The sequence below is a fragment of the Sorex fumeus genome, unplaced genomic scaffold, assembly GCF_029834395.1.
Source record: "Sorex fumeus unplaced genomic scaffold, SorFum_2.1 ptg000218l, whole genome shotgun sequence".
NCBI lineage: Eukaryota > Metazoa > Chordata > Mammalia > Eulipotyphla > Soricidae > Sorex > Sorex fumeus.
Genome location: NW_026606275.1, coordinates 1,813,056 through 1,880,502, shown reverse-complemented (window position 1 = coordinate 1,880,502; position 67,447 = coordinate 1,813,056). Strand labels below are relative to the sequence as shown.

Below are 67,447 nucleotides of genomic sequence, written 5' to 3'. Positions count from 1 at the left end.
TCTGGAGAGAGCCGCCGCCACTGCTGTAGCTGGGGTGGCTCATGCTACGGCCACGTCCTCCGAGGGGCAGGAGGGACCAAATCCAAACCTGTGAGTGACTTTACTGCCAACGTGAAGAGGGAACCAGCGGATCAAGAAGCGTGGAGGGAGGCTGGAGCAATAGCACCGCAGGGAGGGCGTTTGCTTTGCACGTGGCCGACCCGGGGTTCGATTCCCAGCACCCAGCATCCCACATGGTCTCCTGATCACTGCCAGGAGTAATTCCTGAGTGCAGAGCCAGGAGTAATCACTGAGCATTGCTGGGTGTGACCCAAAAGTTAAAAAAAAAAAAGCATGGAGGGTTGATTCAAGGTTTATACAGACCCTTTGGTCTATCTAACACCACCACTTGCAAAATAAGGATTCAAGTGTGTGAGTGTGTGGGTTGCCAAGAGCTCTTGGAGGGGCTGAGAGAGATAGGACAGTGGGCGGCGCTTGCCTTGCACATAGCTGACCTGGGTTCCATCCCTGCGGTCCCACATGGTCCCCAAGCCCATCAGGAGTGATTCCTGAGTGCAGAGCCAGGAACCACTCCTCAGTACCACTGGGCATGACCCCAAAACCCCCCAAAACAAGATAAAATAAACAAAAAGCTTTTGGAACACATGTCCAAAAGCACTGGAAAAAAAACATGTCAACACACTGGAAAAAAACCATGAATGGGAGAATTAAACTGAGTCCATTCAGAAATAACCATCCACATGTTCCGCATCCAGCAGAATGGAGCAGCGAGAATCTCAGCACCAGATGCAGGAAACATCTCGCAGCTCACGTGGCAATGATGGAAATGAAGGACAGCCCGACTACCCCAGCCCAGCCCGTGTTCCCAATCTCACCCCGAGACCCTCACGGGCAGCCCTGGGGATCCCAGGAGGGGCAGGAGGGGCTGTGGGTTGGGTTGTCGGCGCAACCGCAGCCTGGACCAAACGCGCTTACCGTGTCCTTCTCGCCGTCGCTGCAGGGAGGAGAAAGAGGCAAGACTGAAAGGGACAAAGGGAACCGACTTGAGAGACCCAAGAGTCACGTCTCTGCCCCTCTTGGCCATGCCATGAGCATGGAGGGGCTGCAAAGAACAGCCCCTCCCCGCCCTGTGAGCCCCACAGCTGAGGCCCCTGCCCACGGCCCACACCTGGGCCCGGGTTCCACAGCTCCGGACCCTCTCCCACATCCCCCAGGCCTCGCGGCGGGCTGCTCTCCGTGCACACCCCTTCCCTCCTCCCAGCCAACCTCACCTCTTCTTCGAAGCTCCTGCTGCTCCCACCAGGCCCGAGTCCCCCCGCCGGACCCCCTCCGCCCCCATCACTGCCCACACACAGTGACGTTCCTCCAGCTGCGCGCTCCTCACTTCCCGATGCGCCTTCTGCGTCTGCCGCGAGCGCAGAGGAGGGTCCTGTGGTCCCAGGGCTGTTGTTCCACAGGGGCTGATGTGCCGAGGCGTGACTGCGGGCCGGGCACGGCTCGAGGGCTGGCGTGTGGGTGCCACTCAGAGCCCCCTTCACTCCCGGCGTCTGCGTGCCTGAGGCGGGCGCATCCTTCACACCACACGGACCCCCCAGAGCACTGAGAGCGACCCCTGAGCACTGCACCGGGAGCGGCCTCTGAGCACCGCTGGGTGGCCCCCCCACTCCGCCCCCGGCACAAAGAATAAGACACACGTCCGACTCACTTCTCATCCAGCTTCTGGTTCTCATCCTTTTCCTCCTCGAATAGGATTTCAGGGGTTTCCTCTTCCGGCTGCTGGTCCAAGATAGTTCACCGCTTCGAGCCCGTGAATCCTCATCGCTCTCCAAGAACAGGTGTGTCCTGTCATGAACCTTTCAGGGAAAAGGGGCCGCAGGTGGTCCCGTGAGTCGGTTCCCCATTTGCACGCTGCTGGCCCAGGCTCAATCCCCAGCACCACACACGGGTCCCCAGGCCCTGCCAGGAGTGAGCCCTGAGCATGGCTGGATGAGGCATCACCCCCCAAACCCCCAATTTTTTTTCTAGAAATATTTATTTTGTTTTTGGGATCATACCCGGTGATGCGCAGGGGTTCCTCCTGGCTCATGCACTCAGGAGTTACTCCTGGGGGTGCTCGGGGGACCCTGTGGGATGCTGGGGATCGAACCTGGGTCGGCCGCATGCAAGGCAAACGCCCTCCCCGCTGTGCTATCGCTCCAGCCCCATTTTCCCAGAAATAGATGATGGGAACTGTTTGAGGAGTATCAGTACCGGATAGGGGCGATTAACCCCAGTCACACAAGGTCAGGATGGAACTTTGGGCAAAGACACGGGGAGCCGAGCAGGAGAGACTGGGGTGGGGGCTTTGAGCAGCAGCACCTGCAGCGTTCGGCGGGAAGCCGCCAACTCGGGAGCTTGGATGCTGCAGTGGCCACGCGCGCACGGGACCCGCATCCACGCAGGCTTGTAAGGAGCAGCGCCCCAGCACCCCAAGTGTCCGGCTCCCTGACTGGGACATGAGTGCAGCTGAGGTGAAGACACCCTGCGGCAGTGGCAGCCGTGGGCTGCGGCCTGTGGGGACTGGAGAGCAGATCTGGGGCAGAGCAATAGGACGGAGGGGAGGGCATTTCCCTGACACCTGGCCGACCCGAGTGTGATACCCGCATCCCATCTGGTCCCCTGAGCACCATCAGGAGTAATTCCTGAGCACAGAGCCAGGAGTAACCCAGAGCACCGCTGGGTGTGACTCGACCCTGCCGAAGGACAAATACCAGACGCTCAGTCGTCTGTGGGGTAGAGGCGGGACCAGGGAGTGGGCAGGGGCGAGTGCTGACCAGCCCTGAGGCGGCGAGGGGGAGCGGGAGTGGCAGGAGAATGAAGGGGTGACTTGGGGGCTCCAGGCGCGGGGCGGGGGCGGGGGCCTTTGCGGGTGAAGGGAAGCGACTGCGCCTGTCGGAGCCGTGAGCGTCGGCTCTACGTAAGGCTGAAAGGACAAGAGTCAAGTCTGAGAGGAGATACAGGAAGCAGAGCACAGCAGATGATGAAGATGGAGCACGAACAGCGAGGGCCGGGGTCTGCCGCCCCAGACAGCGCAGAGGGGCAGGGTGCCTCCCGCTCAGGCTCCACATTCCCTGAAGCCAACGTCACTGACTGTGAAACCAGACAACGATCGATTGCGATCACGACCATCCTGTTGTTCGTTGATTGCCTTGAGCGGGCACCAGTAACGTCTCCTTCGCCCTAGCCCTGAGATTCTAAAAAGTTCCACATTCGAGGCTCTTTCAGGGTCAGGAGAATGAGACCCGTCATTGTTACTGGTATTTGGCATATTGGGTACGACACGGGAAGTTTGCCAGACTCTGCCTGGTGGGCAGGTTACATTCGGTAGCCTGCCAGGTTGTCCAAAAACCAGACAACAGTCATTTTAAAAAAATGGGGCCCCTATTTCTGATGAACACAGATGCAAAACAACTCAACCCAACATTTTCAACCATTACCTGCATCCTCGCTTCCTGCTCTTGGTCCCCCTCAGAAGCCGAAGCCGGAGCCGAGTCTGCCCTGAAACAAAGGCGCGGCAATAATGACCCGGAGCCTCCCCCTCGCGCCCTGAGCTCTGAGGGCCACCCCAGGTGCTTGGGGCCCCGCCTGCTAGATGCATCCCACGGCTGCTGAATCACTGTATCACTGTCATTCCATTGATCTTCGATTTACTCAAGCCGATGCCAGTAACGTCTCTATCCCTCCCAGCCCTGAGATTTTAGCAGCCTCTTCTTCCTCGTCTTTTCCCAACGACTCCAGGCTCTTTCAGGGTCAGGGGAAGGAGGCCTATTGTCATTACTGTATTTGGCATATCGAATACGCCACGGGGAGCTTGCCAGGCGTGTGGGCGGGATACTCTCGGTAGTAGCTTGCCGGGCTCTCCGAGAGACATAAATGGGTAGGAAGTATCTTATAAGATGTCGTGCGGCCACTTTGCGGCCACGCAGTCGGAAAAGCAGCCTAGAGTGTGACGGTGGTTGTGCAGCGGAGGTCGGCTGCCAGGGCTGGGTCCCTTGGGGTGGGGAGGGCTCTCACCCACCCCACAGCCTGGCACAGAGTCCCGAAAAAGCATATAAAAATAGCAGAGGGGAAAGGGGGGCTGGGATGCAACCCAGAGGACAGCTCCTGCCTTGTACGTGTGAGGTCCTGGGTTGGGTCTCCAGCACCCATGGCGGAGAGAGGTGGGGGGGGGGAGGGAGGGGAGACGTGGGTACACAGTATTGCGACTCATACATCCAAACACATTCACTAAGAGCCTACTTTGTTCATAAACTATTTCTGGTGCTGACAATATGGCAGAAAACAGAAGACCAAGTTCCTGCAGCTGCTCTCTCTAGTTTTACTCTCTAGAGGGCAAAACTGATGGAGAAACCTAAAGCAGAGAGGCATAAAAGTGTGGAGAGTCGGGGCTGGAGTGATAGCACAGCGAGTAGGGCGTTTGCCTTGCATGCAGCCGACCCGGGTTCGAGTCCCAGCATCCCATATGGTCCCCCGAGCACCGCCAGGAATAATTCCTGAGTGCGTGAGCCAGAAATACACCCCGGGTGTGACCCAAAAAACAAAAAAGAAAAAAAAGTGTGGAAAATCTGGGAGAGGGCGTAACGCTGATGTGACAAGCAGAGTCCCCCAACGAGCTAACAGGAGCGACTGACGCACATGGATATTATCTTGAAAAGGAATATTCCAAGCTGAGGAACAGTCAACATTTCCTAAGGCAGGAGTGTTTGCTGACATATTTGAGAAACTACAAGAAAGCTTAGTAATTAGGAAAAGTAATTAGCCAAATGACAACATAGGTAAAAGTAAAAAAGGTAAAGGCCCTCCCGTTGATCGTCGATTTGCTCGAGCGGGCCCAGTAACGTCTCCATTGGAGACCTTGTTGTTACTGTGTCTGGCATATCGAATACTCTCGGTAGCTTGCCGGGCTCTCCGAGAGGGGCAGAGGAATCGAACTCGGGTCGGCCATGTTGGCCGCTTGTAAGGCGAACGCCCTACCCGCTGTGCTATCGCTGACAACAGAGTCTTGAAATATTTGGTTCCATATAAAACCACCTATTCGATATATAGTAAAAGAGGCTAAAACTTGGCGGGTGCAGAGATAGTGAAGGGGAAGGTGCTTGCCCTGAATGCAGCCAATAATGGTTTGATCCCTGGCACCGTACACGGTTCCCTGAACCACACAGGCACTGCACGGCACTGTCCTCCCGTTGTTCATCGATTTGCCTGAGCAGGCCCAGTCATGTCTCCATTGTGAAACTTGTTGTTACTGTGTTTGGCAGATCGACTACGTCATGGGTAGCTTGCCAGGCTTTGAACCGCATAAAAATAACAAAATTGTGTTGGATGAATATTGCTAGTTGACTTTAGTTGGGAAATAAGCATTAGTGGAGACATCAAAGACGATAAAAAAATAAGTACCACCTGGAGATTGATGAGACTAGAACTGAGAACATTTATAAGAAACCAGAGTTATGAAAAAAAAAAAGCTAAGTTTACAGGTGAAGACACATGAAACCAGGAGGAAATAATAAAGGGGGGGAGGGAGGAGGAGGAGGAGGAGGAAGAGGAGGAGGAGAGGAGGAAGAGGAGGAGGAGAGGAGGAAGGGAGGAGGAGGAAGGGAGGAGGAGGAAGGGAGGGAGGAGGAGGAGGAGGAGGAAGAGGAGGAGGAGAGGAGGAAGGGAGGAGGAGGAAGGGAGGAGGAAGAAGGGAGGAGGAGGAGGAGGAGGAAGAGGAGGAGGAGAGGAGGAAGGGAAGGAGGAGGAGGAGGAGGAAGGGAGGAGGAGGAAGGGAGGGAGGAGGAGGAGGAAGAGGAGGAAGAGAGGAGGAGAGGGAGGGAGAGGGAGGGAGAGGGAGGGAGGAAGAGGAGAGAGAGAGACTATTCAAAAGATTTAGGAAGTCCCAATTTACTACTCTGAAAGGAAAAACAACTCACATCCTTAGTCAGACTCACAGAGAAGTAAAATCAGATCCCAAAGAGAAATGGAAACAAATGCCACAGAAATCAACAACCGTAGTGATCTGGACACTGAGCTGTCGGGTTAGATGCCGGCCGGAGGCGCGCGAGGGCTAGAATCTAGCAGAGTTCCCGGGATGAGGGGGCCGGAAGCCCGAAGGCTCCACACAGGCACCAGCGAAGCAGCCTTGTGACGGCCAGAGACAGACCCCAGCGGGGACAGCTCCAGGCAGGGAACCCCCCCAAGCGTTCAGAGGAGGAGCGCCCAACTTGCCCCAACGCTCCCAGATGAAGAGGACAGGAAGCCACCAGCAGAGGCTCCGCATTCGATGATGATGAAGCAACATCATTGACTGTGAAACCAGACAATAATCATAAAAAAAAAATGGGGCCCCTATTTTTCTTTTTTTTTTCTTTTCGCTTTTTTGGGTCACACCTGGCCATGCACAGGAGTTACTCCTGGTTCATGCACTCAGGAATCACGGAATCACTCCTGGCGGTGCTTGGGGAGGGGGGGTGGGACCATCTGGGATGCTGGGCTACCCACTGTGCTATTGCTCCAGCCCCAGGGGCCCCTATTTCCGATGAATACAGATGCAAAACAACTCAGCCAAACATTTTCACCCCGAAATCCACAATACGTTGAAAGAATCATACACCATGATTCAGCCAGGTTGATTTCAGGAAAGAGGTGACTAAACACGCAGGCGCATCCCGACCAAGAACACGTGTGCCTGAATGTCAGGAACATCCCGTGACAGACTCACGGACAGACACATACATGCTCGGCGTCAGCACCGGGGAACTTCCTGCAGTCAGGAAGGAGAATGATCCCTGTACGGCCTGTACCGGCAGGGTCGCAGCCGCAGGGCACGGAGACACTGGCTGCCGAGGGGACAGGTCGGGAGGGTGTCACAGGATGATGCCTGATAGGTGCTGCACAGAGGGAAAGCCCCAAGACTCCGGAAAGGCACTACGAGGAACAGCGACTGAATCCAAAGCCAGGTCACAAACTTAGCCTGGGTCTAAGTGGGTCTCTTGTCTGCAGATACGCAAAGACCGTCAGGGACCCAGAAAACCCACCTGCAGCCACAGCAAACACGGCTTAGGTCGGGGGCAGAGAGAGCGCCGGGATCCCAACCCAGGCCTTCATGTGGGACACCGGGCTCCAGGGTGGGTTCCCTGCCAACCCCAGGACCGCCCCCAACTGCCACCAGGTGTGACCCAAAAAGCAAAGTGAAGGGTGGGAGACAGGCCGGCCAGCCGGTGGGAGACGCAGGTCCCCTCCTGGCCGCCTGTGCTGGTGTTCCCTGCTGCAGGAGTAAGAGGAAGAAGAAATGAAGCCAGTCTCGAATATTCCCAGGAACACGGCAAAATCCTTGGGGCAACAGTCCTTGTCCAGGGGGCCCTACTCGGCTCGCGACCCCTCACGGCGCTGGGAACTACTCACCTGGCCTCATGGGATGGAGCTGCCGAAGCAAGCACCCCCGCCCCTAGGCCTGGGAGTGGGGCAGCGTCCGGGGGCACGTCCAGGAACCTCGCCAGGCCAGTTCCCTGCTGCGTGCGCCCTGGTCTCGGCCCCACTGGACCTCCCTGCGGTCAAATCCAAACAAGAGTGGGTGAGCTTTTGGGGACCCCTTCCTGCTCCCTGGCAGGGGCCCCCAGCCTCCCCCAAAGCCACATGCCCACTGTCTCCAAAGTCCAGCAGACCCCCCCCCCCCCCGAAGGTCCCAGGGAGCAGCCAGAAGGTTCTCAGAGCCTGGTGCCCTGCGGGAGGAACAGGACAGGGCACTGCCCGCCAGGCAGGCTGTGCCCACAGTGGCTCCCCCGCTCCAGCCAGGGCCACGCCTGTTCCGGGCACACGGGGTGGGGGGGCAAGGGAAGAGGGTGGCTGAGGGGGGACCCGGAGCGAAGAGCCCAGCCTTACCCGAGCAGCCCTGGCCTCCGCCCGCCCCCAGCATCTCCCCGGGAGCCCACCAAGGACCCTCCTTCGGGGGCAAAAAGGGGACAGAAGCGGTTTCATTCCAAAGGCACTTTTACTTTAGAATGTGAGCCCTCAGGGGACTGCGGGACAGTCCAGCTGCCGTCCAGCGGCCGACCCGGGTTCAGTCCCTGGCATCCCATAGGGTCCCCCGCGCTCACCCTAAGCACCATCGGGTGTGGCCCCCAAACAAAGGGAATGAAAATGGAAACTGAGACCTCACTATCTGGGTCCTTCTGCTGCTGCTGGGGTTTGGGGGTGGGGGGTATAATCTGGCTGCATTCATGCTCCTGGCAGGGCTCGGGGGGCCCGTGTGGTGCCAGGAACTGACCGGGCCAGCGCCCTGCCCGCTGTGCTCTCCTTCTGGTCCCTACGCTTCTCGGGGTGGGGGCGCGCACACCCAGCCATGCTCTGGGGGCCAGATACGGTTCTGGGATTCGAACCAGGGTCTCAGCTACGGCTCTGCGTTCCTCTGGCCCAGGTCAAGTTGCTGAGCTGAGCGAAAGCTTGGCGGCTCCTGTCACCAGCTGGAATTGGCGCGACTGTCCCTCTCAGCCTTTCTGCCCTGGTGCCAGCACTGGTCTACGCGACAGGCTGAAGCCAGGCGCCCCTACAGAGGTGCCCGTGACAAAGAGCACAGACCCGCCTGCATGGCACACAGCGCCTGCCTCCACGGAAGGGAAAGGGCTTGTGCAAAACCATTTTGGTTTTGCTTCGGGGCCACAGCCAGGGGAGCCGGGACTCACCCCAGACCAGGGTCCGGGCAAGTGCCCAGCCTGCCTGCCACCCAGCTGTGAGAACAAGCTTTAGAAGTGTTCCAAGCCCTGCGAGTTTCAGCTTCCGGCTCCTGCGGGTGCTGGGCTGAGACCTCAGAGTCCCGGTCCATCACAGCAGAGCCCCCCCACTCCAGCCTCTGCGTGTCCCCATTTTCTTCCAGGACTAACAGCTGGACCCTCGGGACTCCACCCTCCCCCTCTGGTGGCCATCCACCTGAATCCAGGGGGCTGCCAAGTGGACCCCACGCAGGGCGGGGCAGGGGTGGGGCTCCCTAAGAGGTCACTTCTGCCCATCGACTTTGGATCTGGTCCGAAACCGTAAGCGCGAACAACGGCTCACCACTGTCCTTTAAGGGCCAGGGGGTGAATTCAAAGACCCCCGCCTCTCCAACCCAGGTTTGTGACTGTTTTGCTTTTGACCTCCCGGCGTGGGGGTCCGCTCTGGGGCTCTGCGTGCTGGGGCCCCCAGGGCTACGCCCTCATGTGCTGGGGTGAGTGTCTAATGCACCTGGACCCCTGCACTACGGCTCTGCGCCCCCTTCATGTCCCCGCCCAGGGCCCAGCACTGACTCTCAGGACAAACACGCAGCCTGGAAGAGCTGCGCGGGCCCTGGTCTCACTCAGCGGTAGGGGGGATCCTGGCCCGCCAAGCCGGGGTCCCCCTCGAGCCAGGGAGAGACCCCACAGAAACGCTCCAGTGAAACGCTCCAACGCCAAGGCTATTGGGGCACTGGAGGGGGGGAGGGTTTGACCCAGCGGGATGGGTCCCGTCTCCCCAGCACTCACCGCCTGCATCCCTGCAGCTCAGCCCACTTCTGTGCGTGAAGCTCGTGCCCTGGTGCGCCCCCAGCGAGCCCCCCTCCCCCCCTACTGCCCTCTGCTCCTTCTCTGATTGGTGGGGGACGCACTTGGTGCTGGGCGCACAGGTGCCTGCAGCAAGAGAACCCAGCGAGGCCACCAGGTCGCGCCCCGCCCCCACGGGCGCCCACCGGCTGTAAACAGCCCGTGCAGGATCCCGCAGGAGGGGAGACGCCTGCCCACGCTGTGCGCCCACTCCCAACTGAAGCTAATTCCCATTTCACACAGTAGTCGTTATTTTTGGAAAAACACCTTGCTGGACTAATTTGAAGTAAAAGTTCAGGGTTGGCTGGGATGCAGAGAGAGAGAGAGAGAGAGAGACTACTTTCACGTGGAGGACCTGGAAGGGGCGTCGCAAAGACAAAAACAAAAACAAAAGCGAAAGCCCCCGCCCCCCAAGCCACCTGCACACAACCGGCTCTGCCCAAGGGCCCCAGGTCAGAGCCAGCCCCCCTCCACCGGCAAACACAGGGGGCAGAAATGATTTTCTTAAAAAAGAAGCAAAACACTCCTGCAGCCCACGCCCACCGTGTGTGTTAGTGTCAGAGCCAACCGACCCCGAGATCTGTTTCCTGGCAAACCCGAGTTTCCACGCACCTCCAGACCCCACGGAATGGAAACCGGCACAGCCCCAAGTCCTGGTCCTTGGCCCTGAATGGACACGCCCTGTCACCGCAGCTCATCCAGCGTGTCCCCTGCCACCGCACCGTGCCTGAGCCCGGGCTGGGACTCAGCGGGACAGCTGAGGGGCAACAGCCGCCTATGGCAGCCACAAACCCTGCGGTCTGGGTTCATTAGACCACAGCTGTGAGCCGCCCGTGAACTGCGATTAAACGCGATTCTGTTCACTTGTGAGTTGGACTGTGTCAAACGCGGCGTTTGATAGAACGTTGAGAGAATATATTACACAGTAACGGCACTATTTAAAATATTCAGCTTTATGATAAATTTATAACAAATTTATAGTAACGACTTCGTAACAAAATTTTTCGAGCATTTTGGAGGAAAAACCCAGACTGCATGGCTGTGGCGGCTGTGATGGTTTCAAACTTCCAGGAAAAACAAACAAAAACACGTCACCCTTTGCTTATTTCTGTTTGGTTGTATTTTTTTTCTTGGATTTTCTTCGTTGCCTAACGTATTTTAACCAGACATATTTTGAGGAGGGAAACGACTCGGGTATATATTCCAGTTGTAGAATATATCCTCTAATTCATCTCAAATTGGTTTCTGTGTTTCTATGATACTTCTCTGGACACTGAAATTTATTTAGAAAAAAACATATTTGATTTTTAAGCTTGACTTCTGTTCTGGAAATCGGCCTTAGTGGCAGTAAAGCAGGGTAGACACGCCGGGTGTGATCCTAGGATCCTAGGAACGGGGGTCCTAGGGGGGGCACTGTTTCCAGCTATGTGGCCATCAAGCTCTGTGCCGAGGGTCTCTGCAGGAACCAGAGATCAGCCTGGCCTCCTGCATGCAAAGTGAGGGCACAGCCCCTTGCAACCATCTCTGGGGACCTGCCATTACTTCTTTTGTTTGTTTGGGGGCTCCCCCCACAGTGCTCAGGAATTATCCCTGGCTCTGTGCTTGAGGGTCCCTAGAGGGCGTGGGGATAGAACCAGGGTCCGCTGCATGCAACGCAAGCACCCGGCCCTCTGTTATCATTCCTCCCCTCTATCTACAGCCCTTATTACTATTATTCAGCCCTTATTACCATCATTTTTTCTCTTTTTGGGTGACACCCACCGATGCTCAGGGTTAACCCTGGCTCTCTACAGCCCTTATTATTACTTTTTCACTTTTGGGGGCCACACCCCACGATGCTCAGGAATCACTCCCGGCGGTGCTCCGGGGACCCTAAGGGATCTGGGATGGAACCCGGAACAGGCGCGTCCGGGCAAACGCGCTCCCCGCTGTGCTCCCCCGCTCCAGCCCCTTCAGTCCTAAATTCTGGGGCTGGCTGAGCGCCGCGAGGAATCAGAGACCTGGAAGCGTCCAGCCCCGTTTAGAATAAACCCAGACAAGGAGTCTCTGCGTTCCCAGCCGGGACCCCCGCGCGCCCCGGGAGGAGCAGGCGGGCGCAGGGCGGGGACCCTCCGGTCAATCCCGCAGCCCCTGCCCCAGCGAGCGGGACCCGGGCCGCGCCTGCACCCCCGCCCTCTCCGCCCACAGGGGCCGCCCGGGACCCCGAGGCGCAGGGGACAGCCAGACAGCGACCTGGGCCAACCCGCCCCGCCCTGCCCGGTCCGCAGGTCCCGCCGCACCTGGGCGTCTCGCTCGGCTCCAGAAGCCCCCGGGAGGGAGCTGGGCGCCCGCGGCCCAAGGCCCCCTGACACCCGCGGCCCCCCGGCCCTGCGCATCTCTCCTCCCGCCCCCGCAGGGCAGAGGCCCCCGCGAGCCCCCGGGAAGCCCCGCTTCGTCCCACCCTCCGCTCCACCGGGCCCGCCCCTCCCCACACCGGGGGGATCCGCCTCTCGGGAGCGGTGCTATAAGGGGCGCCCGCCCGCCTCGGCCCCTTCCTCCCCGACCCGCCCGCCGGGGCCCATGCCGCTGGACGCGGGGCCCGCGCTCCGCTGGGACATCAACGACCCCCAGATGCCGCAGGTGAGCCAAAGGCGGAGAGCCCGGGGCGCCGCGCGCTGCCCCTATCCCAGACGGGCCAGGCCAGGTCGGGCCCAGAGCCTCCTCCTGCCGGCAGGGCCAGGACCCCTGCCTGCCCTGCGCACCGGGAAAGGCCCTCAGAGCCCCCCAACCCCCGGCTTGCCAGTCACATCTGAGCTCCCCACTGTGGGTAGGTTTGGGTCTCACCGTTGGCGCTCAGGACTCCTGACTCTGTGCTCAGGGTCACTCCTGCCTGCTCTGGGACCCTGAGGTGCGGCTGCATCAGGCCTGTGCGCTGTTTCAAGCCCTGACCCTGGTTTTGATGGAAACACATACACACACACAACCCACACTCACACACATACTCATAAACACACACACACTTATAACTCACACACACCCACACATACACACGCACTCACTTATTACATACACACATGAGGCTTGGGGCCACAAGGCTTAGGGCCACGCACAGTGAACAAGCCCAGCAGTTATGGGGCATCTGGGCATGAGCTGGAGGTGCCACTTGGGAGGTGGAGGGCAGCAGGTGTGGCTGCAGCAGCTGCAAAGGGGGTGGCACAGAGAGAGACCCCCCCACCCCGCATCCACTCTGCACCAGACACTAGCCAGAGAAGGTGCTTTGCAGGGTCCATGGTAGTCTGCCTCCCTCCCTCTGAGGCTGCCTGTGCCCCCCCCCCCCCCCCCGGCTGCCCTAGTTCTGGGAAGGGTCACAGTTCTGAGAGGCCATTTCTGCCGACTGGCCACAGCAACCAAGCCCACCCTCAAACCCACTGCCACGCGGGACACTTGGAGCCGGGCAGACGCGGCTCCTGCCCCAGCACCTGGGGGGGGGGGGGGCACACGCTTCCTTTGGGGCGCATTACAGGGAGTTTGGGCCCTGGGGTGCAGTGAAGGGGACCCACGGAGAGGGCTGGGGGCACGGGGACCCCAGTTGGGCTGCTCGGAGGATGGAGAGAGCCCAAGACCTTGAGGCAGGCCCGGCCTGACCTTGAGACAGTTTCTGCAGGTGCTTGGCTCCGCTGTCGGCCCATCTGTCAGCAGCTGGATAAGGATCGTCCTAATGTCAGCAATGCTCTCTGGGGGCTGGAGAGGCCGCGCAGGGCCAGGGCGCTCCCCCAGCATGTGGCTGTGCCTCTGCAACCTGGGTTTGAATCCTGGCACCGCACGTGGTTCCCAAAGGCCGCAGGGAGTGACCCCTGACCACAGAGGCGGCCCCACCAAGCAAGCTGATTCTCCCTGGGGCTCCTTTGCTGTGGAACCCCTGGTAGCTGGTGTGGGACCTGAGGGCCAGTGACAGTGACAGTGATGAACGCCTCGGGCCCCTGTCAGCCCCTTAAGTTGCGATGTTGCCTTATAAGCAGCTGTTGGCATGACCCTAACCCATTTCAGCACAACTGTTTTATGTCAGTGACACTAGCTCAGGAAAAAGGACACGCATCAACAGGGATGATTTCAGCCTCTGTGTGGTCTCAGAAACAAACGGCCTGGCGGGCTGTCAGGTCGGATGCTGGCGATGGGGGTCTCTCGCCTGGGTCTCTCGCCTGCCCAGCTGCCCTGCTCTAGGACTGCTCCTCCTCCTCCTCATCTGGGCAGTGCCGGCCTCTCTGCCCCCAGACACTGCGTTGGAGCATGTGGACAGACAGATGGGCCACGAGCTCACTTTCAGACCCTGAAGTTTGAAACCCGTGCCACCTTCACCGGTCATAGGTTGATCCCCCATCCCCCATGAGATCCACCACTCAGCCGGCCCCTGCGTGGGCGCCTCCTCCAGGAAGCCAGAGGGACCTGACCACGGGGTCTGCAGGAGGGGCACAGGGAATGCGCAGGCAGCAAGAAATTTCTATGAAATTCATAATGGAAAGACCGGTGGGCGCTGAGCTGTGGCCCCCTGGCGCGGGACAGCCGAGCTGGTCACAGGCATTCCCAGCTGGTGGCCCTGTCGGGAGGGACGCCCCTGTGGCCAGGGCCAGCGAGCCCCCAGCCCATGCTCTACCCGCACGCGGAAGCTGAGCTCGGTCAGGTCCAGACGCCCACCCGCCGCTCTCCCCGCAGGGGCCGCTGCCCTTCGACCGCTTCTGCGAGTGGCCCGACGGCCACGTGCGCCTGGTCTACCCGGGCGACGAGCGGCGCGCGCAGCGCCACCTGAGCGGCTGGGCCATGCGCAACACCAACAACCACAACGGCCGCGTGCTCAAGAAGTCGTGCCTGGGCGTGGTGCTGTGCGCGCGGGGCTGCGCCGGCCCCTCGGGGCCCCTCCGCCTGCGCCCGGCCATCTGCGACAAGGCGCGGCGCAAGCAGCAGCGTGAGCGCGGGAACAGCGGCGGGGCGGGGCGGGGCCAGCGGCGGGTAGGGAGCCTCGGATAGGACGGGGCCAGCGGGGGCGGGACCAGAGGGGCGGGGCCAGCGGCGGGTAGGGAGCCTCGGATAGGACGGGGGCGGCGGGGGCGGGGCCATCGGGGCGGGGCGGGGCCAGCGGCGGGGAGGAGCGCGTCGGATAGGGCGAGGCCAACGGCAGGGGCGGGGCCAGAGGCGGAGTAGGGCGCCTCGGATAGGACGGGGCCAGCGGGGGCGGGACCAGAGGGGCGGGGCCAGCTGCGGGGCGGGGCCAGCGACGGGGAGGAGCGCGTCGGATAGGGCGAGGCCAATGGCAGGGGCGGGGCCAGAGGCGGGGTAGGGTGCCTCGGATAGGGCGGGGCCAGAAGTGGGGCGGGGCCAGAGGCGGGGTGGGGCGCGTCGGATAGGGTGAGGCCAACGGCAGGGGTGGGGCTAGCGGCGAGGCGGGGCGCACCGTAAAGGGCGGGGCCAGTCTCATAGGCTGGGGCGGGACAAAGCATCGGCTAGGGCGGGGTTAGAGTTAGAGGGGGGAGAAAAAGACGCATAGGATAGGGCGGCTAATAGGGCAGGGGCGTGGCTAGGGGCGGGTTTAGCAGCGGAGGGGGAAGTCAGATAGGGAGGGGCTAGACGCAGGGGCGGGGCAAGGCGCACCGGGGGCGGGGCTAACGTCGGACGGGCGAATTGGATAGGGTGGCTAGCGGAGGGGGCGTGGCTAGCGGCAGAGAGGTAGGTCGGATAGGGAGGGGCTAGCGGCAAAGGGGCGGGGATAGCAGAGGAGGGAGGATCGGATTGGCGGACGAGCAGCGGAGGGGCGTGGCAAGAGGAGGGGCACGGCGGAGGGGTGAGGCGTGGGTCCAGGTGCGCCCGCTGATCCCCCAGGGCTCTGGCTTTGCAGGGAAAACCTGCCCCAACTGCCACTCGGCCCTGGAGCTGGTCCCCTGCCGAGGGCACAGCGGCTACCCTGTCACCAACTTCTGGAGGCTGGAAGGCAACGCGATATTCTTTCAGGTACGGAGAGGGGGACCCCCGAGTCCGTGCGGGACCTTCCCTCCGGCAGGCCCGGCGACCCCGGCCGCTCAGCCAGCCCGCACGGGAGCCCCGGGAACAGCAACGACGACAGACAGAGCTTGGACGGTGCTCTCGGGGGTACAGGGTGGCCCCTGGCGGGGCTGGGAGCATGTGGCGCCCGGAGGGGGTCCGACCTCTGCGTCCGGGCGCTGACCTGGCCAGGCCCTGTTGCCGATGCTCCTGTAGGTCAGGGTTTGCCCCTTTCCCGTCGTTTTGCAAACACCAGACAGCAGCCTGGAATCTGGGGAAAGGCACTGCGCAGTTCCTCTTAACTTTCTGAAAACGGTTGGGCAGCACGGTTAGGAGACTTAAAAGCCGAGCCCCTCGGCAGACGCCGGGTCAGCTCAGCTCCGAAAGGAAAGACCCGGTTTCTTTCTGTGCCGCACAGGAGCAGGGCACGGCACCTCTCCCCTTCTGACTTTCTTTCTTTGACTGACACCTAGTTCCACTCAAGGTGCCCCCAAATGCAAGGATGCATTTTCTCAGAGCTGCTGAGCATCCCGCTGTGTATATCGACCAGATCCTGTATTTGGGGGGGAGGGGGGGAACACCTGGTGGTGCTCGGGGCTTACTCCTGGCTTTGGAGTCACTCCTAGCAATGCTGGGGGCCCACATGGGGTGCCAGGGATCGAACCCAGGTCCACTGAATGCAAGGCAGGGGCCTTAACGCCCTGCTGTCTCTCAACACCTCCCCCTCCAGAAAGCACATCTTTCTCCGCGCATCTGCTGGTGCAAGTCTGGGTCGTTTGCAGGCCTTGGTGTTGTGGACAGCTCTGCACTGAACACGGGCATGCAGGGGTCTGAGTCCAGGCTTCTTTGTTCTTGGGATCCATAAGGCATCCTCAGCTTGGCCAGCCTCCTTCAGAGGAACTGAAGTGTGATCAGCTCACTCCTTCCTGCAGGCCAAGGGGGTCCACGATCACCCGAGACCAGAGAGTAAGTCAGAGACGGAGGCGCGGAGAAGTGCCCTCAGGAGACAAGGGCCCCTTTTGCAGCAGCCCCAGAGAAGGAGACTTCGGGAGCCGGAGGTAAGGGCGGCCCACAGCTGAGCCCGCGTGAGACTCGAAGCTCCCCCAAGCGTCACGGGAGCCACGTTCCAGATGGTTCCCCAATACCTCTTCTTTAAATACACACAAAACGCGAAGTGGGGCTGGAGAGATAGCCCGTGGGTTAAGGCACTTGCCTTGCATGTGGCTGACCCGGGTTTGAGCCCCAGCACTGAGCAGAGTCTCCGAGCTGCCCCACGTGATCCCTGAGCACCGGAAGCCTCGAGCTCTACCGGGTGTAGACCCCCCAATCCCAGCTGCCCTCTCCTTCACAAGAGGCAGGGGCAGGGCATGCATAAAGGGCTGGACCCCCCGGGCCTGACCCCCAATAGGGCACGGCCCTGCACGCCACCCGGGAGCCCAAAGAGCAGAGCGAGGGCTGCGCAGGGGAGTCCCGAAGGTGACAGAAATGTGGGTCCCCGCAGCGTCCTGGTGTCCCCTCGGGAGCCCTGGATGTTTCTGGCAAAGAGCAGGTGGATTCTTAGTGCCGCCGGGTGCTAAGGAGCCCCTGGGGCTTCCTGCTGCCGAGGGCTGGGCTCCCCACAAACAGCCTGCAGAGCCAGCCCTGCCCCCAACACGGACCCTCCCCCAGGCGCAGAGCCCGACACTGTGTTCGGCTGGGACGGGGCAGGGGCGGGCAGTGACCTCCACCCTTGCGTCCGTGACCTCCTTTAGGCAGGAGAGAATCACGACAGCGGTGCCCGACTGGTCCACATGCCGCCCCCGGCAGCTCCAGAAGCCTTTGACGTTCCCCCGGGGCCCAGCTGCCCCTTCCTGGACACGGATACTTGCAGCCTTCCCTGCGGCCTGGCCCTGCGGGAACGCCCGAGGCTGCCCCTGCAGAGACCCTCGGTCCCGGGGCCACACAGCTATGGCCTGGCAGCTGCTGGGCACATGCACCCCAGCCCACAGCCCCCGTTCTGCAGAGATGCCGGCCGGGCCCCCCGCGACGCGAGCTGGGAGCCCCTGGCCGTGCGCCAACACAGCCTGCACTGGGGAACCGGCAGGAGACAGCCTGGCCCGCGGCCAGTTCGGGACCCCCCGGCACAGCTCCTGGAAGGGGCCCCCGGGCCCCCCTGTTCCCCAGAGCTTCCCTGCAGGTACCTCGTGCCTCCCGTGGCCGCCGGGGCTCCGGCCCTGCACACAGTGATCACCACGACCACCAAAGTGTGCTACCAGCCCCCTGCGCTGCCACACTGTGACCAGGCGTGGGAGGCTTCCGGAAACTTCTCTTCAGAAGCCCTGGACCTTGTAGCTCCCCTCCCCGGGGTGGCCTGTCCCGCGGGGTCACTGCCAGGGAAAGGGCCCGGAGAGCGCCAGGCCTTCTGGCCCACGCTGACCTCTCCCCAGGAGGTGGCCCCCTCCAGGAAGGACGGGCCGGGGGCCTGGGATGCCGGCATGTGGGGCCTGGGGCCTGCGGCTGGCCCCTCCGACGGAGTCGGCCCGTTCTTCAGCTGGACTGGCGAGGAATTCTGAAGTGATCAGGGCCGCCCTGAGCACCAGGGCCGCCCGCACCCTCCAGAGACACCAGATGTGCCACCGGCTCCTGGTGGCCCGGAAGATGGAGAAGGTGAAGAAACGTGGACGGGTGTGCCTGAGCGTCCTCGAGCTGCCCTGGGAACACTGGGCCTGCCAGGAAACTCCCCGTGTCTGAGGCCCCCAGGGCACGCGGAGTCACGTGGGTGGGGCTCTCCCCCCAGAGCAGCCAAGGGAACACGGGGGTCAGAGCAGGGCGTGCGAGGCGGGGCTGTGGCATGAGGGGTCCCTGCTGCCCCCTCCCCCCGAGGAGCACAGGCTGAGGCAGCCGGCAGCATCACCGCACTGCCCTCCCGGCCGCTGCCACAGAGGCTCTGGCCTCACAGGTGTCACGTGTGCATCCGGGAGGGACTTGGGGGTAATCTCTGAGGCAGGCAGTTTCCTTTGTTTTTTTTTGGGGGGGGTCACACCCGGCGATGCACAGGGGTTCCTCCTGGCTCTGCACGCAGGAACTACCCCTGGCAGTGCTTGGGGAACCATATGGGATGCCGGGGATCGAACCCGGGTCGGACACATGCAAGGCAAACGCCCTCCCCGCTGTGCTCTCGCTCCAGCCCGTTTCCTTTTTAAACCCATGACGTCGCAATAGTAAAGTGTGATGTTTCTTTTCTTGGGGGGCGGGAGATGGATTCCCAAGTGAGTTCAGAGGGCCCGCGGGCGCCCCCGGCCACTCTCAGCCACCCCAGCGGGCAGTTCAGGCTGGGGCCACAGGGGACTCGGTGGGGCAGGGCAGACCAGGATTGGCCTCACTGCTGACCCTCCCCGCCCGAGTGTCCGCTAACTGGACAGTCTCCCGGGGCCAGCCAGGGGGCCCCTGACTGCTGGCCAGCTCCTGGCCCGAGTGTGCACTTTGGGGCTGGAGTGATAGCACAGCGGGTAGGGCATTTGCCTTGCACGCAGCTGACCCGGGTTCGATTCCCAGCATCCCATTTGGTCCCCCGGGCACCGCCAGGGGTAATTCCTGAGTCCAAAGCCAGGAGGAACCCCTTCGCCGGGTGTGACCCAAGAAGCAAAAAAAACAAAAAACAAAAAAACACAAATGTGAGCTTCTTGGGGGTGAGTGTGGGTGGGACAGCGGGCCCACACCCAGTGTTCAGCGTCTAAACCTGACTCTGCTCCAGTGACGCTCGGTGGTTCCTGGGGCTGTGCGTGGCTCGGGCACCGAGCCAGGAGGGCCACACGCAAGGGAGCTGCTTCACCCTCTGCTCTCCCGCCGGCCCTCCACGTGGAAACTTTAAGGGAATTTGGGTATCAGCTGCCCCAGGACCTTTACCAGTGACACCGATGGGTGTGTTCGTAGCAGAGACAGCCTAGCAGTGACGACGCATAGTTAATGGATTATTATTGTGCTAAAATAATTTGCCCCGATTAAGTTTTTAAATTAGAATAAAATGCTCGATTCAAAGATAGCTTGACTGCTACTTTGCTACTCTTCACTGGTCGATGGTTAATAAATGTAATAAAGATGTCTCAGAGGAACACAAGTGGCTCGTGTTGAGTTTTTTATACCAAAAATAGGAAAAAGAAAAACCCAAAAACCTCTCCAAAGATGGGGGGAAGAAATGAAGAGACGCTTCCCTGAAGCAGATGGCTGGATGGTCCACAGACACACAAGAAAGTGCTCCTCGTCGCTGCTAGCAGGGACCGGGCCCCGGGCAGCCCTGAGATGTGCCCCCAGGTGAGGACGGATGGCCCAGACCAGAACAGCCTGTGTTGGAGAAAGGAGCCCCCGCCACTGCGGGGGGACGATCCTGGCTCAGCCCCGGCGGAAACCGTGGGGGCTTCTCCGCCAAGCCAGAGAGCGCGTGGGAGGACCCACACTCCAGTTCCCTCTCCGGAAGGATGTCGGTGCCACCTCCACTCACTGCGGCCGCCGTGCTCAGCCTTGCCACGCGGGTGGGGTACAGGTGAGGTGTGGGCAAGTGTGTGGACCACAGAGCTTAACCCTGTCGCCGCCCAGGGTACTGCCAGAGAGAACAGCCGCCAGCCAGGGTACAGCCAAAGCAAACGGTGTGCCCTCGGCAGCAGCAGGAGGCGGGGACCTGGGGAATGGGGGCAGCTAGTGGCCGGAACACTGCGTGCTGGAAATTGCACTGTGACTATTGTGGGGGGGTAGTCCTGGGGTCCTGCAGCCCCCTCTGCTTGGCACTGCGGGGTCTCCGGAGCATGCCCGGGGCAGCCTGACAGGCCAGGGGCACTTCCGGGCTGGGCCAGGCCTGAGCAGCGCCATGTCCTCACAACCTGGCGTGGGCCTGCCCACCTGGTGGGCCGGGAGGGCGGGGGGGGGGGTGGGCCGGACCTTGTGAGCACTGCACAGGAAGCCCAGAGCCGGCTGCTTCCCGAGGCTAGGGTCAAGCCTGCACTTCCCTGGACGGTGTGGTGTACCATCGGACCCAGCGCCCACGGCCCAGGGCACTGCTTCCAGCCGCCCCTTGTCGAGTCCTACCCAAGGGTGCAGGGGGCAGGGGAGGCTGCAGGGGCCGCCCAGGGAACTGCACACATGACGGAGGTGAGACAGAGAGAAAGTGATCGGAGACTCCCTAAGGCAGAGGGGACGAGCAGGGCGGGAGAGGACTCGGGCATGGGAGAGGGGAGGGAGCACTGGGCCGGGAGCAGCCTGCACTCAGCCGCGTCCTGTGCTGATGGGTGCTCTGCGGTTTGCACATCAGCTGAACCGGCAGGACCTCCCCTCCCCCCAGTGCCGCTTCCCCGCCGACTCCTGCCCGCTGAGGTGGTGTCGGTTAGTCTCATTTTTGTCCATAGTGGGCCAAAAGGAACCACTAAACCAAGACTAATATTTTCCTTTTCCATAAAACTGCTGAACTTTGAGGAGAAATAACTTTAGCGGTGAGGGGAGCAAATGTTTTCCTCGTCCCTGAGTCTAGATCAGTGAGATCCAGAGCCAGGCACAGAGGTCACCAGGAGCCAGCCCTCAGCGCTTCTGCTCACAGGGCTCCCCGGAGCGCCCGAACTGTCATCCACCCCGCTGACCCACGTGTCCAGGGGCCTGTCCTACAGCCCGCAGCCACGCGGCCGCAGGTCACAGCCTCCCTCTGCCCCCCGTGCAGGCTGAGTCCCTCCACAACCCAGGGCCTGGGGCTTGTCTGACCTGAGGAGCTGGGAGCGGGGAGGAAGGCCGGGAAGGACAGACCGCGTGGGGGTTGCTTGCATGGGGGGTGGTGCCCGACCCCCAAGCTCCGACCCCCAAGCTCCATGGAGACGGACATAGCGTGTGCAGGAGCGCACGCACCACCAGGAGTAACCCCTGAGCACAGAGCCAGGAGCAAGCCCTGAGCACTGCCAAGTGTGGCCCTTCCCAAACCGAAAAATAATAAAAGCCATCGACGGGACGGTGTTGGGACACTGTCCGACTGAGCCCAGCCACGAACCCTCTGTCATTGCATCTCACGGTGGGTCCATAGAAGGGGCCAAAGGCATCCATTGTGAGCCTGACCTGGTCCCCACATTCTCGCTCCGCCCATCCTTGGCACTTCACTGCTTGGAGAAGCCCGGGGCAGGAAGCCAGCCAGGGAAGGACACTTGGGTCGGCAGGGGACAGAGGAGCAGCCGCTCACAGTCCTGTGCAGTTTCCCGGGAAGGGGCAGCCGCCGCCCACCCTTAACACTCCCCTCCCGACAGGGCAGCCTCACAGCACCCCCGTGAGCCCTGGGGACACAGCACGCACGCCATTCCCACACTCCAACACCCCCCACCCCCGGCATCAGCCACAGCCAGGCCCCTCCTGCAAAATGCCCTCGGAGCGGCCTTGGAGGGATCACGTAACGGGAAACGTCCCAAGTCAGTGGGCGAAACGTAAACAAACTTGCGACGGCAAATGCATCCACTGATCAAGATGTTCCCACGGCCCCTCTGACGCTGACTGCGCAGACCGCAGAGGCGGTGGGACGGACGCCCCCGACATACCTGCCCCGCAGAAGGGGTCGGGGACCAGTGGGTCTGAGCCGGTTTGGAGCAGGTGAACTCTGGCTGAGCGGACAGATTTCTCCTTCCTTCCTTCCTTCCTTCCTTCCTTCCTTCCTTCCTTCCTTCCTTCTCTCCCTCCCTCCCTCCTTCCTTCCCTCCCTCCCTCCCTCCTTTCTTCCCTCCCTCCTTCCTTCCTTCCTTCCTTCCTTCCTTCCTTCCTTCCTTTCTTTCCCTCCTCTCCTCCCCTCCCTCTCCTCTTTCTCCTTCCTTCCTTCCTTCCTTCCTTCCTTCCTTCCCTCCCTCCCTCCTTCCTTCCTCTCTTCCTTCCTTCCTTCCTTCCTTCCTTCCTTTCTTTCCCTCCTCTCCTCCCCTCCCTCTCCTCTTTCTCCTTCCTTCCTTCCTTCCTTCCTTCCTTCCTTCCCTCCCTCCCTCCCTCCCTCCCTCCTTCCCTCCCTCCCTCCCTTCCCTCCCTCCCTCCCTCCCTCCCTCCCTCCCTCCCTCCCTTCCTTCCTTCCTTCCTTGCTTCCTGTTTTTCTTCCCTTCTCTCCTGCCCGTTTGCTTGTATTTTGGGGGCCACCCCTGACAGCACTGGGGCTCACTCTGGGCTCCGTCGGTGTTCCTGGAGGCGTACGCGGTGCTGACCTCATGCAGGGCAAGCGCCCCAACCGGCACTATCCCTGGGGTCCCGCCTGTCATTCTTTTTTCAACCTTCCTTTTCTCACTCTGAACTCTTGTTTTCTCCTGGGGGCCTCCTGCTGCGTGTTTGCATTTCCTTAGCAGACCCCCTGCCGCCCCCTTCATTCCCCTCTTCTGGCTCCGGGTACTCCAGGACCAGGACCAGGACCGCAGCCCCCACCTGGCTCCCAGTCCTCACCCGCCCTCACCCGCAGCTCCACATCTGGTTTCCAACTCAGAGTCCCGGGTCTGTGTTTCCGTGAGGCCCTTCCCAGACTCCACGTTCTCAGAGCCGGTGTCGTCTGTCCACAGCTGGAACCCAGGCCGGCCAGTGCTGGACAGCACGGCTGTGCACAGGCTACCCCGACGCCTGACTGTCCCTCCGAGGCCAGATCCTCCGGCCCTCTCTGTGCTCCGGGCCCTCTTCCCCCTGCCCGCTGGGCGCCCACTGCCCTCAGTGGCTCTGCAGCTGCCTGCCCAGGGTGACCTCTCCCCTGGCCTCTCGCCTGCCCTTCGCTGCTCCGTGGGCTTGTCCCAGGTCTGCAGTGGAGGGCCCGAGCCCAGGAGAGGACGGCAGTGGGTGCTGGCCTCTGGCGCTCGCACCTGCCTGCTAGCCTGACCGTCCTGCCCGCGCTCGCTCACGGCTCCTCGAGCACCGGCTCAGGGGCCAGGCCCGGGCAGGCCAGCGGCCCACCGGCCCCGTGTCCAGGCCAGTCCCTGCAGGGGCCCGGCCGAGGCCGAGCCTGGGGTGCCAGGACCGCTGTCAGGTCTGTGCAGTGAACCCGAGCTGGACGCTGCAGGCGTCTGGGCGCAGGGGCGGGGCTGGGTGGCGCGCATCGAGGCCACGCCCACAAGGGGGCGGGGCGGTACCGGACGGGGCCACGCCCCGGGAGGCGGGGCGACGCCCACCGAGACCACGCCCCTGGCAGGTGGGGCGACGCTCACCGAGACCACGCCCCCCGATGGGCGGGGCAGCACGGTGCTGAGACCACGCCCCGGCCGCACGGCCACGCCCCCGTTGCCAGGGAGACGGAACACACAAGACGCCGCGGAGCTTCGCCCCGGCCAGCCAGGTAAGCGGCGCGGGCAGGTGACCCGAGCGGCCGCGGCCGCGCCCCTGGACGGCCGCGCCGGGGCTGCGGGGAAGCTGCCGTGCTCCGGGGGCAGGCGGGGGCGCGGGGCACCGAGCTCGGAACCGGCCCGGAGTCCAGCCGGAGAACCGGCGGGCCCGGCGCCGGCGAGGCGGAGCGCGGGCGGCCCTGGGGACCCCCGGCCTGGGGGCCCGCGAGGGTCCGGCCGGGGAGCGCGGCGGCGGCGGGTCCTGCGGCGCCCACGCGGGTCCGGCCGTAACGGAACCTCGGGCCGGCCCGGCCTCCCTCCCGCTGGACCTGCCGGGCGGTTCGATTCCCTAAGCGCCGCCTGGGGCTCCTGCAGAGTCCGGGCTTGGTGGGCTTCTCGCCCTCGAGGGCTTTCTTTGGCTTTGCCTGGGCGCTGGGGCCGCAGCTCGGTGCTCAGGCTCCCTCCTGGCGCCGTGCACGACGAGCACTTCGGTTCCTTCGCGACCTGGTGTTTAGAAAGACTGTCCTCTGCCCGCCAAGGTCAGCGCCCGCCTGTCCGCAGGCCTGGTCAGGGCTCGGGCCGGTCCCCGGTGGTGCCCTTGCGCGTGTCCTCTGCATTCATCATCTTAATCCTCCCTAAACCCCTTGGCTGGCCCCACAGACCCGCGAAAACAAAGCTCCTTTCCAGCAGTTGCTCACTTAGATCGAAATAAGGAAACTGGTGGGAGAGAAAGGAGGCAGGTGTTGTTCGGTGCCTCTCTGCAGCCAGCCCTGGACATTCAGCACCTTGCCCCTCCCTTGGCGGCGTCAGGATAGAGGCTTCCTTTCGCCTCGTGGTCAGTACATGCGGTCACTTCCTGGGACAGGGTGCCCGGTTCCTGGCAGCTGTGTGGAGGGTCGGAGTTGGATCCCGCTGACGTGCCGTGCGTTGGCAAATGTGTTTCGTCTGGGCTGGAACTGCATGTGGGGAGAAGCGTGTCTGGACACCGGGGGGCTCTGACCCCCACCGGTGGCCGAATCGGCTTCCCACAGACCAAGAGCCCCGGCTTGCACCCAGCCCCTGCCTCTGTGCCCCCTTGCCACGCCATCTCCTTACTTTGCAGGGCACAGAGGGCCCGTGGGTGCTGCCAGCCGCCCCGTCCCGCCGAGAGCTGTTCATGCATAGCGAATGTGACTGGTAAGAGGCCTTCCCGGAGGCTGCGTTTGAAGTCCTGTCCTGGTGCTTAGCTCAGGCTTCAGCGGGGCTGACTCCCGCCTCCGGCGCCAGCCTGACTTTCGCCGACCCGTTGGTCCATTTGGGTTGGGGGCGGCCAGAGCCCACGGTGCTCACGGAGGCGCTCAGGGGACTGTGCAGCGCTGGGGCTGGAACCAGGGTCAGCCGCATGCGAGGCACCACCTGCCCCGCCTACCACCCCCCTGCCCCCAGCAACTCTTGACTGTGCGAGTGTGTGTGTGAGAGTGTGTGTGAGTGTGTGAGAGTGTGTTGTGTGTGAGAGAGTGAGCGTGTGTGCGAGTGTGTGTGCGAGTGTGAGAGGGTGTGTCTGAGTGTGTGTGAGTATGTATATGTGTGAGTGTGTGTCTGAGAGAGTGTGTGTGAGAGAGATAGAGCGTTTTTGTGTATATGCTGAACCTCAGTTCAACAAGGTCAGCGGCTACCAACCCCCCCCACCCCCCATGACCCCTTCCAAATCCACAAAGCTCTGAAGTGATAACCCTGTGCAGACGTGACTGTCCTTCTAGCGGCACGCATGAACGGCGGTTTCTGTGGGCCGCCAGCAGCACGCGGTGCTGGTGAGACCGACCACTTCCCTGCAGGTTAACTTCTGGGAGAGGTTCTTCCAGAACAATCGGCTTTAGGGATGGAGGCCTAGCACAGGGGTTAAGGAGCTTGCCTTCCCTGCGGCCGACCCTGGTTCCGTCCCCGGCAGCAGCATGGGGTCCCCCGAACCCTGGCAGGAGTGACCCCAAGCCGAGAGCCAGGAGTAGCCCTGAGAGCTGGCGGGGGAGCGGGGTGGGGGGAGGGCGGTCAGGACGTTTGAAACCCTGATCCTGCTGACCGGGCTGACCGGGCTGACCGCCCTGCCGGGCCCCAGGAAGCCGAGGATGGAAGCTCGCCCGACTCCTCCCTCCGGCCTGTGACCTGCCCGCGACGAGCCCGGGAGGGCGCTGGATGCCGTCACGCCTGCCGCCTGTGTAGCCGCACCGGGAGCAGCGAGGAGCCGAGAGCCGAGAGCCGAGAGCCGGGGCACCAGCAGCGCGGCCACCGCGGGCGCGGGATGAACCGCTACACCACCATGCGGCAGCTGGGGGACGGCACGTACGGGAGCGTGCTGATGGGCAAGAGCAACGAGTCGGGGGAGCTGGTGGCCATCAAGAGGTGCGAGGGCAGGCGCCCACCCGTCCCCGTCCCCGTCCCCGATCCCTGTCGGAATCTGACTCCCGAAGAGGGGCCGGGTTCCCTCTGTGCCCCCGAGGTCAGCGGCAGTTGGAGGGGCCGGAGCAGAGTCCAGCAGGCGGCCCGCTTGCCTTGCGGGAGGCCAAACTGGGTTCGATTCCCCCCCCCCCCCCGCAGCCCTCCAGGAGTGTCCCTGAGCCTGAGGCAGGAGCAAGCCCCGAGCCCACTGGGTTGGCCCAAACCCCACCCACGCGGACAAACCAAGATTCAAAGCGGGGAGGAGCCCAGGCCAAAGGGGTCAGACCGGACCGGGCCCACGCACGATGACCGTGTCCGGCAGCAGGACTCTCAGGCAGCGTCAGGCTTCTGGCTGGCGGGAGCTTCCGGCCTTTCTGCCTCTCAGACCCTGAGGCCCAGATGCTGTGGGTCACTTGTCAAGGCCCTGGGGTTTGTGGGGCGGGCGGGGCCGAGTTCTGTGTGTTCCCTGCCTCACAGCCCGACACGGGCGAGACTGTCAGGGCTCAGCGGCCCCCTGTCCAGCCCGGCCCCTTCTACCCTGGAGACACAGCTGCTCGGAGCAGAAAGCCCGTTCTCTAAAACTCCTCCCGCCCGGGGGCTGAATCGGTTCTATACAGACGCCACCTCGGCTGGCCCGAGCAGAGGCCCCGTGTGTGGGACCCTTGAGTCCATCCCCGCAGCACACTCCCCAGGCCCCGTGGCCCCCTGTGCCGCCCGCAGCAATGACGCCCCCACCGCACCCCCACCAGTGGGTGGGACAGATGAGATGGTCAGGACAGATGCTTGGATTTTTTTTTTTCTTTTGGGACACACAGGGGTTACTCCTGGCTCTGCACTCAGGAGTTACTCCTGGTGGTGCTTAGGGGACCATATAGATGGGACGCTGGGAATCAAACCCAGGTCGGCCGTGTGCAAGGCAGACGCCCTACCCGCTGTGCTATCTCTCCAGCCCCGAGAGATGCTCAGATGACGGGGTTGCTCTTTGCTGACAGAGTCCCCAGTGGGCTTCTCACAGTGGTGGGGGGCTCAGTGGTAGAGGGAAGGACTGTCTCTCCAGTGTGTGAGGCCCAGGCACACACACACACACACACACACTCTCACATTCACACACTGACATGCACCCACCCACGCCCAAACTCACACACATACACATTCACACACATAGATACACAGATACACTCATACACACACATACCCACTCTCACACAGACACACTGACATGCGTCCATTCACACACACCCAGACCCACCCTCACTCACATATACATTCACGCATTCACACATATGCTCAAACACTCACACATACACACACTCAAATTCACACACACACGTTCTCATACACGCATACACAAACTCACTACACACACACATCCACAGACGCAGACCCACATACACATTCTCACAGACACGCATACATTGAAACTCACACTCACACAATATACACAGTCACATATACACTCACATGTATACTTTCATACCCACTATATACAAAAATCCACACTCATACACTCACACTCTCACACTCAAGCACATACACACACTGAAACTCATTCACTCTCACACACACTCACACGTACCCACACAAACACACCGTTACATTCACACACACACCCACACACATACTCTCACAAACTTACATGAATACACACGCTCTCATACAAACTCACACTTACACAACTCATACACGCGCGCACACACACACACACACGCACACAAAGGGTCTCTGGTCGAAGCGGGGGTCGTGACCCAGAACGGCCATGAGGTCTTCACTAGATGGGCGAGATTTCTTTTCCCACCAGGTAAGCGCCAGGCTGGCACGTTCTCTGGTTCAGAATGTGAGAACGCTGGAGGGGCCGGGCTCAGAAACGGCCCCACCCACGGGAAGGGCCGGGCATGGGAGGCAGGGGGCAGCTGACGGCCCTCGGACCCTGGCCCCAGCGCTGACTCCTGCCTTCCCGCTGCAGGATGAAGAGAAAGTTCTACTCCTGGGATGAGTGTATGAATCTGAGAGAAGTGAAGGTACGGCCGAGGGCAGGGCCTGTCCTGTTTGCGGGAGACACGGCCCGAGGCTCCCCCGAAGAGGTGCCGCCGTGTGATCGCCCGTGTGGCCGCGGCCCATGTGATCACGGCCCGTGTGACCGAGGCCCGTGTGATTGCAGCCTTTGTGATAAGGCTCGTGTGAGGGTGGCCAGTGTGACCGCGGCCCCTGTGACCGTGGCCCGTGTGACCATGGCTTGTCTTCCTTCTCTTCACACTGTGTGACAGGGACCTGGACGGGGCGGGCAGGGCAGGGTGGAGTGCGGGTGCGGGTGCCCTCGCGCCCGTGCTGGCTGCCGCCTACTGTCAGGGGCCTTCCCGGAACACGGATTCGGACCCGTGAGCTGCCAGCAGACCCGGGAGAGGCGGCGCTGCCCAGCGTCCTGACACGCCTTTGCTGTGTTACAGTCTCTGAAGAAACTTAATCATGCCAATGTGATTAAACTGAAAGAAGTTATCAGAGAAAACGACCATCTTTATTTTATATTTGAGTACATGAAAGAAAACCTCTATCAACTAATGAAAGACAGGTAGGTCTGTCCGGCAAACGGCGTTTCCCCCGGGCTCCCCGGAGACCCCGCAGGTGACAGCGGCAGGGTGGGGTTCCGAGTCAGCGCTCCCCTTGGCGGGGGTCCCGGCCTCCGACACACAGGACAGGTCACACGCGCTGTGAGCCCAAGGGTGGCCCTGGGTTCCGGAGTCGGTGAGGAAGTTGCCTGGGGTGGGCTCTGGGGAAGGTTGGGGCAGGCTGGCGCTGTCGGTCCTGATGAGAGCACCCGGTGCTGACCCGGGTTCCATGCCCGGCACCCCAGATGCCCCCTGAACCCTGCCAGGAGAGACCCCTGGGCAGACAGCCAGGAGTCAGCCCCGAGCACTGCCCGGGTGGCCCTCCCGCCGTGCTGAAGATGACGGTCACTGAGGGGTTCGGCCCTAAACGTCTCCACCCCGAGCCGAGGCCAGCGTTAGCGGAGCCTTGGCAGGGCCTGAGCCCGGGCTTCGGGGAAGCTGCCATGCGGCCCCGTCCTCACATGGGGCCTGGGGTGTGTGTGTGCTACATGGCAGAGTTTGAGCACGGGTTCGAAGACCCAGGGAATCAGCGCCCACTCTCTCCTGCTGCTGCTGAGTGAAGCAGTAGCTGGCGTCTGCCGGGTGATTGGAGCGTGTTCTTAGAAGTCGTCATCTGCGGCGCGTTTCTGTGTCCCGGCAGCCCCAGCACAGGGTGTCGTCGGAAGCCCCGCGACTTCTGTCCCTAAAACACGTGCCTGTGACTCAGACGTCACACTCGGCTTAGCGTTGCCCAGCTCCCCGGGTTCCACGTTCCTCTTGAGATTGATAAGGATTCAGCTACTGGGCTGGACTGATAACACAGCGGGGAGGGCGTTTGCCTTGCACGCGGCCGACCTGGGTTCGATCCCCACCGTCCCATAGGGTCCCCCGAGCACCGCCAGGGGTCATTCCTGAATGCAGAGCCAGGAGGAACCCCTGTGCATCACCAGGTGTGACCCAAAAAGCAAAAAAAATAAAATTTAGCTACTGAATGTTTAGATGATATATTCAGCCTAGGGTTTGAGTTCTCACTTTTTTGACCAAGCATCAAAACAACACTCTTAAGGTTCACGCTCAAACACAGGCCCCTGCCTCCCCAAGCCCCGGGTACGAGAGGACAGGGCTGGAGTCGGCACGAGGCGGCAGGGCAGGGCGCGGCCCTGGAGGGTGTGGGTGGGGCCGGGGCCGCCCTGCCTGACCGGGGACCGTTGCTCCTTCACAGAAACAAGCTGTTCCCCGAGTCGGTGATCAGGAACATCATGTACCAGATCCTGCAGGGGCTGGCCTTCATCCACAAGCACGGTAGGCCCCTGCCGTCACCCTTGGCTCACCATCGGGAGCGCGAGGGGACTCGCATGTTGTTAAGTGCCAGATAAATCTACCGCTGGCGTCTGGCATGGGCACACGGACACTGGCCTTTAGTGTTTTCAACAACCGTGGTGGGGAGTTAGGCCAAGAGCCAAAGTGTACAGTGCTCACCTTGCATGAGGGCGACCCCAGTGCAAACCCCGGGTCCCCGGCGCCCACCAGCGGCGACCCCTGAGCAGAAGAAAGCCCCGAGCACTGCAGCTGCGGCCCAAACGCCGAAAAGGGAAGAAAGGATCCTTGGGCCCCCAGCCCCCTCAGCCGCCCTCCCGGGAAAGAGCCAGGGCCGGGGCCTCTGCCAGGCTGCCCTCCCCTCCGGGAGGGACCAGTGAAAGCAGCGAGCAGGGCCCTGGGCAGCTGAGTGCTCGGCCAACCAAGCTTTTCGTCTCACCAGGGGTGGGGACTGGTGGTGGTTCCTGTCCTGTCCTGCAAACGAGGGAAGGTGGGGGCTGGAGAGACAGCCCAGCGGGGAGGGCGTTTGCCTTGCACGCGGCCGACCCGGGTTCAATCCCAGCATCCCAAAGGTTCCCTGAGCACCGTCAGGGGTCATTCCTGAATGCAGAGCCAGGAGTGACCCCTGAGCATCACCAGGTGTGACCCAAAAGGGAAAAAACAAAAACAAAAACAAAAACAAGGGCAGGTGAAGTGGACAGTTCTCGGCCACTCGAGCTGCCGGGGCCTCCTGGCAGGCGTCGGGTGGGCAGCAGCCCCCGCCCCCAGCCCCTTCTCAGGCGCGAGACAGGCTCCGCGCCCCCAGGTTCACGCTCCGAACTCTGACGCGGCTTGGCTGGGTTGTGTTCCTAGCAGGCGTGTCTCGCATGACCATTCACTGTCTCTCCTCTACACGACCAAGGTTTCTTCCATAGGGACATGAAACCAGAAAACTTGCTGTGCATGGGGCCAGAACTTGTGAAAATCGCCGATTTCGGACTCGCCAGAGAACTCCGGTCGCAGCCGCCGTACACGGATTACGTGTCCACCAGATGGTGAGCGCCCGGCCCGGAGCCCGCGTGGACCCCCCCCACCCAGTTTGTCTCGGAAGAGAGGGCGGGTCTGTGACTCCGGGAGGGAGGAGGGAAGGGTGGCGAGAGCGGGACTCGGATCTCACCCGCGCGACCTCACCCGCACACTCACACTCCCCCAGAGCATCCCCGCTGCTGCTTGGTGCAGGGGTCATGCCCAAACACCCCCCTGGTGCCTCGGTCCCTCGCGCTGTGTCGGGAGCGCCCGTGGTGTTGGCCTCGGCTTGCGACGGGGTTGGGGCCCCCAGCCGAGTGCCCGGCTCCGCGCACAGCGTCCGCCCGCCCGCCCGCCCGCCCGCAGGTACCGCGCGCCCGAGGTGCTCCTGCGCTCCTCGGCCTACAGCTCCCCCATCGACGTGTGGGCCGTGGGCAGCATCATGGCCGAGCTCTACACCTTCCGGCCGCTCTTCCCAGGGACCAGCGAGGTGGACGAGATCTTCAAGATTTGCCAAGTCCTCGGGACCCCCCGAAAAGTGAGTCAGGGCCGGGCTGTCCGAGGCGGGGGCTCCATGGGGGGCCCCTCACTGCCCACCCGCCCCACGTCCACACGGGCCCGTGGGTGGGCCGGTTGGCGGCCGATTCTCCAGGGCCCGGGTTTGCTGCTTCCCCCACCCCACGGGCGAGTCCTGCAAACTGAGGGAGAGAGGTGCCATGGCAGGGACACTCGCCGCCACGTCCACGCTGGGGCCGGGATGGAGCCCAACCCCCCATCCCCCACCTCCGGGTGCCTGCTGGGCCCTTCCAGGCTGTTCCATCTCCGCCCGGGCAGCTCCAGCCGGGGCTCGTCTCTGGGACTGAGATCTCGTAGCCCTCCCCACATGCTCCTTCTGAGGCCACTGACCGCGTTTCAGCCTGTCCACAGCCTCACCACAGCCCCGTGACCAACGCTGAGCAGTGGGCGCAGCTTCCGAACCCGGGCAGCAGCGGGCTGGTCCCCACGCGGACATGGCCACTCAGCACCAGCCTGTACCAAGAGCCCGTCCTGGGGTCCAGTCTCCCACTCGAGCAGGGCCCAGCGCAGGGGCCGGGAGAGGACAGGCAGGAGGGGGCTTGCTGTGCACGCGCCCACCCAGCTCCATCCCACCAGTGCCCAGAGCGACCCTGGAGCAGAGCCAGGAGTAGGCCCTGAGCCCCCCAAAGACCCAAACACCGCACGGAGGCGTCGCCGTTCTGAACTACCTTAAAGCCCTTCTCGGGGGCACATACTGGCGTTTCATTGGCATCTGTGTGTGTGTTATGTGACCGTTACTAACTCAGAATGACGCCCCCCCTCTCCAATGTAACCTGAAAACAGAGCGACTGGCCGGAGGGCTACCAGCTGGCGTCCTCGATGAACTTCCGCTTCCCTCAGTGTGTCCCGATAAACCTGAAAACGCTGATTCCCAACGCCAGCCACGAGGCCATCCGGCTCATGACAGAGATGCTGAACTGGGACCCAAAGAAGCGGCCGACCGCCAGCCAGGTGGGGCAGACGGTTCCGCGTGGTGTCAGGGTGCTTGAGAGACAGCCGGCGGGTGGGGTTCCTGCGTGAGGTGCCGGGGGGATGGTGACGCTCCCACGAAGATGCGTCTCTTCTCAGAGTCCCAGCCAGAGAGCAGAGACGAAGGCGCCCAGTTCGCAAAATCAAAGGATGTTTGGCTCGGGACCCCGGGGAGTGCTGAGAGCCAGGCCAGTGGTTTTTCGGGTATCATGGCCCCGATAAAACCAGGCTGGAGAGACGGCACAGGGGGCAGGGCATTTGCCTGGCAGGGGGCCGACCTGAGTTCTGTCCCTGGCACCCCCTAGGGTCCCCCGAGCACCACCAGGAGTGATCCCTGAGTGCAGAGCCACGAGTCAGCCCTGAGCATCACCGGGTGTGACCCTAAAGTCAAAATACAAAACAAAAATAAAATAACGTCAGGAGCCCTGGGCAGGGGAGGCCCCATCTGTGGGGTCAGGCCCCGAAGGAGCACGAGAAGACGAGAGGAGGCTGGACTCATACTCGCCAGAGCGCAGCCACCGCGGGACCCGGGTTCCGGAGAGAAACCAGCCGGAGACGAGGGGGAAAATCGTGTCCCCAAACTTTGGGACCCGGCGAAATGGGCCTAGAGGGCTGGGACGACGGCAAGGGTGGTGTGAGGCCCGGAGGCAGGGCCGGGGACCCGGGCAGCAGCACTCCGGTGCTCCACTGGGCATGACCCCGGGCGACCCCCCGGGAGGAGCCCTGAGCATTGCCGGGTGGGACCCCAATCAACGAGGCGCGGCCCTGCAGGGGAGTTCGGGACAGGAATGGTGCCCTCCACCTGCCGGGCAGTTGGGGCCGCTGCCCGGGACAGCCGCCTTGGGTGCTGTGGAGGGGGCCGGGGCAGAGCGGCCTGGGCCCATGGCAGGGACTCGGAAGCTGTTTGCCCGCCAGAAGCGGGAGGTTTCTGGGGTGCTGAGTGATTTTTGTTTGTTTATTTTTTCTGAAAGGGGGAGGTAAGCCACACCAGTGTGGGAACTTCTGAGCTAAAGGAACTAGGAAAAGAATAAACAGGTCTCAGTGTTGGTGGGAGGGAAGAAAAGAAATACTAAAAACCAGGGCAAAACCTAAAGGATGGAGAGCGAGAGACGCTGGCAGGACCGTCGGCTGAGACGCTCGGGTTGACGGCCCTGCTCCGCGCAGCCTCACCCGCGACTCGGGGACGGAGCGGCGGGGGCGTCCACCCGAAGCGGCTCTCTGAGAGCTGTGTGTCCTCCACGCGCCCCACACCAGCACGCGTCCACTGGCTCCGATGGACTCTGAGCTGCAGCATCGGGGGCCTCTCGAGGGGTGCTCAGGGCCCTGGCCGCCCAGTGACTCTGGGCCGGCCCAGCGAGCAGAGTCTCAGGCCTGACGAGCTGCGGCCCAGGGTCACCTAGGGGTGCCTGCTGTGAGCTGGGCCGCACCCCTCCAGGCCCACATTCCCCCCTACCTCTCCTCCCTGCCATCTGCCCCTAGTGGCTACAGGTTACTGTGTTGTTTGGGGGCCACACTCGGCGATGCTTAGGGCTTACTCCTGGCTCTGTGCTCAGGGCTTACTCTTATCTCAGTGCTCAGAGGTTACTTCTGGCTCAGTGCTCAGAGATTACTCCTGGCCCAGTGCTCAGAGATTACTCCTGGCTCAGTGCTCAGAGGTTACTTCTGGCTCAGTGCTCAGAGATTACTCCTGGTGGTGTTTGAGGACCACTGGGGGGTGCCGGGGATCAAAGCTGGGTCGGCTGCATGCAAGGCAGGTGCCCCCACATACTGTCACTCCAGTTCCACTAGTTTATTTTGGTTTTGGCTACAGCCAGCTGTGCTCAGGGCTTACTCCTGGCTCTGTGCTCTGGGTCTCTCTTGCAGGCCTGGGGGCTGGGGGACCCTGAGTGCTGGGGACGGGACTGGGTCAGTCACATGAGGACAAGAGCCTGATGTCCATTCTAGCTCCGTGACCACATCAAACTCAGCCAGTGCTTAAGTTTTTAAATACAGTCTTTGCCTGGATATTCAGATCACAAGTGATTTTTTTTTTTTTTTTTTTTTTTGCTTTTTGAGCCATACCTGGCGTTGCTCAGGGGTTACTCCTGGCTCATGCACTCAGGAATTACTCCTGGTGGTGCATGGGGGACCATATGGGATGCTGGGAATCGAACCCGGGTCGGTCATGGTGGCTGCGTGCAAGGCAAACGCCCTCCCCGCTGTGCTATCGCTCCAGCCCCCACAAGTGATTTTTCAAAAAAATCCCTGCAAATTATACTTCCCACCAAGTATTCCACTAATTTCTTTAAAAAAATATTATTATTATTATTACACTTTTTGGGTCACACCCAGTGATGCTCAGGGGTCACTCCTGGCTCTGCACTCAGAAATTATTCGTGACGGTGCTCAGGGGACCATATGAGATGCTGGGGATCAAACCCGGGTCGGCCGTGTACAAGGCAAATGCCCTCCCCGCTGTGCTATCATTCCAACCCCTTCTTCTTCCTTTTTTTTTAACAAAATTTCTCACACTCTCCCTTTCCCCCGGCCGCCTCTCCGTCGGGCTCCTCTTGTCTGTCTGCAGTGCTGGGGCTCCACTGGTCACTCAGGGCACCTCCCTGCATGGCTGGGCAACATCTCCAGCCTGGTGACCCCCGGGAAACTGACCAGAGGGAAGCTGGATGCTCCCCGCTCTGGTGCTTGCTGGGCCAGAGACAGTGGCTTGGCCAGTGTCCACTAGTGGCTTCTGGGGACAGGACAGCGGGGAGGGCGGGTTTGATCCTCCGAGCCCCCCCAGGCGCGGGTGAGCGCCCACCCTGTCCCTGCGCCCACAGCCACTGGAGCCCGTGCTGAGCGCCGCCCTGTCCCCCCGCCCGCAGGCTCTGAAGCACCCCTATTTTCAAGTGGGCCAAGTGCTGGGCTCTGCCGTCCACCATCTCGAGTCGAAACAGCCTGCGAGCAGGGCGGGGCACCCACCAGGACCCAAGGCTCCGCCCGGCGCCAAGGACCCCGTGGACCCCCTGCCCCTGCAGCCCGCCCACCTGCTGCCCCACGGCCCCGGCCAGGCCGTGCCCAAGCCGCACGCGTCACAGAAGCCGCCGTCGCCGCCGCTGCTCCCGCACATCATCAGGCAGGGGCCCGAGGTAGGTCCCCCCGGGAAGTGGGGGGATGCGAGGGGGGGGCCTCCACTCCCGGTTACCGCAACGCTCCCGTTGGCACCAGAGAAATGGAAATTCCGGCAGGGCCGATGAGGAAGGTTTCAGAGCAGGCAAGCTGACTCTCCTCTCATCCTTGCGGGTGCTCAGGGCCGACTCCTGGCTCAGTGCTCAGGGATCTCTCCTCTGCGGTCCTGGGATGGGGCCTGGGCCGGCTGTGTGCCAGGCCGGCGCCTTATTGCTCTGCCGTCTCTGCTCCCCCCGACTTGAACTGCCACTGAGATGCCGAAGGTGCAGAGCAGGAGCCGAGAGAACGTGGCCCCCGAGAAGCCCGAACCCTAACCTGGAGGGTCCCGACAGGCGGCACCTCTGGGTGGGAGGAGCGCGTGACCTGTTCCCCGGCACCGTTGGGCGCGCTCAGGGAGTTTGTCACGGCTCCCGGTGGCCTGGGTCCTTCCAAGTGTGGCGTTTAGGGCCAGTCAGGCTGTGCAGAACGTGGCCCCGGCCCCTCCCAGGAACCATGGGCCGCGAGCCCTGCCCTGTCCTCCCCCAGGACTTGGGCATTGGCTCCCGCTGTCTGTCTGGGGCAGGGCCGGCCAGCCCAGGACTGCGTGGTGCTCAGCGCCGGCTGGGTCCCGGCACTCTGTGCTTCTCAGGCAGGGAAGAGGGGTGGGGGAGTGCGTCCCCGTCCGCTCAGAGCGTGGCCCTGGACCCAGCCAGGAAACAAGGCCGCGGGGGTGTGAGCCCCCAGCAGACTTAACCCTCCACTGTCGCGACTGACCTAGAGCCAGGCTGCCCGTGGCTCTCGTGGAACCTTCTAGAAAGGCAGCCCTTGTGCCGGCGTGACCTCATCCATGACAATGGGATGCCCTGTCCCCCCCTGTCCAGCACGGGGCTGATGTCAGATGTCCCCGGGGACCCCAGGAGGCTGTGCGGTTCTGGTGTTTCCCTGAGTGGCACATGAGACCCCCCGCCCACCCAGTGAGGCCCTGCGCTGGGTCTCAGCCCCGCTCCCACGCCCACTCCTGGGTCCGAGGCCTCCTGGATTGGCTGCTCTGCCCCGCGCCGACCCATTTAGTAGTTGGGTTTTTGTTCCTGAATTCTGGGTTTGATGGCCGGTGGCCGGGCAGCTCAGACCTCAGACTCGGGGCCACTGGGGCAGGTCCCGCGGGGCTGCACGTCCTGCCCGCTGGGGTCCCTCCCCGACGGCTGCGGTCACTGGCACGGCCTCCTGCCCAGGGACCTTGGCAGGCCAGCTTGCTCCGGATGCCCCGGTGGCACTGGGCAGACCGTAGGGGGCCAGTGAAAGCTCCGGTCACTCGCAGCCACGCCCAGCCTCGGCCCCAAGCCTCTCTCAGCAACCCCGCAATCTCTGCCCCTCCCGTGCCAAAGCTGTCCACACTGCATCGCCCACCCTCTGCTCGGCCTGGAGGGCTTCCCTCTGCCCCTCACTTCCTCACCTCAGCACCACGCTGGCCCGTCCAGCCCTGGGCCAGTGCAGCCCTGCTTCCTTCTCCTGTCAAAGAGTCTGGCTTGTTGGGGCCGGAGAGATGTACGGGGGGGGGGGGGGGGCGGGGGGGGAGGGGTGCTGGCTGTGCATGGGGCCGACCAGGGTTTGATTCCCCATATCGTCCCCCCAGTGATCCCTGAGCACTGAGCCAGGAGTAACCCTGAGCACGGCGGGGTGTGGCCCAGAAACCAAAGAACAGGAGTTTGGTTTGTTGTGAATGAAATCAGAAGCTCCCCAAAGTGACCCTTTGTCCACAGCCTCTGCCACAGACGGGCCCTGAGTGGGGGGTGGGCCCCAGGGTGCTGGTCCCATCCCAGCGCCCCTCCTGCGCGAACACCCCCCAGAGCTGCTTGCGAGGCCCCCTTCTAGAAGGGGACCGTCGCGTTGGAAAACGGACTTCACAGATGCCATAGAACTCCACGTGAGGAGAGGCGGAGGCTTGGGGGTCGGGGAGACCCCCCGCCTGAGGGGTCTCAGACGGCTCCGGCCCGGCCCACACCCACAGCCCCGCCCACATTCACACCGAGGCCCCGCCCACACCCAAGCCCCTCCCACTCCCACACTATGGCCACACCCGCTCCTGCCCCGCCCACACCCGCGGCCACGCCCACACGCTATGGCCACGCCCACACCCAGGTTGCCTCCACTCCTGGCCCCGCCCCCACCCAAGGCCCCGCCCACACACCCGCCCACCCTCGCAGGCCCCGCCCACGCCCACGGCCCCGCCCACATTCACACTGAGGCCCCGCCCACACCCAAGCCCCTCCCGCTCCCACACTATGGCCACACCCACATCCACCCCTGCCCCGCCCACACTCGCGGCCCCGCCCACAACAAAGCCACGCCCACACCCAGGCCCCATCCCCTCCTGACCCCGCCCCCACCCAAGGCCCCGCCCACACGCCCGCCCACCCTCGCAGGCCCCGCCCACACCCAAGCCCCTCCCACTCTCACACCATGGCCACACCCACTCATGCCCCGCCCACACCCGCGGCCACGCCCACACGCTATGGCCACGCCCACACCCAGGTTACCTCCCTCCTGGCCCCGCCCCCACCCAAGGCCCCGCCCACACGCCCGCCCACCCTCGCGGGCCCCCGCCCACGCCCACGGCCCCCGTTCTGTCCACCCGCTGGCCAGCCCCCGGCCCCCCTGACTGTCCCCCCGCCCGCAGAAGCCGACCAGCACCCAGGGCCACAGAAGCGGCCGGCGGCGGTGGGGCCAGGCCGTGCTCAAGTCCGGGGACAGCTGGGACCCCCCCGGAGGACGAGGACGCGGGCGCCTCCCACTCCAAGAAGCCCAGCCTGGGCGCGGGCAGGGGGCCGCGGCGGCGAGACTCGCCCTTCCGGTGAGCGCGGGCGGGGTCTGGGCGCGGTGGGCTCCCGGCTCGGTGCTCGGCCGGGGCGCGGGCGGGCGGGCGGGGTCCCCGCCGTGACGCGCCTTCTGTCCCCCGAGGCCTCCAGAGTCGGGCCCCCTGGGCAGCGCGGTCCGCCCGAGGGACAGCAAGGACGAGCCCCCCGCCGGGCTGCTGCAGGCGGACCCCCCGCCGGCCGCGACCCCCGCGGTCTCCACGGCCAAGCAGTACTACCTGAAGCAGTCGCGGTACCTTCCCGGTAAGCGGGGGGGGGGCGGCCACGCGGGACGGTGCCCCCCGCCCCACGTCCCGCGCCCGGGAGAGGGCCCACCGCCCCGCGCAGCCCCACCCAGGTCTGAGCCGGGCGGTGCTGGGACCCACTCGGGCGCGGAGGCAGAGGGAGGCAGACGGTGGGGTGAGGCGGGCCGCAGGGGCCGGCAGCCACAGCCCGGCTGAGCGCTGGACGCCCAGGGTAGGCCAGCCGGACGCGGGCCACGGGCCACAGGAGGGCACAACCCCAGGCGGGAGGGCTGCGGGGTCCCGGGGAGGCAGGGGTGCGGGGCCGCGGAGACGGGGCAGCTCTAGGGGCTCGAGCGGAGCCTGGGGGCCGGCACAGACCCCCGCGGCAAAGTCCAGTTTGAGGACAGTGGACACGGCTGGGGTCTGTGACTCCCCGGGGTTAAAGCAGTGGCCGGGGACTAGCCCGGGCTGCCGAGAGCCCCATGTCGGGGGCAGCCGGGGCCTCGTTCTGTCGGGCTGCCCCCCGCTCCCAGCCGCCACCTCATGCTTACCGGTCACCTAGCCAGTGAGGTCCCACCCGGTCACTCCTCCTGGTGTCCATCAACCCCCCCCCCGTGTCCATCTCATGGTGAGGGTCTGCCGGGTGGGTCTGGTCACTCGGTCCGGGAGGAGTGTGACCGTCAGGCTGTGACCGGGACTGTGACTGTCAGGCTGACCAGGGGGAGTGAGCATCAGGCTGCGACCGGGAGGAGTGTGACCGTCAGACTGACCAGGAGGAGTGACCATCAGGCTGTGACCATCAGGAGTGTGACCGTCAGGCCGTGACCAGGGAGTGTGACTGTCAGGCGGACAGGGAGGATTGTGACCGTCAGACTGTGACCGCCAGGAGTGTGACCGCCAGGCTGACTGGGAGGAGTGACCGTCAGGCCGTGACCGGCCCCCACCCCCCTGTCTCAGCTCCGCTTCAGTTCCCAGATTCGTGCCTACACTCGGGCGCTCGCCGTGAAGTGACTGTTTTGTTCTTTCAGGTGTGAACCCCAAGAACGTGGCCCTGCTGACCAGCAGGAAGGACGTGCCCCCGGGCGCCTGGAAGGGCCGGCTGCTCCCCGAGTCGTTGGCGCCCATCCAGGCAGAGCTGGCCCTGCGCAGGGGCGACGTAGGTAAAGGCGCCCGCGACCGTGCTGGGTCCCCCGGGCCAGGTGGGGACGCCCACCCAGCCCAGAGCCTGGGCCGCCCCCCGGGACCCCCCGGGAGACGGGTAAGACCGTGTATGAGCCCCCGGCGTGTGTCTGCCCCTCGCCCGACCGGGCGGGACAGAGCTCTCTTCATTCCCGGCACCTCTGCGCGTGTTCACGGTCTCCCTGCTTCCAGCTAAGACCCTCAAAGGAAAAGGATCGCCCGGAAGCGGGACCCTGTCTGCGCCAGGGCAGTGGCAGCGTCCAGCCCCGCCCACAGCTGCCCCAGCCCACACGGGTCTGAGCCCTCCCGTCCCGTCTGTGCAGAGTTCCCCGTGGAACAGATGACACGTTGATTTAGCCTCAGAGAACAGAGTCGGGTCCTATAAATGAGTTTCCTCTTCTTTATGATTTTCTTTATAACTTTTTTTTTTCATTTTTAGTTTTCAGGCCCAGCAGTGGGCCACTTGCCTGGGTTTGAGTTGTAGCGTTGGGTTTGATCCCGGCATTCCCTATGGTCCCCCAGGAGTGATCCCTGAGCACAGAGCTGGCAGTGAGCCCAAAGCACAGAGCCGGGATTCACCCTGAGCACAGAACCGGGAGTGATCCCTGAGCACAGAACCAGGAGTCAGCCCTGAGCACAGAACTGGCAGTGAGCCCTGAGCACAGAGCTGGGAGTCACCCTGAGCACAGAACAGGGAGTGAGCTCTGAGCAATGCCAGATGTGGCACTCCCCTGTCACCTCCCCCCCCCCCCCCCCAGAAAAGGTAACAGGGTCTACTAAGATTTATTCATCTTAAGCCCCAGATAGGTTAAGTGGTTTTTTGGGGTTTTTTTTTTTGCTTTCTGGGTCACACCCAGTGATGCTTGGGGGTTACTCCTGGCTCTGCACTCAGGAGTTACTCCTGGCAGTGCTCGGGGGACAATATGGGATGCTGGGGATCGAACCCAGGTTGGCCGCATGCAAGGCAGACGCCCTCCCCGCTGTGCTATCGCTCCAGCCCCAGAGAGGTGAAGTTTTTAAAGTGAACTAGTTATAATTAAGTTTGGGCTTACAGAAAAGACTCCCTTTGTTGGTTTGCTTATGAGTTATGATTTTGTGAATATTTAATAACATGTTTTCTCTGCTTTTTTGGTGTGACAGTTGGGTAATTTTTGAAATTAGGGGCAACAGAGTTGCGTGCTGAGGTCTGTGTGAAAGACCCAGGGACTCACGTGCAGTTTCCCCGCGTACAAAGGGAACTTGCTCAAACATGTGTCCCTGCGTAAGGCACTAGACCACGTTGGGGTTCAGATTCCGTTGGCTCCACCCAACGGCCTGCGATCGCGGCCAGCTGGAAGCCACAGCAGGGGGGTGGCTCAGGCAGTGTCCCCACAGGAGGGGGCTGGCGTGCAGGGGTACGGCCAGCCGTCTGCACTCTGACTCGGCCCCTCTGGCTAAGGTAGGGACTCGCCTGGCAGTTCCGGGTATGGCGGGCATCGGGCTCTGCCAGGTTCCCTCTGGGCACTGCCCGGGAGGGCACGGCCGTGGCCTCGGTCAGGCTCTGCGCTTGTCCTCAGTCACGATGGCTTCCGGCCATCCAGCAGAGTCACTGGAGGGAACCCCAAGACCCCTGGTGACGCGTTCCCCAGGGCCGCACATGGGAGGTGAAAAGGCAGAGGCCCCCGGGACGCCCCCTCCAGCCCCCGGGACTCAGCATGCAGCTGCCCTATGTGACAAGGGGGCGTTGGTGAGGTGTTCTCACACGTCCACCCCCCCCCCCCCCCCGGAGCCGTGGGGCCAGTCCAGCGTACGAGGTCGCTGCAGGGGTGACAAGGCCCATGGCGCGTACAGTGGCCCTCGGCTGGGGCTGCTGGGCCCAGAGCTGCTGCCCCCATAGCCCCAGGAACAGGCTCTAGCCTGGTGACCCGTAGCCCAGGCAGGCTCAGCCCCTCTCTCCCGGGGGCTCCATCCACACCCCACCCTCTCCCGCCCCACACTCAGGCCTGATCCACTGCCCTTGTCTGTCCTGTGTCGCTTGGTGACACTTGGGGCGTGTGTCCCCTTCCCACTGTTTTCCCTCCTTGGCCCTGTGTGGGTCTCTCGCGTGTGCCAGCCCTGCCCTGCAGTGTCCCAAGGGGAGGTGCACTGGGGCCTCACGGGCAGGGTCCCTGCTGAGAGCACAGCACCGGCACAAGGGGCTGCTCCGAGGGGCGCTCTGGGCCGTGGCAGGCATCCCTGGGGGCTGGGTTTCCGTGGGATCCTCTGTTTGGCTGCGATGCTGTGGTGGGTGCGTCTCTGGGATCCGTGGATCGCCGTGATCCGTGGGTGGCTGGAAACTGGGGGTTGCAATGAAGGGTCACTGGGATCCGTGGGTCGCCGTGGGGGATGGGCGGGCTGCAGTGCGGGGCTCTGAGGCTGGGCAGGTCTGCGAGAGGCCCCCTCTGACGGGGACATTTCGATACGTCCCCAGGACACCTGAGCAGCCATGCCCCTTACAGCCAGTCGGGATATGTCCCTTCCTTCCTCAAGAAAGCAGTGGGCTCGGCCGGCCAGAGGATGCACCTGGCACCTCCCAGCGCGACGGCGTCAGGTAAGGGCAGCCGGGAGCCGGTGGCGTCCAGCCGGGCCCAGAGCCTGGGACGCAGGTCAGGCCTGGGCGGTTGCAGGAAGCCACGCGGGCCTGTGTGTGTGGTGGGGTCTCCTGGGGCACCAGGGACCTGGGCAAGGGACCCTCCCAGGCGGGGCACATGTTCGTCTTGGGGGGAGCCCCTGGCTCCTCCACCCCCGCAGACCTGGGGCGTGCGAGCCCATCTGGAAAGTTCCTTGACTCTTCTCTGAGGCGTTTCGGGCCGCCTGGAGCACCTTGCGCCTGCCGGAGCTGCCCACCCAGCCCCTCAGCCGCTGCCCCGTTCTCGGCAGCACGACCGGGAGTCCCATCGGGGCTCCCTGGCACCTTGGCGGCCTGCGGCCTGCTAACAGGCGGGACGGCAGAGCGCCGGGCCGAGGGGCTGCGGGCCGGGGAGGGGGGCTTCTCGCCGACCCCCCCCCTTCTCCACCCCACACGTTTCCGCGTCGACAGCAAATGCCCTGTGGTGACTGTTCCCTCTGCTTGTCAGGTCTCCACACAGACGGTGATAGGAGAAAAGGTAAAAAAAAGAAGTGACTCGCCCCCTCGCGTGGTCAGTGAGGCTTAGGAACCCCGTTCCCGTTGGGCAGGAAGTGCCTGCGCCCTCAGCCTCTGAGCCCGTCCCCACGGGAAGACCACGTAGGTCGTCACCAACGTCACCCACCCGACGCCTCCGGGAGCAAAGCCCACCCTGGGCTCCCGGCACCTCGTCACCGCCGGGAGCAGGAACCCACAGGCGAGGCCACCACCTCCCCGGCTCCGCCTTGCACGCGCGAGCCCCGAGCCTGGTCCCCAAACCCACACATGCCCCTCGCGAGAGCCCAGGGCCTGGCGTGGCACCGGCCGCCTTACGCAGGCACCCGAGGGCGGAGCCAAACCCTCCCCACGAACAGCCCAAGCCGGGCTGGTGTCCCCCAGAGCGAGTGTCCACCTCTGCAGCCCCTGCCTGCCCACGCCTGGACATCCCCGAGGCCGGGAGGGAAGGCCTTGGACTCCTGACCGTGCCCACAGAGCCGAGAACCCCAGAAGACCCCCCACACCATCCCACAGCACAAGCCCCAGAGGAAGGGCCAGCGGGAGAACGGGGCGGGTGGACCCGGGTCCGAGTGCTGCCCCGAGTGACGAGTGACACCGAACCCAGAGCCAGGGCTGATGTAGACCCCCAGGAGGGGCGGCCCCCAGCCGACTGCCAGGGCCTTCCCACAGCGTCCTCGGCAGCCGACGAGGAAAGTGGGAGCCCGAGCTCTGCAGATCCTGCTGCCTGGTCACAGAGGTGCAGGGTTGCGGCCACCCCAGGGGAGAAGGGAGCCGTCCTTCCGGGACAGGCAGGAACGCTGGGCGGAACTGACCCGGCCAACCCCGTGCGGTGGGTCGGCGCCAGCCTTGGCTGGTGGATCCGTGGCAGCTGTTTCTGTGGGTGGGGCCGTGGGACCACCCGGACGGGCTTTTCACAGCCCCCCAACACAGACGGCCCTGAACCGGGAGCTCTGTCCGTGGCTGACGACCCCGGTCGCCTGGTTGAATGTTGTCGTCGTCGTTTTTATTTTTAGCTAGATTTTTGATTTAATATGAATTTTTTACTATTAGAATTTTTACTTGAATTTATTTTTTTACCAAAAAACCCACCCCCGGCCACCCCAGGAATCTGGCGGAGAGCCCCCTCCCAGCGTCCCGTCCCCGGGCAGGCCCCTCCCGCGTGCCGTCGATGCTTAGTGCTGCTCCGGTCTCTTCCAGAATACGCCTGGGGCACCCAGCCCGGCCGGGTCTTCTCGGGACCCACCTGCCACCCCTCGGCCCAGAACCTGAGCCTCCTGCCCCGCGCCCCGCCCGTGTCCTCGGTGCACGGGAGGACAGACTGGATGGCCAAGTACGGCGGCCACCGCTAGGACCGGCCGGGAGCGCCACTCACGTCTCCTCTGCCCGCTTGGAAGCAGCGAGGCGGCGGCTGCAGGAAGCGCCAGACCGGCCCGTCGCCGTCCTTCCTGGACTCGTGGCCCCTCGCGCCCCGGCCGCAGCACGGATGCCCGGGCCGGACTCGACAAGTGTTCAATAAACTCGTTGCCAAAGTATCAAGTATTGGATCTACAAATCGGTCGGCCCCGGCACGACGGCCTGGCAGCTGCCTCTGGAGCGCGTGGGGGTCTCGTGCCCTCCGCCGGGCCAGGCCTGCTGGAAGCACCAGGGGCGCCCGGCTTGGTCCCCGCTAAGGCGCCACCACTTGGCAAAGGCAGAAAGACACGAACGCCCGTCCGCCTCCTCCCACCCTGGGGCCTCTTTCTGGCAGACGCGCCTCCGCCTGGCTTCCTTCAGTGGCTCCCGGTGGCACCTGCCGCAGGCACCCACCTGTGAACTCGGGGACGCAGGGAGGTGCTGCCTCTGGCCGTGCCCTGGACTCCGGCGACAGTCGCTCCTGCATCCGCACCGACGGGGCCGAAGGGCGCCGTGGACTCTGCCCGTTCTGGACTCCCTCTCTCCACCTCCTCTTCCTCCGAAACAGGCGTTTAAGTTAGATGACCAGCACTTAGGACAGCCTGAACCTGTGACTGGGCCGGGCCACTGCGACGGACATTCCTGTAAAGGGCAAAGTGACCCCCGGGGATGTCTGCTTTCATCACTCACTCATAAATGACTGTAACACACGCTATGCTACGGGGGGTCTCGGGGGCATGATGAAACGACCGTGGTGCCCTGTTTTTGTACAGGAACTCAGCTCACCTTATGAAAACGGTCCAACTCTAAAAGTAGAAGGGCTGGTAAGGGCCTTATGTATGTAGATATGTTTGTAGGTTTTAGTCTTAAAGCTAAACATTCCTGCGGCTGCACCTCCCGAAGAGATACTGTATCGATGTGGTTCCCTCTGTGGTTTCTTGACACTTTTTTTTGTAACATCATTTTATTGGCTAGATAATACCTTATAAATACATCAAAGCCGCTCTTCGATCAATCAATGGGAGTGGCTGGTTTGTTTTCGGATTTTTCTTAGCATAAATTGTACCCAAAATCGTCTTCATACTTAAACCTGGTGATTCTTCTACATCAGTCAGATCTAGACAAGACGGCAAATAGACGTCATTTTTTTTAAGGAGCTATTTTATTTATTTTTAATTCTTCACACTTTTTAACCTCGTACATGTCCTCCGAGGCCCGTCTGAAGCGGCAGTTCTGGTGGACTTATTTTCTAGCGATTTTAGGTTTATGGAAACGCCGACTGCAAAAGGACGAGTTCCGTCTCCACGCCGCATTTTCACCAACATTAGCACGGGGCATTTTTCACGACCCCATCAGGACTAACGGGAGGTGGCCAGGTGCTTTGGTTCTGTCCTCGCCGGAGGCTGCCCCTGCCCCCCCCCCCCCCCCACCCGGCCCTCCTGCTACTCAAAGGCAGAGCCCGGCTGGTCCATCCAGCGACCTCGCTGAGCCTCGCGCAGTGTGCAGGCCTCGCATGCGAGGGGCGGGTCTCGGTGCTCCCCGAGCACTGTGGGAGGGAACCTGGGGCACAGCTTAGAGGGAGCGTGGCGGGCAGGGATGAAGGCCACCGAGAGGGCCGTGGGTGCCCAGGACAGGGGCAGCGGGAGGAGGGCCGGGAGCACTGAGAGGGCTGGGGATCGGGCCTCAGAGGGACGGTCGGGGCTGTCTGGGAGCTGGGGGCTGGGGCAGCCTGTGCACAGCCGTGGTGTCCAGCACTGGCTGGCCTGGGGACGGGTCGTGGACAGACGACGCCGGCTCTGAGTGTGTGGAGTCTGGGAAGAGCCTCGCAGAAACACAGATCTGGGATTCCGTGTGCCGGAGTGGGAAACTGGATGAGCCGCGGCTGAGGGCGGGTGTGGACTGGCACCGGGTGGGGGCCGCTTCCTGGAGAACCCGCGAGCCAGAAGAAAGGGACGAAGGGGGCGTGAGAGGCAAGGCACGAAGGGGTCAGGGGTGCTCGCAGGAGTACGCCGAGCTTCTCTGCAGGGAGGAGGAGGGGGCGACACCAATGCCGCCTGGAAGGCTCGGGGCCAACGTCCAAGAGGCCCTCGGCGTCCCCCAGCCCTGGAGCGTGGGTTCCCTTTGCGGCCCTTTCCGTTCCCTTCATCTGAGGGCCCGTGTGAACTTCCCCTTCTCTGCCGAGCTCATGCTCTCGCCTCGTCTTTTCTCCTTTGTCCCAGAGACCTGCGCTTCCCTCTGACTTCCTCCCACCCGGGTTGCTCAATACTATGTTGTTCTGGCAAGTGTTTTGTAATCTTTATTTTTTTGCCTTTGGGGCGCCCTTCAGTGGTGCTCAGGTCTGTCTGTGCTTAGGGCAGACCCTGGCCCCTGGGTCCCATCCTTGACACCCCAGGCCCCTACGCACTGTGTGGGAGGCTCCCAGCCCTGGCCAATGTGTCCAGTCCTCCTTCCAAGTTACTAAGTCATCGAGCAACAGAAAAACAAACAACCTCCCATCTTCATTTGCTGAAGACGTCTGATAAACCCACACTGCAAAGGCAGGGCTGCTGGTGGGGGTCTAACTGTGTCTGCTTCGACCCAGCTTCTAGAAAGGAAACCTGAAGGATTCCTTGCACTTGTGCACTGAGATCTCAACTGTGATGTCCTCAGAACAGTGATACTTGTGATAGCAAGAGACTTGCAAACAGGTCACCTTTGTGTCAGCACAAGACCATGGACGAACAGAAACATCGTGCGAGGATCAGGTGGGTCTGTGTCCAGCTAAGGAAAAGGTCTCTCTTTTTTAGGAGAACTGTTGTTGTTTTCTTAATTGAATCACTGCGAAGCACAAAGTAACCAAGATATTTATGATCGTTCTTCAGGCATATAACGTTCCAACTCCAATCCCTTCACCAGTGAGCAGGTCTCAATGTTAGAAATCCGCTGAGGGGCTGGAGCAATAGCACAGCGGGTAGGGTGTTTGCCTTGCACGTGGCCGACCCGGGTTCAATTCCCAGTATCCCGTATGGTACCCTGAGCACCGCCAGGGATGCAGAGCCAGGAGTAACCCCTGTGCATTGCCGGGTGTGACCCAAAAAGCAAAAAAAAAAAAAAAAAAAGAAATCCGCTGAGATCATTTGGAAACAACCTACACTATGTAGCACAAGGACTAGCAAGTTTCCAGGCCCTTCAAGTGTTCTAAACGTCCCCAAAGCGTTTCTGTGCCTCACACTCATTCTGTTTACAGAGCTGACCACAAACCAGAGAGCGTTTTAATAGCAAACTTTATTTTCATATAACAATTTCCAAGTGAGGTTTGTGATCTAAAATTAGCCCAGGGACAGTGATTCCCGAATACATTTCTTCCGCATCACCCATCTGGGAGGGGGGTGGTGTGGGGGCCCAGAGCCCACACAGACACCTGGGGCTCTGCCGCCCCTGGCTCCTGCCAGGCTATAAGGACAGTACCTGCGGACAGGGCAGGCGGCAGGAGGGATGCACTGACCGGCTGGACGGACCCACCCCCACTCAGGGCTGCCACAGGAACGGGCTTTGCCCCTGTAAAGGTCGGTGTCGTGTTAAGCTTCTGTCCCTTTTATGGAAACTGCCGGGAAAGGTGAAAACGCTGCGTTGACCTCTCTCGACACACGGGAAACTGCGGACCTTAAACCCGTCTTCAGGAGTCCGCGCTGGGACAAGCCTAGGACCGGTGGGTCCCGTTCAACACGCTGATCCCGAGCTTGGCCACCATCAGCAAACTGTTGGAAAGAAACAGAGAGAACGTCAGGGAGGGCCCGGGCCGAGCCTGGGCGGGGGCTCCCAGGGGACAGAGTGGCCGACACAGTGTCCGGTCTCCACCCTGCCCTGGGCCTCGGTTCCCACTGATCTCAAGTCATCACCCAAGACGGTGAGCCCCGCAATCAAAAGGCGGGCTCTCTCCCAGGTTCCTGCCTCCAGCGCCTCTGTGACGCTCCGAGGGGCGTTCTCAACCGTCTCCTGGTTCCACCCCCAGGGCCACAAGGTCTGAGCACCAGCGGGTGTGTCCCCCACACAGAAATAAAATCCCGTTTGGTTTCTATGACAGAAGCTGATTAAAAACAGTCTTCCATCAGAATTCTAATTTTCTACTGGTGAACTTCAGCAGGGAAGTCACCCACACAGCTGAGAAATCGAGAGCCCGCCCTGTGGACAGGGCTGTCGTGTTCGCCACCCAGGAACCAGGCTGGGCCCGAGGGGAGGACCAACCATGTCACACACACTCTGCCATGACACCAGACTCTCATAAACGAGTGTCTCTGTGCCCAGCACCGGGCATGGTGGAGCGAGGGAACTGCACGGGCAGAGGAGTCCGAGCACTTCAAGAACCCTCCTGGCCAGGAGCAGAGAACAGCGAGTACCTGGCCCCCGCGATCAGGCCGGCGGGCATGAACTTCCCCGAGTTGTAGAATCTCACTCCCATGATGCCGGCCAAGGTTCCGGATGTCACTGATGGAGAGACAGACACAGTCACAGACCCACCTGCCGTGAGGCCAGGGGCCAGGTCGGGCACCCCAGACCAGGGTTCTTGTGCTGAGCACCAACACTGGGCTGTGGGAGACGGTGCGGAGGCTGGCACCGGGCCAGCACAGTGCCCCCATCACAGCCAGGTGTGACCTCCCCCTCCCCCGCCAAGACGAGGCAAAACAAACAGAAGCACCGTCCATCCCTGGTGTGCTCTTGGTGCGATGGACACCGACCGGGTCACGCAGAAACCCAGAAGCACGAGGCATGGCAGGTCCTGTGATGCCCCTGCCCTGATCAGGGGCCACAGGGCCTGCGGCGGGGAGCAGAGGAGGGGGGAGACGGCCAGCAGGGGGCGTGAGCCGCAGGGGCAGGCACAGCCACCGAAGGCCACGTCACGGCCAGGGCCAAGAGCACCGGATACTGGGCCCGCGGGGAGTCTGTGCACAGAACGCGTCTGCCACCAAGGATTGGGCTTGAGGACCCTGATAAGACGGGGTGGGGGTGGGGGGAGGGACAGGAGCCTGAGGGTGAGAGGACGCGAGGGCAGGCCGGGCAGCTGGGTCTGACGTCCCCGATACCAAGGCGGAGAGATGCGCAAGGCTCAGAGAGGCCTGAGTCACTAGGGTACGCTCAGCCCTGGCTTCATGGGCACTGCCAAGGGGAAATGAGCAGAAGAACCTTAAATTCAGGCCCTGAGAGAAATTCAGGCCTGGGCCGCTGGAGCGATAGCACAGCGGGGAGGGCGTTTGCCTTGCACACAGCTGGCCCGGGTTCGATTCCCAGCATCCCATATGGTCCCCCGAGCACCGCCAGGAGTAATTCCTGAGTGCAGAGCCAGGATGAACCCCTGTACACTGCCAGGTGCTACCCAAAAAGCAAAATAGTGATAATAATAATAAAAATTCAAGGCTTAGGGAATAAGAAAATCAGGTCTCAAGGAATTCAGGACTGGGACAGATGGATTGCTCCACAGCTGGAAGCCTGCCTTGTGAGCTAGGGGAGAAGGCAGCTGGAATACAGAAGGGATCACAAAGAAAATGAAGGCTGGAGGAATCGGCCGGGATGGGAGATGTGTGCAGAAAGCAGATAAAGGACCAGGCATGACGACCTCTCAGGGTCTGTGTTGCAAACCATAATGCCAAAAGTGGACAGAGATTACGGGGAATCATGTCTGCCATGGAGGCAGGGGGAGGGTGGGAATGGGGGGTTATAATACCGGGGATATTGGTGGTGGGGAATGTGCACTGGTGGAGGGGTGGGTGGAGGTTGGGTGTGTGACTGTAACCCAAATGGGAAAGCTTGTAACAATCTCACACTGATTCAATAAAAGGAAAAAAAAAAGAAAAAATAAAAAAGAAATTCAGGCTTTTTTTTGGGGGGTGGGGCTCACACCCTGTGATGCTCAGAACCACCCCTGGTGGGATCAGGTGACCATATGGGCGCCAGGGATTGAGCCCGGGTTGGTCACATGCCTGGCAAACACCCTCCCTGCTGGACCATTGCCGTGCCCCCAAGAATTCCAGTATTTACGGGAAGATGGACTGGTCAGAGGGGCAGCTACTGCAGACTGGACGCTGGAGACCCTGGGAGGCGGCAGCCCTTGGTGGGCAAAGGGGACGGGAAGGACAGTCTCAGGCTGGAGACAGACGGGCACGGGGCTGCCCCTGCGGGACCCTCCCAGGGACAGTGAGGACGCAGCGGCTCGAGGGGAGCGAGGGTCCTTAGGGAAGGTGGGGCAGGAATGTGGGTCCTGAGCCAGCTGGTACACCCCCAGGCAGTGGACCCTCAGGGGGCCGGGACGGGCCCCGTGCTCGTCCCCAGCCCAGTCTTGCTTCCCCTTGGGCAGGCAGCGAGGACACCTGCCACGCGTGGAGAGCACGGCCAGAAACGGGGGAAGTGAGGTTCATGAGGCGCCCCAGGGAACTTGCACAAACCCCAACCCCGTGAAATCAGCAGGGGGCGAGCCGGGCCGGCCCCCGAGCCAGGCCGTGCATGTCTCACTGTGGGATCGGCCCGGCCCAGGGTGACCCGCAGGTGACGGGCAAAAGAAAACGCCCGAGAGGGCAGGGGAGACGCTGGCCTCGCCCGTGGCTGCCCCGCGTGATGTCCGGCACTGGACGGGGTCAGCAGCACCCGCCTGCCCCCCTCTCCTGTGCTTCCCCGGCCACGCCACCGTTCGCGCCAAGTCAGAGCAAAGCCACGCACGGGGCCTGTGGCCAGTGACTCCACGGGGCGGACGGCCCGTTCCCTCTGGGGGAGGGCCCACGCCTGGCCCTCACAGCCATGCTGGAGGGCCGGAGCCTGTGTCCAGCTGCTGACCCGGCCACTCCTGACCCCTGTGCTGTCCCGCTGGGCCTGAGAAACGCCTGAACAAGAAAGCTGTGGGCGGGCAGAGCCTGATCCCACACGGGGCCTGAGCACCGGGCTGGGCGCAACCTCTGAATCCGGCCGGTTGTGGCTCTAGGGGTCGGGGATGTGGCCGCACAGGCGTGTGGCAGGCCCCGGTCCGACCCCTGCACGGCAGGGCCAGCAGGAAACAGAAGCAGAAACGAGAAGCAGCCCAGCCCGCCAGGACTGCCGGGGCCAAAGCAGACACACCAGGAGGCCGGAGAGACAGGAGGGCGGCGCCCCCCGGGTCCCACTCCCCAGCCCTACCAGGAGTGAGCGCCGAGTACAGAGCCAGGTGAACTCCCCCACCCAATGCGCTCTCACTCGCAGACACGCGGGCTGGTACCCACCGAGGGCCGCCCCCAGCCCTGGAGGTACAGAAGCTCCGTCCCAGCTCCACAAGCAAGAGGAGCAGAAACCAGGGCGGCCCCCATCTCCCCCCACAATCTCACAACTGCCCTAGTCTGGGCAGCGGGGCCAGCCCAGGCCTCCAGCCGAGTGATGGCCACAGGGCCGTGTGCTCGGCAGCGGGGTCACTTACCGAGGAAGACCCAGATGTTCTTGGGGTCCTGAGACAGCTGGTACGCCCCCAGGCCTGCCAAGCCGCCGAAGAGAAGCCCGGCCGCCAAGGAGGGGACGCTGCCTGGGGGAGCGACACACAGCGTCAGGGCGGACACACCGCGCACTGGGCTTGACCGCTTCCTGGGCCACGCCTGGCGGCGCTCAAGGGCCCTGCAGAGCTGGGGTGGGGGGGGGGGGGTGTCTCTGGCCGCCTAACCACAGAGAATGGACCTCACAGGGACGAGACAGTTCAGTGGCTTCAGCTTCCCAGAGGAATCAGGGTCCTGCCACAACTCCCGCCCCCAACCCAAGAGGACACTGCGCCAAAGGAGAAAAAAGGGCCCTGAGCCGCGGGCAGACTGGCCAGTGGACAGGTGCAGACGCGCTGACCGTCCAGGGCGCAGAGAGGAAGTTCAGGCCTGAGAGGACGCCAGCCTGCAGAGGGGGACCCCGGCCACTGAAACACAGAATGAAAGCGAGGAGACAGAGTCTCTGCGGGGTGCCTGGAGGCCTCCTCCCGGCTACTGGGCGGGCTGCGGTGTGGCGGCCAGATAGCTGGAGCACGCCCTGCCCCGCCAGCTCCGTCAGATAAACAGGCAGGGGCCAGGCCCGCGAGGGGGACAGACAGGGCAGTCCTGGGCCGGGAACCCCCGCCCCAGGGGGGCCGCGGGAGGCCTTCGGGTGAAGGGGAGAGCACGCGGCCTGCAGGGGCGTCCGGGGCTCCACCTGGCAACCCTGGGCCAGGTGGGGGCCGTACCTGCTTTGGCGTAGCCAATGATGCCCCCGGAGGCCACCAGAGCTGCATAGCCGAAGCCGATCCAATGGATGGGCACGCTGCAAGGCAAGGGGTCAGTGCCCACATGCTCGGGACCACGTGAGCCCGGGGAGGGGGGTAGGGGTCAGTCCCAGGATTCGCCTGGGGGTCAGTCCCAGGGTCAGCCCCAGATCAACCTCAGAGTCCGGGTGTCAACCCCAGGGTCCAGGGGTCAGTCCCAGGGTCTGGGGGTCAACCCCAGGGTCGCTCGACGGATCAGCCCAGGGGTCGGTCCCGGGGTCAGTCCCAGGGTCAACCTCAGGGTCCGGGGGTCGGCCCGAGGGTCGGCCCGGGGGTCCAGGGGTCAGTCCCAGAGTCCGGGGGTCAGCCCCAGGGTCAACCTCAGGGTTTGGAGGTCAGCCCCAGGGTGGGGGGACCCGGGGTCAGCCCGAGGGCCCGGGGTCGCCCCCAGGGTGGGCCCGGCGGCCGCGCACTCACAGCGGGCCCGCGTCCCCCTTCATGGCCTCCCGCTGTCCACACCGGCGTCCGGACACCTGAGGGGAAGGAAGACGGCGCGGGGTCACCGGGCTGCGGCCACCCGGACCCCCGGGACGGACCCGAACCCGGGGCAGCCCCAGAACCCCGCCGCCTCCGGACCTCCGTGCAGCTGCGCTCCCGCCGGAAGTGACGCGCGACGGCCGGGGCCCCGCGGCGCGCGCAGGGATGGGGCGTGGTCGGAGCAAGCCACGCCCCGAGGACGAGCTGGGGGCGGGGCCTCGCGGCGCGCCGGGACGAGAGGGCTCGGCTCGGGGGCGGGGTCAGAGAAAGCCACGCCCACGGCCGACTGGGGTCTCGCTGCGCGCGCAGCAATGGGGCGGGGCCGAGCAAGCCCCGCCCCGCGGCCGGGCTGGGGGCGGGGCCTGGCGGCGCGGGGACCTGCGCGCTCGGCACCCGAAGGTGGCCGCGTTTCGGGCGTTGCCCCGGCCCGGTCCTGATGGGCCGCCCTCTGGTCAGCACGGGGCGGGGGGCGCGGCCGGGGGAGGGGCCGCAGCGGGCCGCCTGCCGGGCTGGACGGGGCCCTGCCCTGCTGCGAGGCCCCGGGGTGCGCCCCTGCCCTAAACGGGAGGGGCCTGGGGCTGCAGAGCCCGGGCGGACCCCACCCACGGAGGGACGTGGGCACACACCGGGGGCCTCTCACATGCCACACCCGGGCACCGGGAGCCCGAAGCAGGCCGGGGCGGACACCTGCGGCCACTGTTGTCCGCGTCTCGCCGTAACCCGGAGCTGCCGGCAGGCGGGCACCAGGGCACAGCGGGAAAGCGGATTTCCGACACGTGGACCGTCACCTGGAACGTCACAGCAGAGCCCATCGGAGCCCACGGGCCCCGGAGCAGTGCAGAGTCCAATCTGCGGGGCCTGACCTGTGTCGCCCCCAGGTCTTGCCCGCCGTGGCACTGCCCGAAACCCTCCCGGTCACTAGCAAGCATTTGATGCCGCACTAGTTCTCAGTCACTGTAGAAATAAGGCACCTTCTACTAGTCACCAGTCATTCTGCTGAAGACAGGTCGGGTTGGCTCTGGCCGGTAACTGTTTCAAGGTGAAAAGAGAAGGGGAGGGTGTGTTTTTGGTTTTTTTTTTTTTGCTTTTTGGGTCACACCTGGCAATGCTCAGGGATTACTCTCTGCATGCAGGAACTACCCCTGGCGGTGGTCGGGGGACCTCATGGGACGCTGGGCATCAAACCCGGGTCGGCCATGTGCAAGGCAAACACCCTCCCCACTGTGCTAATGCTCCAGCCCTGAGGAGGGCGTGCTTTTCCCAAGGGGGCCCAGGGTCCATCGATCCCGGCCCTGCCCACGGATCAGAACAGCACCAGCATGTGAGAGCCCAGGGCTGGCACCACATGACCGGAGCACCCAGCTGGGAGTAACCCCGAACATCGCCATATATGGTTCAAAGCTAAAAAGCCCCTAACACTCTGGACACAGGCATATGCTTCATAAATATATATTTTATGTCATTTCCAAAATTTTCTCAGATACAAAAAATCTTTCCAGACCTATTTTAACTTCAGGGGTAAGACCTTAAAACCACTAAATTCATTTAAAGACAAAGTTGTTTTTGCTGCCATTTATGAGAATACAAAAGCATTTTTCATCAGTTGAAGGAGCTCACGACCTCGCCTGTTTGGGGGCTCGTGGCACAAATGCCCTCGGCCCCTGGGTGAGGGTTCGGGGGAGGCACGTGTGGTGCGGTCTCTCCTACTGCACATCTACAATGTCCCACCAGGCACTCAGCAACGCTGTCCACAGAACGGAGGTTCCCAGGTCTGCTGTTGGCTGCCCCTGACGCGCTCAGGGGTCGCTCCCGGCGGGCTCTGGGGACCCTCTGTGGTGCCAGGACTGCACCAGGGACTGGTGAGTATCTTACCCACTATACTATTGCTCGGCTCCCAGAAAAGAGTTTTGATCCCTTTAAAAAGCAAAAAAAGAACCCCACAGTGGTTGTTCATTCATTCCCTCCAAAAGACGGACACCGCCAGCACTTCTTTAGGGAAAACCAACCCAGGCGCTGGGAAGGGCCCGGTCAGGTCCCCGTCCACTCACACCCCCAGCTTGGTCCTCCTGGCTGGGCCCGGGCCGCTGCCTGGCGCTGCCCCACGGTCCCTCTTCTTCAGCTTCTTCACCCGCTTCCTCCGGGCCGGCCCCAGGCCTGCGTCTCCACTCGCCAGCTTCTGGGTCCTTTTCTCTGGGGTCTCTGTCGCGTCCTGCTGGGCCGACTCCGGGCCGCCCTTCCCTGCCCCTGGCCGGCCGTTGCTCTTCTCCACCTCCTCCATGGGTTTCCTCCGCTTGGCCGACCCCAGCCCGGCCCTACGCACTGCCTCACGGCCCCGTTTCTTTGTGCTGGGCTGGGAGCTCTGTTCCTCCTCCTCCTCCTCCTCCTCCTCCTCCTCCTCCTCCTCACAGGCTGCAGGGTGCTCCTGACTCACTACGATCGAGACACAGGTAGTCAGTGTGGCGCGGATGCCAGCAGACCAGGTGGCAGGGGCCCCGCCGCAGGACGGCCGACCAGCGCACGTACCTGGGGAGGGCTCCGCGCCGGGAGGCCGGTCCGCTCCGTTGGCCACGGCGCTGTCCAGCCACACCGCGACGCACGTCAGCCGGGCGCTGGTGTTCGCCTCGCAGAGGAGGGCGGGGGGCACCTTCTGAGAAGCACGTACAGCCCCAGTCACACCCCCAGAGCCAGCCCTCGGCTCAAGGAACCCCAGCGAGACTCGCAGCCCCCACCCGACCGGCCTGACTCGGGGGCCTTCCGGGCTCCTCTCCCCGGTGCGGACTCTCATGGGCGCCGGACACACCGCAGAGGGCGCCCATGGGCCAGCCGGGCCCAGCATCTCCAGGGTATCCCGGTACACTGGTGTGGGCCCCCAACAAAACCCTCCTGAAGCGGGGTGCAGTGAAGGCTCAGGCCCCCTCACAGACCGCGAGGAGACCCCACGAGGCCCCAGGAACCCCCTTGGCGACACAGGCACAGCTCTACGTGCAGGGGTCCGGGCCACGGCTTGTGCGGGTGCTCAAGGACCGAGCAGGGCACAGCTCAGCCTCGGCCACCTCGCCGGCCCCGAGCGTCACAGGACACAGAAGTGAGGGTCAGCACGAGCGCGGAGTGGCCGTCCCAAGAGGGGGGTGGGCCCGGGCGCCTGCGTGCCGGCAAGGCTGTAAGTACCCGAGAGCACGGCCCTGCCCGGGCGCCCGCCTTCAGAAGCCCGACTCGCTGGGGGTACCCATGAGGCCACGTCGCCCACCCTCTCCCCTCAACAGTCCCCCAAGTGCAGGGGCACCCGCTGAGCCTCATCCATGCCGGGGACACACTCACCATGTCCTGACTGAACTGCCACGCTTTGATGAAGCCGTCGCTGGACGCCGTGACCAGGACCCGCTGCCCCAGGACCTCCAGACTGCACATGTCCTTCACCCTGGATGGAAAATACCAGGCTAGAAGACCGCGCTTCCTCGAGGCCTCTGTGCACACGGCCCTGCCCACCCATCAATCGAGGGTCATTCGGCTGTACTGTAGTGACACGGCCTCCTGTCACACTGGACAGGTCTGTCCGCGGGCGTCCGTCTGTCAGGGGCCTGCTCCTGTCCCAGTGCTCCCCCAGCAACAGCGGGAGGAGCGCCCCAGGCGTGCTGGCCCCGCACATGCGGTGGGGCTCGGGAGGCCCAATCGCCCCAGCAGGACGTGCCAAAGGCCGCGAGGAAGAGCAGGCGAGTCTGGCCACCACCGACAGGCCCTCGGCTCCGGGAACAGAAAGTCCACACTGGGACTCCAGGGGCGACCCCACCCCGGGCCCCTGCCGCCCCGACGGTGGGGATGGAATTTTCAGCTCCCCCGAGCTGGAATGTTCCGAGAGCAGGGGCGGAGAGGGCAGTGGGCGGACCGTCCCCGAGCAGAGGCCAGGAGCCCTGGGCACGCTCAGGGGGCGGGGGCGTCCCCATGGGCCTGGCGCTCCCTCGCAGCTCTGCCAACGGGCCCCAACACATGCGACAGCTGCAGCCGGAAGCCGGGCTCCCGAGCGCCGCCCCCCCAGCCGAGACCCCCGGGCACCTGTTCTCATGGGCTCTCCACTCGCACAGGCACTGCTGCGAGTCACAGTCGAACACCCTCACGATCTCCTCGTCGCCGGCCACAGCGAGCACAGACTCCTGGGAATGAGAAAGTGTGAGGCAGAGAGAAACGGGGGCAGGCGGAGGCGGGTGGGGGCGGGGAAGGGGCCCGGGGCCCTGCCCGCTCACCGACAGGAAGGCGAGTGCAGACACGCGCCTCCCGCAGTTGATGGCGCCGCTGATGGAGGCCGTGGCCAGCTGGTAGACGTCTATTCTACTCTGCACGACCACCACGTACTTCTCCCCGCTCGGGGACCACTCCACTATGTGGGCGTCTGCGAGTCAAAGGCTGTTTCAGCTCACGGAGAAAACGACGGCTCTAACAAGATCAGGGCTGGGGGCTGGTGCAAAGGGCCAAGCGGCCCTCGGGGCTCAGATCCCTGCATCCCGTCAGCAGCGGCGAACACCAACACCCCCTCCCCCAAAAGGAAAACCCACGGAGAAGATTAACACTGAAGCAATCAAGAGCTGTGGTAAATTACCATCGTGGTAAAACACACCAACTTTGCATGTTCAATTGTCAAATGGCTTTGAAAAATCCCGAAGGGGGCTGGAGCAACAGCACAGCGGGGAGGGCGTCTGCCTTGCACAGGGCTGACCCGGGTTTCATCCCCGGCATCCCAGAGGGTCTCCCAAGCACCACCAGGAGTGAGCCCTGGGTGCAGAGCCAGGATAACCCCGAAGCACCACCCGTGTGGCCCCTGAGCAAAACAAAACATACAACCATGCAGGCCGGGGCCGGGTAGTAACCAGGCTTAGTGTCGGCACAGGGAGGGTGGGGTTCGATCCCAGCATCTGCAGGGGGTCTCTGAGCACTGCCAGGGCAGCCTCTGGGCGGTACAAAAAATTGAAATCCGAACCCCAAGGCGATGGGCCAAGAAGCCAGGCTGAGCACCCGGGACGAGGGCAGATGCGCTGCAGCACCGAGCACTGTGCGGGGAGCAGTCCCACGCAGACACTCACTCTGCTTGATGTTCTTCACGAACGCAGACCTTCCTTCTACAAGGTTCCATGTCCTGCAAGACAGGAAGCTCAGTGAGGCGGGGCCGACGCTCTCACACAGGAAGCTCACGGATGGGGAGCTCACTGCCTCGGGTCCTGACTGATGCGGTGCCAACTGAGATCCACCGTGGGGCAGAGCCAATGAGACCCACTCAAACAACACCGGCCCCGGGTGTCCTCACAGTGACCCGGCGCTGTCTGCAGCCTGCCTGGCTCCCCGGACAGCCCAGCCCTGCCAGGAGCGAGTTCCGGGTTGGGCCTGGAGAAAGCCACAGCCGCGGGTACCTGTACGAGCATCTGCTCACACCGGCAACGGGGCCCGCCTGAGCTGGGGCGGGTCCCCCTGGGCCCCGCAGGGATGTCCGAGCGGCGGTCCCAGGCTCACCTCAAAGTCTTGTCGGTTCCCACGGACAGGGCCAGCTTGCCCGACGGGTGGATGGACAGGCCGGTCACGTGTCCCCTGCAGGGAGAGGACAGGGCGCTGAGCGCGGGAGCCGGGTGCAGGGGGGCGTGGGGCGGGCGGCACTCACCGGTGGGCGCGCAGGGTCTTGAGGCACTCCCACCTCCGGGCGTCCCACACGCAGATGAGCCCGTCCTCGGCGCCGCTCAGCAGGTGCCTGTGGCCGTGGAACCTCAGGCAGGTGATGGAGCCTGCGGGAAGCAGGGGGGGGACGGGACAGTCGCGGTCAGTGCCCGGGACCCGCCTCTGTGCCACCCCGGCCGGGGCAGCGTTTGCTCTGGTTACACGGCGGGCGGGCCCGGGGCTCGCTCGGGTGGCACTTGGGGATGGCCCGTGCCAGGGGCCGACCCGGCTGGGCGGGGGCAAGAGCCTCACTCCCCCCTTGGCAAGGAGCCCGTCTCCTCCGGGGGCTGCGCTCGCCCCAGCGACGTGACCCTACGCTCCGGGAGCGCCGGGGGTCCGGGGGTCCGGGGGGTCCGAGGGGTCCGCCCTCCCGCCTGCACCCCCCGGCTGGCACCAGGCGAAGCGAGGCCCTGAGCGCGCCCGCCCCGCGGGCTGGGCGACCCTTGGGGCCCCGCGGGCAGGAAGGCGGCCGGCGCGGGGGGTCGGGGGTCCCAGCCCCGCCCCCACGCGCGCGAGCAGCCGCTCCCGGGGCCGCCCCCGCCCCGCCCCCCCGGCGCCCCCGCCCCTACCGCGGTGGTGCAGCAGCGCGCCGTGGTCCCGCCGCCGCCGCAGGTCGTAGACGTGGATGGCCTCGTCCTTGCTGCCCGTGACCACGAAGCGGCCGCCCGCCGCCACGGCCGTGACGCAGGCGCCGTGCGCGTGGTGCGTGAAGCCCGCGGCCGCCGCCCACCCGCGCCCCGCGCCCGGCCGCGCCCGGAAGCCGAACAGCACCTGCTCGTAGCAGCCCGCCAGCAGCTCCATGGCGCGGCGCGTGGCGGCGCGCGCCTGACGTCACGCCGCGGCGCGCGCGGACGACGTCACCCGCCTCGCGAGAGCGCCGGGAGGGAGGGGCGGGGCCGCGCCGCCGGAAGGGGCGGGGCGGGCGGAGAGGGGCCCGCCCCCTGAGCGGCCCGGAAGCGGCGGGCAAGTCCCGCCCAGGCCCCGCCCCCGCCGGCCCCGCCCCCGCCGCCGGCCCCGCCCCCGCCCCGCCCCCGCCGCCGGGCCCGGGCGCCGGCGCGTCCTGGCCCTGGTGGACGTGGTCAGCGCGCGCCGGCCCCGTCTGGCCCCCAGGTGGCCGCAGCCCTGTCCCCTAGCGGCCCAGGTGCTGTCCTGCCCTCCCGTGCCCTCGGTCTGGTCCCCCGGGTGGCCCAGGTCCTGCCCCTGGTGCTGGCCCTTACCTGGCCGTGGTCTGGCCCCCCGAGATGGCCCCGGCCCTGTCCCCTAGTGGCCCACGTGCTGGCGCTGCTGTCCTGGCCCTTAACGTGGCCGTGGTCTAGCCCCCGAGGTGGCCCAGGTCTTGGTCCTGGCCCTGGCCCTGGCCCTGGCGTGGCCGAGGTCCCACCCCTGCGGTGCCCAAGGTCTGCCCCTCGGCCCTGGCCCTTGCCTGGTCACACCCAGTGCAGCCGCTCCCGGTGCGGCAGACACTCCAAAGCAGAGGCTGCGCGGGTCTGAGACCCCCAAGCTGAGCCGAGAGCCAGGAACCCCTCCAGGGGCCCAGGGAGGGCGCAGCGGGCCCAGATCCACCGATGTCCACCAAGCCCCCCAGCACTGCTCCCTGGGGGCAGAGCCTGGTGTGAGTCCCAAGCACGGCCAGGGGTGGCCAAAGAGAAGAAAGGCAAGTGCCAGGTTGGGGGTCACACCGGGCCGATGGATGGTGTCCAGCTGCCTTCCCTCGCGGCAGCCTGCCTGAGCCCACACGAGCCCCAGGGCCACCAGGCGGGAGACTGGGCACCATGTCCTCCCCTCCCCCAGGTCCTCCCCCTCCCGGCAGTCGCGGGACCCCCCGTCCCTCCCGCCAGCACCCGAGATGGTGCGGGCAGAGCAGAAACGCTCAGCCTGCGAGACACGCTGCAGCTCACCACCCGGTTCCAGGTCACGGAGCACTTTAGAATTTTGTTCCACAATAAAAGTTCTCACCTTCGGTAAATGTTTGATTTGCACACCTGCTTTATATGCTCGGTGCCGGGCTCACGAAAGTCTCCCGGGGCTTTGCACGTACTGTGCTTTGAATTGACTGCTCGCTTGGAAAAAAAAAAAAGCTTCTCATCCTTTAAGGTCACCGGCCGGCGCATTCTGTTCTCGAATATTCCATTTGCTGGTCTTTATTCCCCGGACTCGTGTGGGAATTGTTTGGGGTGTGTGTGTGTGTGTGTGTGTGTGTGTGTGTGTGTGTGTAGGGGGGTTTCCCAGCAGTTCTGGGACTCAGAGCCGCTGGAACGGGACTTCGCTCACCGTAGGGACTTCGCTACCTGAGAGCGTTGGTCCAAATTCATTCCTGAACACGTGGGACCACTGGGCCGGTCCCCCGGCCCCCCTGGCGCAGGGGGCCTGGCCCAGCCCTTCTCTGCTGGGGGCCTCGCCGACTTTCCTGCACCCTCCCGGGACCAGCTCCTCACTGGGGCCCAGCCCTGAGTCCTTCATCGCGACCTGCTGCTGGGACTGTCCGTTTCCCCTTGTCACAGTCAGTTCATTGCGAACTATTGTTTCCACCGGGAAAGCGCCTGGCTCAGAGGGGTGTCCCCACATCCCCGCGTCCGTCTGTCTGTCCCCCTACTCCGGCACACCACACCGGGCCCAGAGCCAGACCGGGCTCCAGCTGCTGCCCACCTGTGAGTCCCCAGAATAAGGTGTGTGAGGTCCTCAGTGGCCGAGAGCCGCCCCCTGGCCTCCCCGGGTCTCCCCAGCAGAGACGGAGAGGCAGGACCCAGCCTGATGGTGGAAACAGCCTGTTTTCATGCAGCGTACTTACAGGACATCTGAGGAGGTCAGAGGTGTCGGACTGCGTGTCCTTGTGATTTACAGAGGGGAAACATTCCAGCAGAGGCAATTCCCAGCGGGGAGATAAACTCAGGAGACCTCTCTCTCCCAGGGCCATCTATATTGCTTTTCTCTTTCCCTCCAGTCGTATATACCAAACAGTTAAGCCAAGCAGTTAATTCTACTTCTTATCAACACTTGCAGTTGTTTGGGTAAACACAGTGAGAAACAAAGATTCCCAACACTCAGTTCTCCGGGCTCTGAGAGCCAGCAAGGCTGTTACGGTAAATCCCAGACTAAGTCCTCAGGCCAGTTCAGCTCGTCCTTCCCCAGGGGGATCCTGTCTTTTAAGTCATATCAGCTTGCATCGAGACCGTGCAATTATGGGACTGGGGTGATAGTACAGCGGGTAGGGCGTTTGCCTTGCACGCGGCCGACCCAGGTTGGATCCCCGGCATCCCAGATGGTCCCCCAAGCACTGCCAGGAGTAATTCCTGAGTGCATGAGCCAGGAGTAACTCCTGAGCATTGCTGGGTGTGACCCAAACGTGCAAAAAAAAAAAAAAAAGACTGTGCATTTGTGCTTTTTGGACTGTCCCATTCTGATGTGGGGGGGGTAGCTCTGCCTCTCGCCCCCGGCCCACCCCGGTACCTCCCTTCTGGGGTTTGAGGGACGACAGCGACTGAAGCCTGGGTCTAGCAATTCTGACCGATGCCCAGGACTAGACCTATTTCCGAGTCAGTCACCTCCCAAATAGTAGGAGCACAGCATGAACAGTCTTTCTGTGCTCAACCAAAGAACATAACTCTAGAATAAAATATCAAAAGGCTACAGGTGAAATAGAAAAGCGAGTCACGGTCATGGTCACGGTCTTCCCGTTGTTCATCGATTTGCTCCAGCGGGCCCAGTAACGTCTCCATTGGAGACCTTGTTGTTACTGTGTCTGGCATATCGAATACTCTCGGTAGCTGGCCGGGCTCTCCGAGAGGGGCGGAGGAATCGAACTCGGGTCGGCCATGTTGGCCGCGTGTAAGGCGAACGCCCTACCGCTGTGCTATCGCGGGCTGTGCTATCTATCACTGTGCTATCGGGGGCTGGAGCAATAGCACAGCGGTAGGGCGTTTGCCTTGCACGCAGCCAACATGGCCAACTCGAGAAAAGTGAGTAATCCACTTCAAATACGAAAGGCAGGATTACCAGAAAGCTCTGGCTTATGAGTAACCAAGAGTGACTTGGGGAGCTGTGACAATGAGCTGCGAAACACAAAGGGAAGCTTAAAGATAAACTCGGGGGATTCGGATGCTCATGAGAGCACTGTCAGCCTTACCGGGAGGAGAGAAAGGGGCATTCACGGACGAAGCCCAAAGCGCTTCGGGTTAATATCCAACACCCCCTCTCCTCTCGCCACACCCGCGAAACCCACACTCCCCCATCACGAACCCGCCCGGCTGGATTCAGGCCCCCTGGGCCAGCCGCGGGCGTGTGAGTCAGGAGCTGTCCCGGCCAGGCACCTGCTGGCAGTGACCTCTGTTCCTCGCCTCCGGCTGCTGGGACGGCGTCCACACCCGAGCCAGGGGCTGGTGCGGTGGCCGGGCGGGCACCGCGGCTCGGGTCAGGCGGCCGAGGGAACAGCGGCCGGTGTTCTCGGGCCGGGCAGGTGGACGTTCTGCTCGGTCACGGTGACAACGTGGCCCCCTTTCTCCGCGGGACGAGGGCGCAGATTTTTTGTTTTTGTCCTTGGATTTTGCACCCAGGCCTGAGCCACCCCGGACCCGTGGCTGTGCCAGCAGGAGGCTGTGTGGTCTCCCGAGCCCTGAGCCCTGAGGTGGGGTGTCCCCAGACCACAGAGCGCACATGCGTCTGGACACTGAGCAGGAAGCACCCAGGAAGGAGGGAGGGAGGGAGAGAGGGAACCAGCAGTCGAGGTCATGAGGGGCATCACTGTCTCCCAGCCAGACTCCTTCCTGGGTGCCCCTGGCCAGGCCCCTGGCTGCATTCCCTGGTCCCCCTGTGCACAATTTCCAGCTGTGGCCCCTGGGAATATCCTGGGGAGGGCTTTGGGCCTCAACACTGGTTAGACCCGAGGTCCTGAAACAATAGTTAGCCCCCATTTTTAGAAAAAAAAAAAAACGCTAATGCCCCCCTCCCCTGCCTCGCCCCTGAGGCTACTGGCACCCCAACCCCAGTGGCCAGTATCCCCTAGGGCGGCCACACCCACTCCTGGTCTTCTGAGACTGCCTGGCCGGGTCTGAGTGTGGGCAGTGTGGCCGGGTGGCTCCCGGACGCCCCCGGGGCTGCCTGGTCCCCTTGGCCCAGCCTGAGCGCATTCTTCCTCCAAACCCGCCTTCCGTGGTTGTCAGGGGCCACCACCCTCCGGGCCAGGCACAGCCCAAGGGCAGCTGGGAAGTGGGGGTCCAAACCACGGAGTGTCAAGGACAGACCCCAGGCACCCCCAGGGCTCCCAGAGGGCAGGGGGAGGGCGGCCCTTGGTGGTCAGCTGACTGAGTCCAGCGGCGGCCCTGGTGGCCTGGCCCCTGCAGGCAGCTCTGAGTAGCCCTCGCTGGGGGCCGAGGCCCAGGACCCCCAGGCATGTGGGGGCAGCCCCTCCCCTCCCTCAGCCCCGCAGGAAAGAAGCCCCGAGTGAGGGGAACCCACGAGGGGAGAGGGCTGGACCCCTACGGTCCCCCTACAGCACCGGCTAGGGACAGGCCGTGGGAGGGGGAAGGCTCCATCCCTGTGCTAAAGGGAATTCTTTCACCCTTTGGGGCGTGACCCCTGGCCGTGCTGGGGGCGGGAGGGGGTCTGGGTGGGCCCTGGCCTCCACAGCCCAGCACCCAGGGGCCCCGGGACACATCTGGGGGTTTGTGACTTCACACCACCCCCTGGACGAGAGTCACAGTCGCTGTGGTCCTTGGGGCGGGGGAGGGGCGGGACGAAGCCCAGGCCCCAGGCCCCGCCTGCCCCCCCCTCCCCGCCCCATCCTAGTGTCCTAGAGACCTTCCCGCCCTGTGGAGGACACAGTGTTCCCAGGCTGGGGAGCTTCTCACCCTCCCAGGCTCCCTCCGCTCCCCCGGGTCCCTCCCCAGGGCCTTTTGCCTGGGGCTGTGCTGCCCTGCGCCCGCAGGCCTGTAGCCTGTAGCCTGCAGGGCCCGAGGTTTGGTTTCGGCTGGAAGCTCACATTCTCACTCGCCCTGCATCTGACCCAGCATTCTAAGGCCGGCCCTGAGTTTTAGGGGGATTAACAGACACTTTTGTTCAGGGAGAACCACTCCTGGCTCTGTGCTCGGGCTGACTCCCGGCTCTGTGCTCAGGGATGACTTCTGGCTCTGTGCTCAGGGCCGACTCCCGGCTCTGTGCTCAGGGCTCACTCCTGGCTCTATCTCGCTCCTGGCTCTGTGCTCAGGGCTGACTCCTGGCTCTGTGCTCAGGGTCACTCCCGGCTCTGTGCTCAAGGCTCACTTCTGGCTCTGTGCTCAGGAAATCACTCCTGGTGGTGCTGAGGGCGCTCGGGGGTGCCGGGGACTCGAGGGGGGTCAGCCGTATGTGCGACCAGTGCCCTCCCGCTGTTCTCTCTCCTGGCCCGTCGCTGATTCTGGGCGACGCTCGCTCTGGTTCTCTGCAGTGCTCTCAGGACGGCCTCGTTTGGAACCGCGCGGACGGGCGGGGGGAGAAGGGTCCCGTGATTCACAGCCACGCACGCAGCCACTGTGCAGCCCCCACGGGAGCTCCGCACTCTGCTCTCACGCGCGGGGCCGGGCGGGCGCGCCGAGTAGGCCGGAAGGAGAAAGACCCTCGGCCGCTCGTGTGAGGTCAGGAGGCCAGGGGCCCGGGCGGCCACGCCGACAAGGAACTGACCTGCTGCAGCGGCACAGCGGGCGGGAGGGCGGCCGGACACTGTCCTTCTGCTTTGGCCACGTGTGGCTGCCTGGAGCCGTGCCCGGTGGGCTGGCAGTGGAACCCGCCTCCCTCCGACAAAGCCCTTCGAGGGATTTCCCCAGCCCTAAGCCCCCGTGAGGCGGCATCCCTGGCAGTGCTGAGTTACTCCTGGCTCTGTGCTCAGGGCCCACGTGATGGGTGGATGCGGACTCAGCGCCCCCACCCCCAACCCTGTCTTTTCAATATACACTACTTGCTTCTGCAGATCTAAACCTGCCTTGGCTTTGGGGGCCACACCTGGCGGTTCCCAGGGGCCACCCCTGCTTACTGCCCAGGGCCACGCGGTGTGGGGGCGCCACCCACTGAGCCATCTCTCCGGCCCCCGAGTCCCGGGTTGAACATGGAGGAACCAGGAGTTCTGCGGAAGGCGACGTGCGTTGGCAGCCCCTGGAAGGTTCACTCTGAGGCCCTGGGGGGGACCCGAGGGACGAGGGGCTTCACCTGTCCCGCAAGGCTGGCTATGGTTCTGCGGTGCTGGGCCCCTCCCCCGCTCCCAGCATCGCTGCCACCGCCCCAGTGTTTACTCTGCGGAGGCTGCTGCCAGCCACTGGCTCTCCCCCGGGCTGAGGAGGAGGCAGAGGGGGAGGCGCTGAATTCCACAGGTGCCCGTGGCCGGCATGGGGGCGGCACCGACGTGGCCAGAGTTGGCAGTGCTCTGTGAAGTGCGTGGGGCGGGCGCGGTCCCCAGGAGCGCTCCTCCCCGATGACAGCTGAGGGGGCAGCTCAGCGCCCTCTGCCCACAGTAACGGGCTGCCACAGCGACGTGTCTCCCCCACAGCTAGGAGGAACTTTCCAGCACACCCCAGCGTCGGGGCCTGGGCACTGTGGTCACTCCCACAGAAGCCAGAGTTCCTCCTGGCTGCCAGAGGGTCCTTCCTCCTCCTCCTCCTCTTCCTCCTCCTCCTCTTCCTCCTTCTCTTCCTCTTCCTCCTTTTCTTCCTCCTCCTCCTTCTCCTCCTCTTCTTCCTCCCTCTCTTGGGGGCTGTGGAAGCCCCCAGGACCACTCGCTTCCTCTGACACTCATGGGCCGACCCTGGCCACCACGCTCAGGGCCAGCTCTGTACCTGCTGTCCCTCACGCCCGCCCCACTGGGCCCTGGTCGATTGTGGTATGAGGAGAACCCAGAGACCCCCCCACCCCCGCCTTGATCCTGAAGGGTCCCTTTGTTTGTCTGGGGCCACACCCAGGCCCCCTGCCCACCGGATCCCCGGCCCTCTCGGCATGACACGGCCGACCTTTCCTCAGATGCCTCTTCAAGGGGAAACGGGAGAATCACACACACAAGAACAAAGCATGCTCATTGCTGTACACACACACACACACACACACAATCTCATATACACACATACAAGCACTCAATCACACCAACTCTCACACAGAGACACAATCACACATACACGCACACAAGCACGCAATCACACACCCACACCCACACATAGGCACGATCACACACATGCACACAATCACACACAATCACACACACATCCACATGATCACACAATCACACATGTGTGCCCACACCCCCCCAAACTCAGGATGGGTTAAAGACTCAGGCAGCAGACCCCAAGCCCTAAGGTGCCCCCCTAAAAGCTCGGAAGCCCCCTGGTTTGGGGAG

At 63.4% G+C, this 67,447-nt stretch overlaps 4 protein-coding genes across 4 annotated transcripts; 2 read left to right on the top strand and 2 right to left on the bottom strand.

Moving 5' to 3' along the window:
- Positions 1–12,131: 12,131 nt before the first annotated feature.
- Positions 12,132–25,031, top strand: GCM2 (glial cells missing transcription factor 2). Its single transcript, XM_056108530.1, has 9 exons — positions 12,132–12,191; positions 14,262–14,511; positions 15,439–15,551; positions 16,514–16,639; positions 17,333–18,094; positions 18,180–18,237; positions 23,722–23,865; positions 23,960–24,138; positions 24,954–25,031. The coding sequence occupies exons 1-9, from the start codon at positions 12,132–12,134 to the stop codon at positions 25,029–25,031; spliced, it is 1,770 nt and encodes a 589-aa protein (XP_055964505.1).
- Positions 25,032–26,112: 1,081 nt separating this feature from the next.
- Positions 26,113–44,620, top strand: MAK (male germ cell associated kinase). Its single transcript, XM_056108529.1, has 13 exons — positions 26,113–26,227; positions 28,227–28,281; positions 28,708–28,829; positions 30,068–30,147; positions 31,064–31,196; positions 31,534–31,705; positions 32,527–32,694; positions 35,571–35,821; positions 38,531–38,704; positions 38,812–38,969; positions 39,979–40,110; positions 42,579–42,698; positions 44,469–44,620. The coding sequence occupies exons 1-13, from the start codon at positions 26,127–26,129 to the stop codon at positions 44,618–44,620; spliced, it is 1,818 nt and encodes a 605-aa protein (XP_055964504.1). The 5' UTR covers positions 26,113–26,126.
- Positions 44,621–47,909: 3,289 nt separating this feature from the next.
- Positions 47,910–53,537, bottom strand: TMEM14C (transmembrane protein 14C). The gene is made up of 6 exons (XM_056108520.1): positions 53,506–53,537; positions 53,347–53,402; positions 52,852–52,928; positions 52,075–52,176; positions 49,040–49,127; positions 47,910–48,400 (listed from the first exon to the last, which is right to left on the bottom strand). The coding sequence occupies exons 2-6, from the start codon at positions 53,367–53,369 to the stop codon at positions 48,343–48,345; spliced, it is 348 nt and encodes a 115-aa protein (XP_055964495.1). The 5' UTR covers positions 53,370–53,402; positions 53,506–53,537; the 3' UTR covers positions 47,910–48,342.
- A 1,302-nt stretch (positions 53,538–54,839) lies between these two features.
- PAK1IP1 (PAK1 interacting protein 1) lies at positions 54,840–59,919 on the bottom strand. The gene is made up of 9 exons (XM_056108519.1): positions 59,670–59,919; positions 59,048–59,168; positions 58,903–58,977; positions 58,479–58,531; positions 57,645–57,790; positions 57,457–57,554; positions 56,725–56,824; positions 55,930–56,053; positions 54,840–55,836 (listed from the first exon to the last, which is right to left on the bottom strand). The coding sequence occupies exons 1-9, from the start codon at positions 59,899–59,901 to the stop codon at positions 55,451–55,453; spliced, it is 1,335 nt and encodes a 444-aa protein (XP_055964494.1). The 5' UTR covers positions 59,902–59,919; the 3' UTR covers positions 54,840–55,450.
- Between the last annotated feature and the right edge of the window lie 7,528 nt (positions 59,920–67,447).

Coding starts and splice junctions, on each gene's coding strand:
- GCM2 (XM_056108530.1), top strand. CDS start 12,132: ATGCCGCTGGACGCGGGGCCCGCGCTCCGCTGGGACATCAACGACCCC. Junction 16,640..17,332: donor GGAGACTTCGGGAGCCGGAG/GTAAGGGCGGCC, acceptor GACCTCCTTTAG/GCAGGAGAGAATCACGACAG. Junction 18,238..23,721: donor GATGGAGAAGGTGAAGAAAC/GTGGACGGGTGT, acceptor CGCCCCTGGCAG/GTGGGGCGACGCTCACCGAG.
- TMEM14C (XM_056108520.1), bottom strand. CDS start 53,369: ATGAAGGGGGACGCGGGCCCGCT. Junction 52,177..52,851: donor CATTGGCTACGCCAAAGCAG/GTACGGCCCCCA, acceptor TCGCTCCCCCAG/GCAGCGTCCCCTCCTTGGCG. Junction 49,128..52,074: donor GAACATCTGGGTCTTCCTCG/GTAAGTGACCCC, acceptor TCTCTCCATCAG/TGACATCCGGAACCTTGGCC.
- PAK1IP1 (XM_056108519.1), bottom strand. CDS start 59,901: ATGGAGCTGCTGGCGGGCTGCTACGAGCAGGTGCTGTTCGGCTTCCGG. Junction 58,978..59,047: donor AAGACCCTGCGCGCCCACCG/GTGAGTGCCGCC, acceptor CTCTCCCTGCAG/GGGACACGTGACCGGCCTGT. Junction 56,825..57,456: donor TGGAGAGCCCATGAGAACAG/GTGCCCGGGGGT, acceptor TTTTCCATCCAG/GGTGAAGGACATGTGCAGTC.
- MAK (XM_056108529.1), top strand. CDS start 26,127: ATGAACCGCTACACCACCATGCGGCAGCTGGGGGACGGCACGTACGGG. Junction 38,970..39,978: donor GCAGTCGCGGTACCTTCCCG/GTAAGCGGGGGG, acceptor TTGTTCTTTCAG/GTGTGAACCCCAAGAACGTG. Junction 42,699..44,468: donor TCCCAGCGCGACGGCGTCAG/GTAAGGGCAGCC, acceptor GGTCTCTTCCAG/AATACGCCTGGGGCACCCAG.